General features: G+C 44.9%; 1 protein-coding gene across 4 annotated transcripts; it reads left to right on the top strand.

Moving 5' to 3' along the window:
• Positions 1-5,699: 5,699 nt before the first annotated feature.
• Positions 5,700-53,797, top strand: MKX (mohawk homeobox). Of its 4 annotated transcripts, none has more exons than XM_052804903.1 (7): positions 5,700-5,798; positions 6,057-6,303; positions 8,557-8,716; positions 15,472-15,625; positions 16,800-17,135; positions 50,950-50,983; positions 51,161-53,797. In XM_052804903.1, the coding sequence occupies exons 2-7, from the start codon at positions 6,122-6,124 to the stop codon at positions 51,345-51,347; spliced, it is 1,053 nt and encodes a 350-aa protein (XP_052660863.1). In that variant the 5' UTR covers positions 5,700-5,798; positions 6,057-6,121; the 3' UTR covers positions 51,348-53,797. The 4 variants fall into 4 exon arrangements, with proteins under 4 accessions (XP_052660863.1, XP_052660870.1, XP_052660855.1 ...); XM_052804910.1 differs by having other exon boundaries at positions 5,724-5,798; positions 6,062-6,303; XM_052804895.1 differs by lacking the exon at positions 5,700-5,798 and having other exon boundaries at positions 5,968-6,303.
• The last annotated feature ends 7,151 nt before the right edge of the window (positions 53,798-60,948 follow it).

Here is a 60,948-nt window from a genome sequence, read left to right as displayed (position 1 = left end):
TTTGGCAGGGAGGTTCACATGGAAGCAGAAAGAACTAAGATCTAGTCCTTGGTTGGAGATCTTGTTATGGTTTTGTTTATTAATTCTTAGGATAAAACACATCAAAAAGATGCAGAACAGAACTGGGTCCTCCACCCTCCTAGAATAAGCAACAGCTATGGGTTGGTTGGTTTGGGGTTTTTTTTTATCTGTGGTTTAGTCTGGGGCTTTTGCTGCCACTAACCCCAGTGATTTTTCCAGAGTTTGAGGGTGTGACAGGGATGCCACCCCACAGTGCCCCCTGCGTCTTCGCAGAAACAGGGGACAGCACTGCCTGTTGCAGCTCTCAGAGGCGTCTCCCCCTCCCCATGTTTGCTAGCCCAGCTTCCTGCCTCCAGAGTGGCCTCACTCCCCCCACGCCTGACCACCGTGTGTAAGGCTGGGTTCAAGGCACAGCTTCATAGTTAACCTCTTCCTGCAGCTGAAGCTCCCTGGCCACTTCCCCTTGCCATGCCATAACCCAGGCTCTGGGTTTTATCACTGAGCTGAGCTGGAAGTCAGATGACAAAATATTATGTGTCGTAGCACATCAGTCTGCTCTACAACCCAGCCCGTGCACTCAGTCTACTCTTTCATAAACACAAATAGCGTGCAACCCTTCCTGTTATGTGGAAGGCAAGAACTGGACCTTCACACAAGGTTATCTCCCACATTTGTACAGAGTCTGGTGTAGTTCTTGGTTTTGGCTTTCTCATTAGGCTAAGTCTGGTCCACTCTTCTGCAGCATTCAGCAGCCTGCAGGCAGCAGACCAGCTCCCTTAAAGGACACCTTTCCTGGATGTAAATGGTAAGGTAACATCTGAGTTATGCTGAGTGCTACACTGGAGCTCAGTCTATAATTTTGTCTCAGTCTAGTCTTGCTGGACCTGGAAGTGAAACTAGGGTTTGGTTAATGGTCACATCTGCCAGGCTTCAGGATGTCCTCTTGACAACCTCCCCATTTCACCTTCTTGCTGTTGTTACCCACCTTGCTCCCCACAGTCTTTGGCCCTGCGGTTTGTCAGTGTTACCTGCTGCAGCACCACCAGCACCACCAGCCGCAGCACCACCAGCAAAGCTGCTTTAGGGACAGTCACACATGATGTTGCTGTCTTTGCTTCCTGCATACATGTTTCCATTTCGACATACCCTCCTACCAATTCCTCCAAACCAAATACCCATAAAAAGAAGAAGTAAGCACATATTTTATCTTTCAGGTGCTCCTTCACTGCTGTTGAGAAACCTTCCAAAGCTCATTTCTCCACAGCTCTTTGCATGCAAAAAGGCCTGTAATTAGGTGGCAACTTCAGAGCCTATCTTTGCTTTCTAGTAGGCCAGCATAATTATCTCCTCCCTTAGATGTCATATGCTTAGTACAATGACCATGCTGTTCCCAAGGATGGAGCACTGAGCTCCCCTTGCTCTAAGCCAGGGGCTATTCTAGGCATTAGTCCTGCAAAAGGTTCAAAGGGGACAGTTCTTCTTCCTTCCGTAGGATTGTATTTAACAAAACTCCATGTCACGAGACTTAACTTCACCCCTACTTTATTTCGCTCCAGTGCTTTGGGGGCTGCCAGACCGAGCAGGAAGAGCCCCTGCTAACGCTGCAGCTCTGCCAGCTCTGGCTGCCCACAGTAGAAGAGCAAACCCCTTGAGGCACCATTTCAGACAACTTGGTTAAGCAGGTTCATCCTTGTCTATGTGTGCCTCCGAGACTTTGCTCAGCGCTGACCCAGCTGCTGCCATGGATGGCAACAGGTCTCTGCAGCTATTCTCTCTGCAAGTGTGGCTATTTTGCAGTGTAGATAACACCTCATTTTGCAAAATCCTAAACAATTTCTCACCTACCCGACTTCTCAGGCCCTTCGACATACATGGCCATAGTTATTTAGCCACCCAGCATGCCATAGCGCAGAGTGTACCAGGGATGTGAGGAAATTCTTTGAATTTCAAACATATATGTTTACTGTGAAGGAATCCGCAGCTGGAGGGGGGAGCTGTGAGAATGCAATGCCAAGGAAATGTTTGCTGAAAGCATTTAAAAAATAACCAGAGCACGAAGCAAGGGACAAAACCAACATTTTGCTGGGAGTGCAAAGCAGAAACGAGGACTGTATTTAGGAGCGTAGATGGGACTCTACCAAACTGGTTTTGGATTGCCCCCTGCTCCTGGCTGGGGAAGGAGGAGCGGGCAGAGAAGAGCTCCAGCCTGCCCCAGCAGTGCCAGCTGGGCTCTGCGGGGCGGCCGCCCACCGCAGGCAGCCGGGCTGGGGCTGCAGCCTCTCTGCTGGCTGGAGCGGAGCTGACACTGGGGAGCTCCACCACTTGCAGCCTCAGGAGCAAATCCTCCTCTCAGCCTGACAGCATGGTTGATTTTTTCCTGGCTCCTCCAATGAGACAGATTAGGCCCCAGAGCACCACTTTGGGGCTCTTTCTGCACGATATCCCTTGGAAAGGTGCCTTGCTGCCACTTTCTGGCATGCCAGCCTGGCCTACCGCTGTCTGAGGCTGGGCACACGGGCATGGGTTGGGAGAAGGGTGTTTCAAAGACTGGCAAGGAGCTTCTTGCAGCTCCAGCCTTGCAGGTGCCCGAACTCCCCCTGCACCCCGGGCCCCCACCCCGCTGCGGGATGCATGGGAGCTCCAGTGTTCCCATCAGTCGGCACTGCACTGTCCTCAGGGGAGCCGGCTGCAGACCACGGTATGCGGCCAGCAGCTATTGACTTATTTTTCCGTGCATGGCCGGGTAAGTAACCTTAATTAAAAACATGAAGCCCACAGTTTGTATCACATTCACGATGTTAAACAAGCTCTGGAAATAGAAACCCTGTTTTCATTTAAGCTTTTCAACTGTGATCTAAGTAATAAAATATGGAGGGGGCGGGCGTGTGTGAGATTTACATGTGATGATTTGGGAGATCTCGCTGGTTTAGAGGCTTGTAAGGCGCCACGGTGCCAACTGCTCCTGCCGCTGCCTCACCGCGCTTGGCAGCGCCTGCCCCACACAGACTTTTGGTTTTTTCCAGAGCCGCTTTCCAAATGCTGATTTCTGCCCTCGGCTCTTGTTGCTGTGATTTATTCTGGGTGTGGGTGTGGGATCTGCCAGGCCCTCAGCAACCTGCTGCCCTGGCTGCCTGTGCCCTGCCTGGCTCTGGGCAAGCAGGCAGGCGGGCAATGCACACCCCCACCGCTCCTGGGGACCACGGATGTCCTTGAGGACAGCCACGTACCCTGCAAGTGCAGACAGTGATCCCCTGAGCCCGTGCCCAAGCAGCACCATCATCAGGAGACATGGCGGAGGATTATCCTTGCCTTCCCGGTTCCTCCTGAGCCACCACACAGGGAATGAGCATCCACCCCACCATGGCGGGCAGACAGGAGGGGATGCTCTTCTGTGGGCACCTGCTTTACAGAGCACCCTGCCAGTGCATGGGCTGACCCTGCTCCAGAGGCTGCCTCAGGCTGCAGGGCCCACAGAAACCTGCTGTGCCCCATCCGTGCTTCCCCTCGGGAGCTGTGGGCCAGAGCCTGTTCCTGCCCTGCCAGAGGGGTCACCCCTGACGTGCCAGAGGGGCTGGGAGAAGGGAATAGCAAGACAACAGGGCAAATACTTGTATGAGGCTGCAAACGGTTGAGATCACCTTCCCATTCCTCTGGAGTGAGCAGGAGCCCTCAGGAGCTTGTTTTTGATCAAGCCTGTCACTTTCTCAGTCTCCTGTTGCTGTAAGGTAACAACACTTCCCAGGTCATAAACAGTTCAGCTGGGCATGGCAGTGATTGGAGCTGCGTGTTTTGCAGCAAGCCCCTACTAAGCGCGTTAGCACAGACTAACCGGAGGCACTCGTCCCACTGTGTCCCCGTATGGCCCCTTACCCCCCAAGCTCTTTCTGAGTGCTCTGGCCAGGGCATGTGCTGTGGGGGAGCCTCGAACAGGGCTTTGCCCAAAGGCCCGTGGAAGTGTGGGGTGCATGGGCTGCGCAGAAGCACTCCCGCGGTCATTTACGCCCATTTCTATCCTTTGTTTTCTCAGCTGGGGACTGGCAGCAAGTTGTTGGTGGGTTTTTTTCCCACCCTGGGGATGGCGATTTTTCTTCCTCAATGATGGGGCGTCTTCAGCGCATTGCCCCTCCCCAACCTCCCTCCTGGTTCCCTTCGGCAACCGGAGAAATTACAGTCGGGTGGGTGATCCCCGACGCCAGGGTGCCCCTCTTCCAGGGACCCCCTTCCCCAAAGCGTGCGGCTGTGTGACGTCGCAGAGAGCGCCCGTGACGTCACGAGCCCGTGACGGAAGGTTGCAGGGAGGGGTGCAGGTCGCAGAAAGCACCCCACGGCGGGGCAGAAACGGCGCGGCAGAGCCCGGGAGGGGGGACGCGACGAGCGGGCGGCGGTGCCCGGGGGCAGGAGCCGCCGCCGTGCCCCGCCGCGGACCGGAGCGGCCGCGGCCGCAGCAGGTACCTGCCCCCGCAGCGGCTCCGAGGCCGGGAAGGCGGCAGCCCCCGGTCCGCCTGTCCCCGCCGCTCCAGCGCCGTGGGCCACGGAGAGCCGCGTACCCCCTCCGCGGTGGCCTCTCCGGCCCGGGAGGGCGGGAGGGGACGAGGCCAGGGTGTTGGAGAGGGGAAGGGATAAAGCCGGTAGCGGCTGTGCAGACTCAGGTCCTTTGGGGTCACGCTTGCGGGGACAAGGACGGGGACAAGGAGCCCGCGGGGAAGCGAGGTGCCGTGGGGGCGCGGGGGGGGTGCGCGCACGGGGGGGTCCGCGCCGCGCACGTCCCGCCGGGCCCGCGGGCGCAGACGGCTGCTCCCCGTTCACCCGCGGCGGTCACATAACGTCTGAATTACATCCTTGTAAATATTGACTGTGGCCATCTTCTTCGTTTCTGCGCACAGTAACCGAAATGTTAAGCCCGGCGGAGCCGGGGCCGGGCTGCTGCGCCGCAGGGCGGCGGGGGGTGCGGAGCGGCGGGGCAGGGGGAGCCGGGGGGGCCGGGGCACATCCGCGGGGGCGCGCCGGCCGCGCCGGGGATGCTAAAGGGAGCGGGCTGTCTCCCGGCTTGGACTGCGGTCTGATTTATAATCCTTGGCCGGGGGTGGGGGACGGGACGGGGCGACGACACACAAGAGGAGACGGAGAAGGGTGGGGGGAGATGTTTCCTGGTCCGGATTCACTAAACGCCGGCGTTAATGAGCGGCGCGAGGCTGCGGCTGCCGGCACGGCCGCCGCCGCGCCGGCTGTGCCCCGCGCCCGCCCGACGGGGGTCTCTCCCGCGGGCAGCGTGACCCCAGCCGGTGTCTTCAGCCGCCTTCCCCGGGGCACCCCCCCCCGTGCACACCGGGGACTGCCCAGCCGTGCACCGCCGTCCCCTCGGCTGCCCCTCGCCGGGCTCCTACCGCCCCTCACGCACCGCCCCCCGACGCCGCGTTGCCCGGGCGGGGCCCGTGCCCTTGCTGGGGCTGCTGGGGTCCCCTCGCCGGCGGTGCCCACCCCCACCCCGCGCCCCGGGGATGGGGATCGGCGGTCCCGCCGGTGTGAGTGGCTGCGGGGCGGCTGTGCCTCCGGGCGCCGGCTCTGCGCATTTGGTGGTCGTTAAAAACAATTCGTTTCCCTCCCCGTTTGGGGAGGGGGAAGGGGGAAATCATTCCAGGGGAGGGGAGGGGAAGGGAAAGGGGAAAAAGAAGGAGAGAGAGAGCGCAAGCGAGGGAGAAACACCAAACCTAACAGAAAACCCGCGCTCCGAACTATTGCGACACGGAGCGAGGAGCGCGGCGGAGGCTGGCGGCGAGGTGCCGAGACGTGGGAGCGGGCCGGGCCGAGGGGGCCGTGGGAGCGGGCCGGGCCGCGGGAGCGGACCGGGCTTGGCGGGGGGGGGGGGAGGCCGTGGGAGCGGGCCGGGCCGTGGGAGGGGCGGGCTGCCCCCTCCCCCCCCCCGTGGGTGGGCAGGCGGCGCCCGGTGCCTCCGCGCTGCCCCCCCCGCCGGTCGCGCCGGGCGGGTCTCGGCGGTTCGGCGCGGCTGCCCGGTGACCGCTGCCGCCTCCCCGCAGCGCAGAGCGAGCCCCCGCACCTCGGAGCCGGCGGCCAGCCCGACGGCGGCCCCCAGCCCCCCACCATGAACACCATCGTCTTCAGCAAGCTCAGCGGCCAGGTGCTTTTCGAGGAGGACGCCAAGGAGCGGGAGCGGAGCGGCCGGCCCTACGTGGGGGTGGTGGAGGGGCCGCACCACGCCGAGGTGCTGCTCCCCGACAGCCCGTCCATCAAGGAGAGCCTCAGCCTGCGCAACCGGCGGACGGGGTATGCCGTGCGCTCGTCTCCGCGCCGCGCAGCGGCTCCGCGGGGCGGCCCTGCGTGCCGCTGCCGGCGCTCCCGGCCGCCGCGTTAGCCGGTTTGGGGTTGCGAGACGGGTTTCTGGACGGGTCCTCCCCCACGCCCCCGGGTCCGTCCTCTCAGGGACCCTCATTCCACAGCTACGGTGGGAAATTCCGGTAATAGGTGATGCAGAGGCGTCCGATGGGGCTGGAATGTGCCAGACAGAGCGCTCCTGTCCTGCGGTGTTTGACCTCCCCCTCTCTGCCTCCAAACAAAAACAACCTGGGGCTCGTCCGGTTTGGTCGGGCGCTTCATGTAATTAAAGCCCCCCAAAACAGAGGCGAAAGGTGGAACGCGTGAAACCTGGGGGACGGGTCGGCCGCGGGGCCGACCCCCGCCGGCGGTGCCGGGGCAGCCGGTTCGCGGCCGGGGCTGAGGCGGGCGGGCACTGCGCGGTCCCCAGCACTTGTTCCGCCGTCCCCGCTGGTTTGCAGCGCGCTGGGCGAACGGACGGGAAGGAGCTGCGTTGTCGGTGCGTTCCCTGGGATGGGATTTAAAACGGACTAGCGCGATGCCAGTCAAGGGCTGGGCAGGGTGATGTTAGGATAGGGTTTGCTAGGAAGGCAGCTGAGACTGAGCCGTCTGCGGCTGATTTTTTTTTTTTTTTTTGGTGCTGGAACAGGTGAAATAGGTGATGAGAGGACGTGTTAGCTCCGGGCGCGTTGTCAGCCGTAGCTCGAAGAGCTGAACCAGCGAGCGCGGACCAGATATTTCGGGTCAGCTTTACAAAGTAAAGACTTAGGAGCAGAGTCAGGAGGCACCGAAACCGAGAAATCCCGAGGAGCTGTTTTTACTGCCGAATTTCCACCTTAACGATTGCATCAGCTCGTACTCTTAACGGCGGTGCTGGGTGGTAGGACTCAGGTTAGGTTTCATCGAAATGTTACTAGCAGACGATCGCGGCGGAGCTGGGTTGCCGAGGGAGCCCTGGACGAGGCAGCGCCCGCGGCCGCTCGGCCCGGCTCGGCTCGGCTCGGCAGGGCTCGGCACGGTGCTGCTCGGCCCGGCCCGGCTGGCCTGGGCTCGGCTCGGCGCGGCTGGGCTCGGCCCGGCCCGGCTGGCCTGGGCTCGGCTCGGCTGAGCTCGGCTGGGCTGGGCTGGGCTGGGCTCGGCTCGTTTCGGCCCGGCCCGGCTCGGCATGGCGCGGCTCGGCGCCGTGGCGCCCCCTGCCGCCGCCGCCCGGAGCCTCCGCGCCGCCCTGCTGCCCGCCGGGCGCGCCGCCGGCCCCAGCCCGCCTCTGGGTTTTCCTTCTGGTTCCCCCCGCTTTGCTCACTGGCTTTTTATTTTCGACCGGTTTTTTACAAAGAAACACCTTTTCCTTCTTTTAGTTTTTGTTTTCTAACGGGGCCTGACTTTCACTCCCCCCGGTTTAACCTTTTTTCCCCGGCGGGCGCGGGGCTTCGGGGGCTGCCGGCGGCGTTGGGGAGCGGCACGCCGGCTCCTCCGGGAGCACTCCTCGCTGCCGGCTCCGAGCGGGGAAACGACCCGGGAGGTGCTCGATGCCGCGGGTATCCCTGACTATGACTGGCAAATAAACGGGGGCGGGGGGTCAGGCGCGGCTGGCCCCGGGGGCCACCCGCACCGCAGCCCTCTTCTCCCGCGGGCGCCGCCCTGGGGTGCGCGGCCGGGGCCGTGCGAGGCCGGCCCTGGCCTCTCTGTAAACGCACCGACCACGCGCCTGGCAGACGCTGAGAACCCAGAGCATCGGGACACTCAAAGGCCGCACCGGCGGAGCCCCCGCCCCGCTGGAATCCCCGCGGCGGGGCCGCCCGGGCCCCCGCAGCATCCCCACGGCCAGTGCCCGGGGCCCCGAGCCGGCCCCTCTGGGTCCGCTCCCCCGGACCCTCCACCGGGAGTCCGGGGGAGCTGCGGGCACCGCCTCCTCCTGAGCAGCCGGCCCGGGGCGAGGGTTGCGGCCGTGGGAAGTCCCCGGGCACCCCGCGAGGACGGGGTCCGGCTCCCCCCCGGGCAGGGCCAGACCCGGGCAGGGTGCACCCCGGGGCTGGGGCAAACCCCCCCCCCCCCCCGGGCCGGGTTCCCCCTGGGACAGGGCGCGCATCCCTGCACGCCTCCCGCAGCGGCGGCGGCGCCGGGATGCTCGGCGCCCTGCCCGGGGCCGGGGCGGGGGGGTCGGGCAGGTGCCCGCCGCCCCCCCTCAGCGCCCCTTCTCCGCGGCAGGGCGCGGCAGAGCGGCGGGAAGGTGCGGCACAAGCGGCAGGCGCTGCAGGACATGGCGCGGCCGCTCAAGCAGTGGCTCTACAAGCACCGCGACAACCCCTACCCCACCAAGACCGAGAAGATTCTGCTGGCCCTCGGCTCCCAGATGACCCTGGTGCAGGTAAGAGAACCCCTTACCCCCACCGCCGGCGGCTGCTCTGGGGCGTTTCATGACCGGGAGGGAGAGGGGCAGCACCAGCCAAAGCCCCTCTGTGAGCTGAGCAAGAGGCAGCGCCGGGCGTCAGGGGAGGCATCCGTGCAGCCAGCGAGGCCAGGGCTCCTCAGCGCATCCTTCCCTCTGCCCTCCCCAGGGCTCCCCCTCCAGCAGGACTGTATCCCCCAAACACATCCGGGCTATCCCGGCTGGGGAGGCGCTGAAGGCAATCGGCAAAAGTGTGTGTGCTCTCCCTCCGAGGAAAAGATGCCCTCATCCTTTAATCTCATTCATAAATAGAGTGGAAATATTTTTGCTTAGTCTTTAAACATCTTCAGGTTAAAAAAAAATAATCGGTAATGGGAGATTTCAGCACAGAAGAGGAATTGTAGAGGAAATTGTAGGGAGCTACTCTTTTCCCTTTTGACAATGGGCGAGAATGGAAACGGTTACATTGTTCTGATAATAACCATCACCTGTTGCACAGACCTTAGTGTTACTACACACACTGTGTGCGGCGGCTCAGCATGCAGGGACTGTGCTTCTCAGTCTTGCCGGAATTATCATTATAGTGTAATTAGACATGGGGAGTAATTGTTTTGCTCTCAGGTAAAACTCCCCTGAAATGACTGGCAGCTGTGTTGCAGTAAGAGGTATAAAGTTGGCTGCGAACGTTTATAAATCTTATTGCTTTGTTCTCTTTGCCATCTGGCACTCTATTGAAATATGGGTTAAATGCTATCGGTTGCTGAGTGATGCTATCTCACGTCTGGATGCTGCAAAGATTTATGCATTGTGAATAATCCAATTTCCTTACTGCAAGCTACTGCTAGGTGCATAAAATGAAACACATGTGTTTGCAGGATTGGGTCCTCAGCGCTCTGCCTAACACATTATGCGTCACTTTGCAAAGGACATGAAGATATCAAAATAACATGAAGTATTAGAAGAAGGAGGTGGTAATTCAGCATTATTATTTTGAGTGCTCCTTCAAAAAAGCCTGTGCTGTGAACTTCGATCCTAGTAATGGCGAAATGGGAAACTTTTACACTTTAGTACCTTGCTGTGAAACTTGCACTAGAACAAACAAGATAGCTTTGACAAAAATAATATTAATGTCTCAGAAAATGCCAGTTATAACTGGAAGATATAGTTAAAACAACTTCTCTTGCTTTTAAAAAATATACATGAAAGGTTTGCTCGGACTTTTAAGAATATGATTACATAAACACTATCCATTCAATGCCATAATTCAATAGGAGTAGCTTATTGGACTATGGCTTTTAGAATATTCCTGTATTTTTACATGAGGTTTAAAACGTACATCCAGAATACATGTTGGGAGACTTTCACAATAATGACATCTTCAGGAGTTCTTCTGTTCTTTTATAAATGCCTCGGAACAAACAGACAAGGGAAAAAAAACTGGTGGTTTTTTGCAGTATTTCTCTTGTGGCAGCTTTGATAAATCCTGATGGGGATATGCTGTGTTAGCCTCTATAAAAGCAACAGGTGAGCCATGGCCACTACTCCACAGAGTTTTACGATCTACGTAAGGTGTAGAATTAAATTAAAAAGAAACACGGAGGGCTACATTTATCTGTTAGACCCCCATGACTCTAGTGGATTTACGCTGAAGCTGAATTTGACCAGCCTCATTTCTATGAACTGTAATGTTTGAAAGAGCTGTGCAAACCAGCACATCTATCTTCATTTACAGAAGCACACCATCAAAAAGAAACCCCAGATGTTTCTTCCATCATTTGGGTGCAATGCTCTTTTAATCCAGGAATACGATAGCGTCTGTACGAGAGGTAAATACATCTGTGTGGCACCAGCAGTAATTCCTGAGCCTGGAAGAACAAAACAACACACACCCCACATCTACTTTTCAGATGCCCAGGAAGAACAAGACTGTAATCCAGATCAAAATTCTTGTTCTCTGAGAATGAGAGAGAAGGTGCCAGGCTGTGATCTCAGTCACGCCGGGTACATCTGAAATAGCTTCCCCGAAGGCTGTGCTCTTTTAGCTGAGTGCTGTAACCAAGGGCAGGCTCGGGACTGGGCTTTGGTGTCTGTTGGAAAGCTTTGCTTCTGTCCCAGGAGGGGCACTTTGCAAAAGCATCAGCCAGGGTCTCCTGTAATTGCTTTTCTAATCTAGTAACACCAGACGTCGTCGGAGAACCAGGAATCGGCGTATGATGTTTTCTCCGGGTTACATGCCTTCACGTTTGCTGACCTTTCTCATATTTCCTGCTCTTCTTCCGCTTCTCGGTGCTGTGCCGTGGTGTTTGCTCTTGGTGGGAGCGGATACTTGCCCCCACAGCTTTCCACTCCTGTGGAGGCTGTTGTCTGCTGACAGCTGTTACCTCTCCCAGCATCCCTCGTGTGCTGATGCCTTGTTGGAAGCCCTAAGGAAGGCAAAAGATACTGTTGAAAATCCCTTTGAGTTTCCGCCAAAATGCTGTTTAGGGAATGAATGGTTGGGGTTTTTTGTTTTTCACCTGACTGCCGACCTTGGAAAAGGTCTTCAGCAGCTGCCTGGAAGATGATGTTGGTCACAGTAATACTGATAATACAGCTGTAACTCTTCTCCACATGCTTTTCTTTCATCTAATGAACCTTATTCCAGTATGTGTATGATATATACGTACTATCTAGCCACAGGAGCTTTTGCAGGACTGCAGCACAGATAAAACCGATCCTTCTGTGAGACAAGGAGGTGAATATCCAGCCTTGTTTTCTACTGTTACTATTAGGACAGTATCTGCATGTCAGATCTTCCACAACTTTATTTTCATTAGCTTTGCTATCACCCGGTTGGCTGGTTTTAAATTAATTTATTCTACCTCACTAATATTTTGGCTTAACCCTGTGTTCCTGGGTACAGTGGGACAGCAAGGGGGCTGTTCCAGCTGCATGTCCGACAGCACTGCAGAAGGAAAGTCAAACTCTTTCAAGGAGGTAGGATTTCGCAGGATTCATAAATCATCTTGTTTCTTAATAAGTAATAGTAAAACCTGGGGCAAATTCTGGGCTGACTTATTCCTGAGCAGGCCAACAAGGTCTTTGGGAGTCCTCAAAGCAAATGTTACTGCAGCTTTTAGTGGAACAGTCCAAAGTCTTCTACTTCCCCAACTGCCAAAGCAGGAAACAAAAAAAGCAATATAGTTTGAAAAGGCATTTTATGTTTTACTCCAATTAGATTGCAATTCAGAATCCAATAATTTGTCCTATTAATATGCTACATTTTCATTTGTATTATTACCACAGTGCTTGATTTATTTTATTTAAATTTTGGTTTAGATGTTCTTGTGAAATAAAAAAGAAAAATGGCTGTATATTCCTTCCAGAAAGAAACATGAATGGCCATATTGTTGAGGAGAAGTTTTTTGCAATACTAGGAATATTATACTGGTCATGTGCTGCTATGGATTTAATAGTATTCAGATTCATAAAGGCATATCTGAATTACTGGAGGAGGAGAATCGCTTGATTTCTGTTCCCTTTCTGAAACTTTGGCCACTCTTAAGCAGTGAAGCAGAACAAATTACAATAAAATTGAAGAGTCTCTTCAGAAGTAAAGCCAGAGGGTCGATATTTCATGATGCCGATATAAGTACCTGATGCTCTTTGGGAATGACTGAGCTGCTGTAAAATATGAATGCTGGAAAGCACATCTATTATCGTTCTCCTTGGATTTTGTCTTTTTACTTCTTGAAGAACTACATGATTGTTACTTTCCAAGAATAGTGAGTTTCATCATGTGTTTTTTCAAGATACTTAGTTCTTTGGGAGGTTTCTGAGACACAGATTTTCCCACTGGCTTGTATGGAAATCATTGTTTTGGGTTTTTTTATTATTTTTGGAGGTCACAGTAGTGTAACTTGGGACCATGGTAAAGGATGGATGGCTTTTGGCAGCTTTGGTTGTTTCTTTTTGTAATAGCTTAAGTAAGTGTGGTGCAAACAGGCGCTTGTAGTGAGTGGGACCTACAGCAGTAGGCATGCAACTTTTTAAAGACCACATGGATACACAAGGTAACATTAGGGGTGGCTGAAATTAGTGACAAAACTGTCCTTGGCTTTAAGGGGGCCAGGAACAGCCTGTAATAGCTCAGGCGGTGGCCGGAGTTGAGAGTGAGCGTGTTGTCTGGTACAGCCTGTGGCCGTGTAGCCTCTTCCAGTCCACGATCCTGGAGGTTGTCCAAGACTGAAGAGTGGGAGAGACATTGAATCTCTCGATGTCTTAGCGATCAGGGTTTTCCAGCAACATATACCAGTGCCCAAGAGCAGGAAAACACCCAGAGATACCACACCATAGATCTAGCCTAAAAATCTCTTAAGTGGATTTGCCTAACTTTCCTTCAGCTTAATGGGCCTCATTGTAATTGCATTTTGGATACGAGTTTCTGGAGTGAGTTTGCTGCTTTGTGCTTTAGCAGAAAGCTTCTCTTGTATATGCTGACTTCAGGTTCTTTCATAATGATCAAATACTACTATTTCCTCCTCTCATAGCAGAAGACTTAAAATATGACTCATCTTTTCATATTGATATGCAGAAAGTAAAGCATTGGTATGGGGAGAATGAGCCCAAAATAAACCACGAGTACCATGCAAAAATCACTCCTGCTAAATTTAATTGGTTTTTTGTATGAGTCACACTAATACTAGCCTATCTTTCTTTTCTGTACATGCCACTTCACTGATGAAATATTTCAGTATGTAATGAAATGGAGCATAATGAAATCTTTCTCATGAGAGGTTGGAAAGCTGTCAGTTTTGTAAGATGCTGCAGTAACTGCTATAATACTCAGTGGGACCCTGGATTGACCCATCTCTATTGTTACATACTTGATTTCAGAGTTATACTAAATCATGCAGCAGCCAGGTGACTGCTGCTTCAGCTGAGCAGTCTGGAGTGAGTTTGTTAACGGCATTAGAAAGTGGATGGATTCCAGCCCACCCTTTCTGGTTTACTATAATGATTGCTGTGTCAATATGATGAATATAAACAAGTAGCCTTGGAAGAGAATGAAAATTACTTATTCTTCTCTGCCAGCCACAGTTTTGGTCTTCTAACCTGTCATAGTAAACTACATGGTTCGTAAAGGTATGTGTTTGGCCTCTGAGCGCTGATCCAGGGCTCACTGTATTTTCGGTGGAAGCCTGTTTCATGTAAACGTGATTTTAAGTAAAATCAAAGTGACAGGCTTAAGGCGCCACAGCTAAGTTCTGGGTGTGACTCTGAACTGAAGTTTTGTTTTTCCTTTAAGCAGATAGTATTTATTTTTCTCATAATCACCCTAGAAGAGATTATCGATCCAGAATAATTAGCCAAATACTTCTGTGCAATTTATACAACCTTAGCTACAATAGACAGATGAGAAAACTAGGGCCAAAATCCAACACTGAGGTCTACAGTTTGGCTTTCTAGTAGGTGGGGTAGCATGCATTGATAAAACATGTGTTAACTTGCTTTGCAGGTTAACATAAATTAAATGCTATGATTGTTCCCAGGTCAGAATATGACTGCAGTAGTCTCCAGCTTCCTCTGTGTGCACTTTCACAACACAAAGATGTGAGTGGGGCTATAGACTCCCGACATTCTTTACATTCTCCTTTGCAAGTAATGCTACTCTGCCTCCTTCTTGCAGAGGTCATGTCAAAATACACTTATTCCTGCAAGGAGTAAATAGCATTTTTAAGACCTGATTTATCATTAAACAAATAGTGTTAGAGTGTAGGTAGCTTGCCTCTGTTCTTGCTTGTAGTAAGGTTATGGAAAGGTCACTCTGTCAGTATCAGTATTTCTTCCTATTTTATGTATTTTTAAGTTACAGTAGAATCACGGCCAGCATTTTCTCAGGTATGCTTTCATGCAAAGTCACGGCAAGTGCGCGCATCCCATTTGGTGGTTCGATTAGCACTGCTGGCACAGAAGACCATACCGTGCCCTTTTGCTCCTTTGGTGCCTAAAGCACTGTGAAATCCTTGTGTTTGAGCCTGACTTTGTGGTGACCCTGTATGCTAGAAGGATACTAATGTGTATTCATTTTGCAATGTCAAACTCTAGAAAATGCTCTGTAGCTGAGAAGGAAGACAAGCCAGTCTCTTGTTCAGTAGTCACCTTGTGAGGAATCTGCATCTTCACTGGTTTTTAGGGTTTCCACAACAGAAAGAGTTCATAAAAGCTGCTGCTCTGTAGAGCAAATGGTTGATTTCTGCAGTGACTCAAAGTACGTTGTATTCTGTGTAAGACTTTCCTGATACCCACTACCTGTCAGACTTAGAGTACTGATAAAGCACGAGGCAGAATGTGGGCTTTTACATAACAAAGTTCAGAATGGGTTTTTCTGTTCAACAGCCTTATTGTAGCCTACATAAATGTCAAAGGCAAATTGAAGGTTAATATTGAAAGTTCAGGGCATTACCTTTAAAATAAAAAGAGAAAGATGAATATAAAATGAGTATTTAGGGACACCTTAATTAAAACCTTGTTAGTAATGAGGGTTTGCTAACACTTGCGAAGGGTGGGAAGCCTGAACCTGCCTTCTTGTCTGAGGTTCCTGCTCTGCTCAGTGATAGTTTCATGGACTCCTGTTCATGTTTCCTTTGTTTGCCATTTTCTTAAGGTATACGTAAAACTCACAAAAACTCTATGGGTTAGATTTGTTTATTTGCATCATTTCAAGGGAAACTAATACATTCATTTGTATGCAGGTGTCAAACTGGTTTGCCAATGCAAGACGTCGCCTGAAGAATACTGTCAGGCAACCAGATCTTAGCTGGGCTTTACGAATAAAACTGTACAACAAATATGTTCAAGGAAATGCTGAACGACTCAGCGTGAGCAGCGATGACTCATGCTCTGAAGGTTTGTTGATGCTCTTTTCATCAATTTTAAACCAATTAAAATATATTCAGAAAGTACCAGATACCCTAAGTTAGCTCTGATTTCTCACAAGATGTCCTCAGTGCATTCATCTTTACGTTTTATGAATTAGGTGCCATTTTTGGCTCCCAAGTACTGTGCAGCCTTGCAAAGCAGGATTGTGTAGGTTAATCAGGGTGACAGTCTGGTTGCATGTTATTTGCCTGTTTCGTGTAGCATTGTTACTAGAAAGATGATTGTTAGTTCATTTGATTCTACAAGCCTATTCTTTTAATCTGCATTAAAAGAAAAAATTGATTACATTTGTTGGTTTAAGGAAATGAGAAATCTCTTGACTCTTAATTTCCTTGATGGAATGGCTATAGCAATATCACAACATTAACAAGAGAATCTGATTAACTTCAGTGGGGCTTATTATATGGTAAACTGAATTTAAAAGGTGCACTGAAATTCTCTTTCTTATCCAAATTAACAAATGCAGGACTCTCTTAAATAGCACCCTATATTTTTTAATAGAACGTTTGTATTAATTATGCCTGTGGGTACTTTTTTTAGTTGGTTATGACATGGAGATACATTGACAGGAACAAATGCTACAGAACATTGTCAGAAATCTGTATGTGAATTTTTAGAAGAATATGTTTCAATTTGTACTGAGTTCCAATTCTCTTTGTTCCAGTTTCAGTTTGTACTCACATTTCTTTGGTATGCACTTCCCTTTAAAAGATTGGTTGCAGGACAATTAAAAAAGTACAGTTTAAGCAAACACGCTTAAATATGCTGTAGTATTCAGGAGAACCAAATTTCAAGTTATGATAGTAAGAATTCAGCTTATTCACACAGATTTTTAAATGCTTATCATTGGTTTAAGGCACTTCTCATTTTTTTCTACCTACATTGTGCTGCTCATGAGCAAATTAGACTCAGAGACTGTTTTCTACAGTTAATTTGGAATAGCTGGAACATCTGAGAACCCTGGGAACTACTGTGAGCAATGTGTGAACAGAAGAAAATGAAAATCATTGTCTAATGCTGAAGTCTAAGGTTATTGCCTAGTTTTAGTTATATTTATAGCAATTTAAAACATGTAGAGAAAGCCTCTTGTTAAATATTAGGTATTTGATGTATTACTGTATCTGTGTTCTTTTGTTTTCAGATGGAGAAAATCCTCCAAGAAACCATATGAATGAAGGGGGATATAACAAACCAGTTCATCACACTGTGATTAAAACTGAAAGTTCAGTAATAAAAACAGGAGTGAGACCAGAAACAAGTGCCAATGAGGATTACGTGTCACCCCCCAAATACAAAAGCAGCTTATTGAATCGTTACCTAAATGACTCATTGAGACATGTCATGGCTACTAATGCAGCTATGATGGAAAAAACAAGGCAAAGGAATCACTCTGGTTCATTTAGTTCCAATGAATTTGAGGAAGAATTGGTGTCTCCGTCATCATCAGAGACAGAAGGCAATTTTGTCTACCGGACAGGTAAGTGATTCTTTTTGCATCATTTCTAATACAGCCAGCTTTGGTGTATGGCATCACCTGGAATGAGTCACCTGGTCGTGCCTTTTATGAAAGTGGCTAACTCCTGTCCATCCTCCTGTATGAGAGTGGATAACTCCTGTCCACCCTCCTGTATGAGAGTAGATCACTCCTGTCCATCCTTTCATATGAGAGTGTATAACTCCTGTCCACACTTTCATTCACTGGAGAAGTTCTACCTGCAGTATTGAAGTTAAATGCTGTTATTGACTACTAATGAAGCTGGTTTGCTTTCTGAATGGAGCTATGGGGCTGATTTTTGAAATGATGCTTACAGGCCATTTTGTCAGCAGTAAGACAAGCCTAAAGAAGGAGAAAACTCTTGAAAGTTCTGTTACAATAAGGGAGGACTAAAGTACTCCATGGCCCCAGCTGGGAGGAACACGAAGGCTCTGAAATTTCAAGGTGGCTGTTTGTGGCACTTACATGAGCCATATGCCTCCCAATGGAGTGCACATGAACACCTTCCCCTGTTGTACAGCATCTTTTCTGTCCTCAGAGTGCCTTCTCTGGTGCGTGGCCCTTTGGTGCTCATGTATCTCTTAGGAATACATGGATTAGTTTAGACCAATTTCTGCATCACTCTCCAGACAGAGTACACTGAGCTAAGGGGCCACAGACTTGGCCACTGAATATCTTGGCTTAATGTTTTTTTGAAGGGTCACACAAAATTTGTTATTTTAATCTTGTCAATAAAAACATAAAAGCATGATTTATGTCATCCACTGTGTTACCAGTCGGGAGGCGGCACATGGGACTGCCTGGTTCATGCCAGTAAATTGCTGTGAATCAGGGCAAGATCAGGACTTGCTCAGGTCCCCGTGGAGCAGGGAGTGCTGGAAGGCTCCTCTTGTGAAGCTTGTTCTGTATTTCTTTGGGGACATAAGGCAAAGACTGTCCCCTTATCTTTGAAAAAAATGAAGTTTTGCATCCCAATCTCTGGAGGTCTCTGCCAACGTGTCAGGGTTTCCAACCATCGCAGCAGCCCTTTGCGTTGTCCCAGGGCCTTTCTCGGAGGGTTATTCTGCCAGGGACCACCCTGCGGGCAGCATCGCTTTTGGGATGGATGAATATTGATGAAAAGTACTGGAGGGCTTTGCACTAAAGTTAGGATAGATTTAAGTGTTGTACTTGGTTCCCCTTGGCTTCCCTGACAGACAGGTTCGGGTGCCCCTCGCCTTTGCAACCTCTCAAGTTTGCAGCCTTTGCCCTCTCTTTCCTGGCACATTTCATGTGATTTTTTTTGTCCCTGTGGAGGGGCCACAAGGATTGCAGGAGGCTGAATGCTCTGGTGGGGGTAGGAGGACGCTGGTGCATGTAGGTTGTCAGAGGATGTCTGGGAAGGGAGTGGGGTCCCTGCAGAGGAATGGGATCTTGAGGGGAGCAAGAACAGTGCATATATGAATAAGTTTCAAAATTAACTCTCTCTGTTCATTTAGCTTTTTTTTTTCAATATATCAAATGCATTTGGTCTGCGTTATGGGCATATTGTCTGCCAAGTTTTATTTTTAAGTGAAATGTTACTCAAGAACAGATTCAGCTGCTCAGATACGTAACCTTCTGGTTTTCTGTACTTTTATACCATAACTTAAAAATGGACACAATGACTTTTTAAAAATTGTAATAAATTTGCTACTGGATCGAGTTCTTCTTGCCAAGTTTCAAGCTGCACTGAAAAATATGGTCTTTAATGAGAAGGCTGAGACAGGCACACTGTAACTGTGTGAGTTCACAAGCTGGGCTGGAATGACTAAAAACCAGTATATTTGGCCTTGAAGTTCATAACTGACATTCCTGGAACTCCTCTTGAGATTGTATTTAAGTCAGTTCTTAAATATCTTTGTTAACATTTTGAAGTGCTGTGGCCTTTGATACATACCAGCAGCTCTGAAGATACAGTTTTATTCTTTCTACACTTCCAAAGCAGACAAGCAGACAAGCAGTAGCCTGCTGATAGAAAGAAAAAGATCATGTGCACACACTATATTATTAGGTATATTCTTCCTATATATGTGTGCACATTCAGGAAATAGTAGGTACAAATAGGCTTTTTTCAGCTACAACATTACAGTCCCATTAATGTTTTTCTGATGATGTTATAGCATGCAGGAATTGAGCCCTTCACGACCAAAGCAGATATTTTCAAGTTACCACCCATTCATGAAATTTATTTACAAATAGATTAAATTATCCAAATGATTGTTAGATAGGAAGAGATAAATAAGGACGTTTTATTTTTTTATGTCTTTTCGCTGTAATTTTAATACCTGGGATGGCAGTTCTCAGTGCAATCATGTAGGAGACCTGGATCTGTGTTCTCAAAAATAGGTGCAATCCATTCTGGTTAAGCAGAATAACAGGGTATGGCTGACTGTACTGCTCATACCTTCCTGAAAGCAGCAAGTGTCTTTTTAAGTGAGATATCACCACTTAAAAGGAGCTCCCCACTGCAATTTTTTGTTAAGTGAAACAGCTGATTTTTAACACAAAGGGGTTGAAGCAGAATTGTCAAGTCCCTACTAGATGTTTTAGTTTATGAAAATATTTTGAGTAGTGTTTCAAAAAGCACAGAGTGAAAACTGATTGACACTTTATTTTTGAGAAATGTTTGGCAAGGTTGCTCTGCTCCTAAGAGCAGGCAGTCATTGGTGTTGAAGCAAATTATTGTGCTTCCCTGGAAAAGCAACTTCATAGCAGATCATGAGTAGAAAGCTTACTCACGGCGTCTGGTTCATGTTACGGGCCGGACCCTGATTTCAGGTACATCAGCGTGTCCGGACTGACTTCCCTCGACCAGTGCCTGGGGTCAGCGTGGCCACGTGCGTCTCAACAGCCCGTGCCAAATTAACAGGATACGAGTGCAGTGTCCAATGACAAAACCAAGAAATTGCAGTTTAAGGTTTATAAGGAAAACGGGTTGTACAGTTTCCCATTTCAGTCATTAACATGCTTATAAACACGGGACCATATGCTACTCCAGCTTCATGCAACTGGGAAATCCCGTGTAAAGATCAAGGACAGGCTATATAACTGACTGTCAGGAGAGCGGCCTCACTTTGTACCTCTGCATGATTATTGCAAGCTCGTGGGAAGCGGCTTCAGTGCTGGGGCAGGAGCAGCACGCACCGAGCCGGGTCCCTTGCCGCCTCTCCCGGCCTCTCGGTCCCGCTCCGGCTGCGGGGCCCGGGGAGGCGGGAGGCGGCGCGGGCGGCCGGCCCTGGGGAGAGTGGAGCGGCTGGGAAAGACTGCGGCCGTACTCGGATGTGTCACATATGTAAGCGTTTCTGTCGTAAGCTGATACGCTTATGTATAGGACTTGACATAGGCGAATGTGTTCACTTAAGGCAGAAAATTTCAGTTTGGATTAATCCTAGTGCAGGTGTAATATATAAATATATATAATTGGTCAAATAAGTGTCTTAAACTGACCACTGGAAGGCTTTGTTCAGTGTTTTTGTTTAGTTAAAAATCCACGTTGGAGAACAAGTTTTCATTAACTCCTTGGCATGCTATCATTCACAGCAGGTTCGCTGTGTGACAGGAATAACTAAAACCAGACTTGCCTATCTGTATTTGTTGTACAAACGCACGCAGAAACAACGGTCTGACTGCAACAAGCACTCCAGAAATCTATACGGAAAAGATCTAATAATGTTTATAGTGAGGCTGGATGTAAATCTAAAGCGGCAATGTCAGTCTTTGGTTTACGGATCACTAAAATGCCGACTTTCTGTAATCACAACGCAGTGCTCTGCGAGTGCCCTATCATCAGTCACCTGCGGGAATGAAATGTTCTGCATCGTTATAGCACAAGGAAATGAAAAATCCCAACTTTCTGGGATATCGCTGTCTGGTGAGCTGTGTTTGGTGAATGAAAGCAAAAATTAAAATGAGAGAAAGAGAGATGAAATGGCAGGACAGGGAGTTTTCTAACTTTTTTCTGTAGGCAGATTTTCATTGATTGCACTTTATATGTTACTTAGCACAGTAGAAAAGCCAGAACAAATAAAAATAGTGAGGAAACTAAAGACTTGCAGGTCTGGAAAGGAGGGTGGCTTTTAAAAAAACTCATGAATGACTGGTTGATTTTTGAAGATGTTTGATCTCTATTTTTAGACGTTTATACTCAGGAGTGTGCTCTGTTTCTGATGTTTTCATTACTACTGCCTTTTTCTTTCCTCTCGCCTTCCTTTCTTTCTTTAATTTGGACCCTGCAAAGTTTGTGATTTATAAAGCATGATCCTAGGTCGTTTATTGCAGCACACTGAGCACCTCTGATGAGACCCTCAGCACACTGCAGGATCAGGCCCACATTCATACAGAGCACTTAAATGTAAGGGTATAGCCATGCACATAAGTACTATAGAGAGACACACGCAAGCTGCGGAACAGTGCTGTGATTTTGTGTGGTCCTTGCCAACTTTTCCTCACAATTTAACATTTTTAGAAATTAACATGTAATTTAAAAATGAGCTATAAAATTTAAAAGCATAATATGAACACAATGGAACCTGTTTTCAGAAACAACTCGAGGGACCCGCAAAAACCTCTAGTACCAGTGACTTTTGCAAGTTTGATCTAAACGGTGCTGGAGACCGTGGGGATACTTTAAAATAAATGGTAACTTGGGAGAGCTGAAGGAGGTCCCTGTTGCAGATCCTAATGTCATCCAGAAGTGAAATGGAAAAGGGGAATGTCAAGTACAGTATTAAATGCACACAGCAGCATAACTGCAATTTGAAGGTTACACAGTTAAGATCATATTTCTGCAGGAATTTTATTATTACATGACCTGATTCGTCAACACTGAAATAGCATGGAATTGAGAACTGAGGAGAGGATTGCGTTTAATTTGCTGTTCTGTTGTTTTTTCTAAAGAAAGATTAAAAGGAAACGGCTTTACTACAGGGACAGTGTCAAGTTTAATATACCAGATGTGATGGCCCAAACTTGAGAATTTTAAAGATCCTGCCCGCTCCCCGCTAGTTAAGTTGGTTGTTCACTTTTCGCATTTCTTTCAGTTTGAACAGCAAAAATCAAATAAGCTGGTTTTTAATTCCCTTTAGTTTCTCAGTTTCTTAGTATTTGAGCTGTGAGGGGAATGGGCCAGGATCATTTCCACATGACCCTGGAAAACAGTCCTTCATCAAAACTGTGGAAAGGTAGCAGTTTCAACCGCTCTCAGGTGGGGGAACGGAGGAAGAGAGTGCTGGGTGGGCTGGGAGCATCGACGGGTGCTGCAGGCAGAGCACCCTCCCAAAAGCCTGGGCACCCAGGGGCTGCCAGTGGGCAGCGGAGAGCTTTGCCTGGAGCCAGCTGCACCAGGAGGGGAAGCGGCACTCCTGGCAATGTTAGCTTTTCTGAGCCGTTTCTCTCCACTCCCTGCTTTTAATGGTCAGTTTTGTGGGAAAAGAAAGTACTCGTTTTCTCACAGGTGCTGGGTGCAAACACTGTGCATCCTTGTTTTATCTGTTTGTTTTCAGATGTAAATGGCTATGAATGGTTTTTTGCGTTTTTTTTAAACTCAGAATATTAAAGGTTCTGGAGATTGGGCTATGCGCGGGTCAGATGTGCTTCTAATAGCAGCATGTTTGTGGATCTAATTCAGGTATAATTGCTGTGGAGACCCCACGGAGCAGAGGAGGCGCGTGTGCACCTCTGCTGGTTTTGCTTCTGTTGATGTCATGGCAAATTTTCTGCGTACTTCAGTAAAAACTAGCTTGAGCCAGTTGTTTGGCCACAGAGGATTTTCTTCAAGTCAGCTTGCTTCAGGGCAGCACGTCTCGGGACTCCTGACAGCTTTATCATAGCAGAGAATGAGATGTTCTTGCATGAATGATTTGAAATGGAAAAGATGGCAACATCTGACCAAAAAATCAGAGAGACCAAAAACATCAGGGGATCAGCCATGTTTCCATGGCCACAGGTTGCTGCTGCCCGTGCCGGTACAGCAGCTTGCCTCTGCTTCTCTGAGACCATTAAAATTTCCCCAATACAAATATTCACAGCAGCGGCCAAAAAAGCAGCAGACCCCTGTGCTTGCCCAAGACCTCTCTCAGACACAGAAGGAAAAATGTATGGTGCTGTCACCAATCGCTAACAACTATATATTTTAATACTCCTCTTTAGAGTTAGCCAATGCTCCAGGCCTCAGCAAGGGCTGTTCCCTGGCAAGCCTCGGGCCTCATTCATTTAGCTAAGGTGTGTGTTCAAAGAGAGAGAAATATTTATCCCTATTTTCCCATTGTTCAAAATGTCTTTAGAATTATGCTTGGTCTTAAAACCTGGGGCCAGCCCAAATGTGAATGTTTCAGGAAATTATGTGCATGGAAAAGCACATGATCATAAATCAGACTGTTTTCCAGTTCTAGCTGTAGACTGCATGGCTAGTAATGAATATAATAGGGAAATTAGTAAGAAAATTAGCAGTTAATTTAAGGAGTATTTAAAGAGTGTGTGAAACTACAGCTTGGGAAAACTGATTTAGTGAAATGGATGTGATTCCTTCTCCCCTTCCACTGCCTGAGCAGATTTTCCCTGGTAGCCAAATTTCTGTGCAGATCTCTTACAGCAGAAACGTTAGGCTTCCATACTGCCTTGCAGCGCATCGGCTGGCGTGGCTTTTGCACCGATTCAGGGGATCCTCAGCCTTGCAAACACCAGCCGGCTGCAGCCACTGCCACTGCAAGCGGTTGCATACATTGCACAAGGAAGCACTACTCAAATGAGGAGGGCAGAGGGGAGTTTGTGGCAAAGATAACAAGACGAAGTAACAGGGAAATGCACCAGCTTGAGCAGAGCAGCAGAAAGCCCTGGGCACTGCAGCCCTGGTGCAGCAGCCAGGGACAGAGCGGTGCAGCATCGGGCAAGAGCGCAGGTTTGCATCCCGTGGGTCGTCCTCATAGCCTGGCTGCCCTGCGCTGCATTGAGGTGCATGCAGAGAGATCCTGCCACTGAAGGAGTATATGTCTGCTCTCTCCCCTACCCGGGAAACCTGGCAGCAAAATGTGATTATCAGCTGTTTGTGCCAAAGAGGGGATGTAGACCAATGAATGTGAAAAATATGGCATGATTTTAGACATGAGAGAGAGAAAAAGAAGAACAAACACAAGAGTGTTTGCAAAGGCAGAAACACAGAGATGTGTGCTGTCACCCCATCAGGAGTGGCTTTTAAAATCACACACTTTATATATCACTGATTGGAAAGTGCTTTTGAGTGCAAAGACAAGGCTGGAGGCAGATCACCCTGGTGCTGGGTTGGGAGCAAGACTTGAGCAGGCTCTGACGCCAAAATGTGCCCGTTCTGCTCCTTGGGGCTCATGTGAGTCTCCAGCTGGCTCTGCCTCTGCACCGAGACATCTGCCCGTGGCACCTGCATGGAGAAGTAAGAGAAATTACAGGGACAAAACCCTTCCTTGTTGCCCAGTGAATTACTTTTACATATGAAATCTATCATCTCCTTCACGAGTAACCCCTGTCTTTGGTGACACTTATTAACATGCTAATCTATGTGCAGTGCAGCAAAGTGTGACCAGGAGAGGACGGGGCACAGGAGAGTCAGGCACAGGCAGGATGGGGTAGTAGCAGGAGGGGGATGAGGGCTGGACTTTTCACATTCTGGGGCAGTAAATTTGAAGGAATGGCGAGCCCATAAAAGTTTCACTTCTTTCTGGAAAAACGTCTGAATTGAAACTTCATACCTGGCGTGGGGTTCCTGCATGTCCCAGCCTCCTTCCGCTGCTGGGGAGAAATAACGCGACTTTGGGTAATGTCCGGGTAGATTCTGCTTGTAGCGCGGACTGTCCCCTGCGCAGTGTTACAGTGCTGCTGTTCATGTTGCTGTAGTTAAGGCTGTATCTGTGTTTCCATTAGAACCCTTTTAATCCGCAAATTTATGACCCAGCTGTAAAAATTCAATCCAGACTGAAACTTGGCATGGGCAGTGTTCGTTCTCCCATCTGTGGAAGGGATTTAAGCAGGTACATCCCAGTAATAACCATCCGAGTTAGGCTTGTAAATTTGGAGCATGACGACTGCTGAATAAAACGGTGAGCTTCTCAGTAGTCCTGGAGTTTGAAATATTTTATGCCCGTGGTGAGACTGGTGAAAAGCAGCTTGTTTGTATTCAGTCATATAGCTGTAAATAAAGTAAATGTTTTGAGGTTTTCTGCGTTTGCTTACATGCACAAGCAAATGCATTTTCCTTACCATGGCAATATTTTGATGTCGGTGGCAAAAATGCTTGAAACTCTTGCAGGGTCTTGCTCCTAAGCAGGGTTGGATCACTCCCAGGTAGTGTAAGAAGTTGTGTTCATGCTGGTGCGAACGGTAGAATTTATCTATCAATTGTAATAGAAAAAAATAGGGAAATAAAAAGACCAGATTGTTTTCTTTTGAGTTGGATTTTTGATTGGACTCTTGTTAAAATATCTTCAAAGCTGATTCAGTATTGAACAGCAAAATTAGTTTTATTCGCCATCACTTCCTCCCATTTTAATTTTCTTTTCTAAAAAGCTGCACACTGAACGTGCCTGACCAGATAGACTGGTAGTCTTATCTGATCCAGCAAATCCTATTTCCCTTGCAGGTTTGTGGTTTTTGAATGTCATTCTGTAACTTAAAAAAACTCCTTTATGTGTTTAACTGAAATTTTTTAGGTCATTTGTCCATAATGTGAATACCAGAAACATAATGATGAAAGCAGTTTAGCGAGACCAGACTTCTGATCTTCCATGTGTATTCATAGAGGAGCTTTCAGGAGGGTTTTGGCACAATTTGAGAAGTGGATTGAAGGGGGAACCTGGAATCTCTACGTGGACTAACATTAGGCTATGGATGGGTTTATACCCAGCCACTTGGAAAACTCCTTGATTGTATTCAGAAAATGTGGGGAACCTATGTGTATTGTTTGTGTATGAGATTTTTGCCATCCTGATGGAAGGAGTGCTCATAAAAACACCTGTTCTGGAAAAATGTCCCTTCATCTGTAAAGTTCAACTTCTAATTTCTAATTATCCAGAAACAGAGGAGCAGAGTTGGATTCTGTTTTATTTAATCCACTTCAAACTTAAAAAATTGGGTATGAGATACAAGGGGTAGATGTGGAAATTATCAGTGATTACTAAAGTCCATTTGAGGTCTTTTATGCTTTGTGGCATTAAATTGGCATCAGGTAGCCACTTTAGTTCTGTTAAAGGAGAAATATGTCCTAACAGTCAAAGCACACAGAAGGCTTGTATAATATAAGGGAGTTTTATGTGAAGTACAAAAAAAGGAGCAGGATTTTAAAGCAGGAAAGTAAGTTGGAGAAGTAAACTGCATTGTAGAAAATTTGGAAAAAGTAAAAGCAATTCAAACAGAAAGAGATCAGATAAACAGCTAGAGATGGAACAGCTGAAAAGAAACACACAAAAATAGGTAAAGCGAAATTCCAACAAGCCAGGAAATGTGTTTTCCTTAATTTTTCACAGTGGCCTTGAAACCTGATGTTAGAGACTCTATCTCTGTTCTTTCACTGATGGCCAGAAGTTGAGGTTATGATGACCAGATCGTTTGGTATGGCACTGACATTTCAAGTTAAAAGGGATTGCCAAGACTCTCAGTTATGACACTAAAATATACCGCTATTTCTAGGGCCAATTTTCAGTCCCTCCCTCATGCCTCCACATTGATTTAGGCAACAGATGCATGAAGAGCAAAGCAACATTCAAAATAATCCCTTAGCTGAAGCTGGGGGAAGGCTGGCTAGTGGGCTGTAGCCAAAATTCCTTAAATGTTACAATGTTTTACATTTCTAAATGTAAAAACTTTCTTTCCAATGTGAGGTACCAGCCAAATGTCTTAGTTACGGTATCTCCGAGTAAAAACTGGCATATGGCCTTGTGGTCATTTGTGGGTATTGACAGATTTACACCGTCAAAGATCAAGTTAAATGTTGTCGGTTTCTCCATCTCCCGTTTACTTTGTCAGGCTTTTTTTCTCTCAGTTACTATTTGTCAACTTAAATCCAGTTTGCTGGAAAAATGAAGGCTCTTCACGACCTGGCTCTTCAGGAGCGAATTGCCTCAAATTCTTTCTGCTAGCCAAGGTATTTTGTAATGCATTGCAAAACAGCAGCAGGATTGCTCTCCTTGCACTAGATGTACTTTGTGGGCTAGACACTGTGGGCAGTTTTAATGATATCTTGGTGTGCTGGAGCATTTGTCTCGGCTGCTGACTTCAGGGAGGCTTTCATCCCGGGTCCCTGCTCTTCTAATTGCTCTTCCCACCCCAAGGAGCGGGGCCTGGCTTTGCCACGTTGTGAGCTAAGCTGTGGGGAGCCCGGAACGGCGGCTGCTTGGGGAGCAGGTCCTGGAGCTGGTGTGCAAATTACACAGTCTGCTCCCAACTGTTTGTGACAGCTTTGCACAGGAGGGGTGGTGGATTGCCCATTACACGGACACAGTAAAATTCATTGTCCTGCTTTTCTCCCTCTCGTGTTGTTTAGCTGGTGTGGCTGTTGGTTACTGCGTCGCTAATTCATTTCCCCTGGATCATCTTCAAATGGGAGCTTCCTCCAGAAGGCAGCGGCCTTTGTTCCTTTATCAGGGAAAGCTCTGGGTGGCCGTAGCACTGTTTGTGCCGGCAGCAAAAGCAGTGCCAGTAAGAACCCAGTGCAGCCTATGAGACTAAAGTCAGCTGGGGGAGCATGGGTGCTGGGTGAAGCCTGGGGCCCTTCCCTGTCCACAATATCAGAATTGCGATTGTTATGGGCTTCCTAATTATTGAATCTCTGTAGTTTAGAGTCTGGATGTTTAGAGACGCTTCTTGAAGTAGGGAGAACCCAAAACAGCTGTCCTGCTCTGGCCAGCTCCAGAGACTGTAGTGGTGTTTGTAAACCATACAAGCTTTCATATATATACGTACACACACACACACACATATATTTCCTCAGTGCTCTATTATGATGATGATACCTGTGGAATTCAAGCCTGCTGCCTTGCCGTTTTGCTGTGCTTACTCCTTTGGCTCAGAGCTGTGCAGTAGTTCACCGTGGCAGTGAACTTTGCAAAGATAGAGGAAAAGAGGCTCCCAATGGTATTATCCACAAATGACATCTCCCTTTCAAATCCCATACCTCACTGAGGTGCTTACTCCAGCTTGCCCAGCAAAGCCCAAAATCCTCTTCATGGAGGTCAGCAGAGAAGATGAGGCTGACCTGCAGGTATTGATCCCGGTGATCCTTTGTTTTGTGTAAAAGCCTTTTTTTTGCTGGCTGAACCAAAGTAAAGAAATGCTTGTTTAAACATTTTAAATTAATAAAAATGGCAGGCGTCTTTATAAGCTTGTTCTCCTTTTAGTACTGTCTCCCAGCATTTCTGCTGCTGTTTTCACTCCTCATCTAATGAGACTGTGAGCGATAATAATTTCTCCTGGCTACAAGTGCACATAAGCATTAATTTGTGTTTGTTACATTTGCTGTGGATCTATATAGGGGAAAGGTCATTAATATTTCTCAGTCCTCTATATCTCATTCAACTCACTTACAGACTCACATCCCTGATTCTCTGCCCTCTTATTTCAAAAGGGGCTAATAATTACATCTGATGTCCAACTCAAAGTGCCTTTAGCTTCACCTGATAACTGATGGACAGGCACTCAGATATGTTTTAAAACCAAGCCTTTGGAAGTGCTTTACATTGGGCAAAGCAAAACCAATGTGCCGATATCTGGTCTGGTTTGGAGTGTTTTGGCCTCAAAAGCACGTGACATGGTTTGACACTCAATGTTCATGTGTTTGCAAAGCTTTCCAAACTTCATTTGGTGAACTCCAGCTGCTTTCAGTGGGATCTTTGCTCACAGATCAAAGACTGTGACCCCCGGAGAATGTAAGCACTCATATTTGGGTACTGCTCTTCCTTCATTCCTTGTACAAAATAGGAAAAATAAAGGCTGTATTCAGCGCCATGGTACTGCTGCACTTGCTGAGGTTTGAGGAGCTCTGTCATCTCTCTGCGGGTGTCATGGCTGCTCGGAGACACCCCTTCCCTGCCCAGAGCAGCGGCAACACCCAGCTCAATGTGAGCCCACCAAAACCCTCTCCTGCCTCATGGCCACGTCCTCTTTCCACGTCCTCTGTCCCATCCCGACAGCCTCCAGCCAGCAGCTCCATGCTCCCCACAGGACCAAAAATCCTTTAAGGGGTGGGGTGGGGGTGGGACATGGCTCTGCTGGGGCAAACTTGACATGAGCCGCCAGCTCCTACCCACCCTTGTCCATGGAGAGCCGGTGTCCCACCATGCAACGCCTCCTGCGTATGAAAAACCAGCCCACGGCCCCAGCTGGGAACAGGAGGTCTCAGCAAAAAGCCAGGTCTGGGTGAGCTGGGCGAAGGGCAGCAGAGGAGGGTTGGAGCAAGGTGTCTGAAGGGGGCAGCGGGGGCAGGTGGGTTTGCACTGCCCCTCAGGGTGTGAGGGACGTGCGTGCTGTGGGTTATCCGCTAACAGGGCTCACCTTCATCCTTGGCGAGCACTTCTCCATCCGAGAATTTTGCTCCCTTGGCCTCTGCATATCTTTATAGCTGGATTATGGGTTTAGGAAAGTCAAATGCCCTGAGATCACAGATACAGGGTAACTGTTTATAGAGGAGAGGAGGAGGGAGAAAATCAACAAATTCCTGTGATATATTGTATGTCATCTGTACGTGACACTCCGAGACCTTCAAATGCTTAAACTAAAGACCTAAATATAATTTAGTTAGTAAAAATATACCTTAGTTATAATAAAATGATAATAGTGGAACTTGGCAACAGAGCAGCTAATAAATACTACACTTCTGAAATGTGCCTGGGATCCAAGTACATACTCTTTTACTGTGTAGTTAAAGCATGTGGCAGGACATGCTAGACCAAGATTTTCTTTTTGTCTTTCCAGTGGAAAACTAAAGTTCTTTGTTTAAGTGAAGCCCGTTGGGAATTTTTCTTAAGTAAAACAAGGAGCTAAAGAATTCCATTCCCTTTTGCCAACTTTTTTCCTCCTTCAAGCCAACTTATCGATTAATGGGGCATTAAATATCAAATACTGCCTATTTATATTCATACCCTTTTTTAGTTAGGCTCCTTCAGGTCTTTCTCATTGGTGCTTCAAGCACAGCTGAATTAAAAGATTAGATACTTTATCGGGAAAATACTACCCCTTCTAAACCTTTTTTGCCTTACAAAAATAAAGGTCAGTAATCTGAAAGTGGTTAAATTTGCATACTTAACCCTATTTCTGATTTTTTAAAAGAAAAAATATCTGTACTTTAAGATCTTCTTCCTGAGCTTCATTCTTTGCCTTCCTCATTAGCTGTCTCCATTTCGGTACCCTATCGTTTTGCCAGCAGAGCAGCCAAGTGAATGCTTGACCATATTTTTGTCTGGCGCTAGTGAAACCGTGATCTGACAATAGAATACTTTTCTCTGGGTTTTCCTTCTTCCCCCAGGGAACCATACTTCAAGGGCAACCTGCTTGTCCAGCATATGAACATGTGGAAAATCCACTGCTATGCACTAATGATTTTCAGATGGGCAATTGTTGCTGAAAATCATCCCAAGAGCAGCAGCTTCTCCATTGTAGCACCTAACCACTTTGGGATCGCATTGCTCATAGCTGATCTGGAATAAACCCTTTGCATTTATGTATAGGGTGGTGACATTTGCTGCATCACACATATGTAGTAACAAAAGGAAAAGGAGGTAAAAGTTACAGCTGTGGTTCTTTTTTGGCCGTTGCAACGTGCATCAAAATCTGACACTTATTTTAGCCTGAAAGTATAAATGTAGGAAAAAGTCGAGCTATGCCAAAGATCCACGACAGCAAGGCAGAAGCACCCTAAATATTGTCCATAAATTAATTGCTTTCAAACTTTTGTTTTAAATATTTACAGGAGACTTGTCACATGCTGGGAGAGAGAAGAACAAGTTTTACATTCTAAATCATTTCTATTGCTGTTCTTCTCAGAATATGCATTCTTTTTAAACAACTTTCACTTTTAATCTGTAATTAAAGCCAAAGTTTTCTTTTAATTTTAAAAGCTTGTCCTTGGACTAAAATAACATGGAACATTTTTAAACATTGATCCAAGCTGCTGTAGATACATTTTATTTAAACCACAGAGCCTGCAGTTGGATTCCTCGCTTTGCCAGATCGGCTACGAACTGTAAGTGTGGCAGTAATGACTGTGGAGTCCTGGATGCTGCACTACCAGTGAGGAGGGTTGTTTTTCTGGAGTTGTTCCTCCCTTTGGGCCCTATTCGTGAATGACTTAATCTCTGCGTATGATCAAATGTCATGCAAGTTACTGTGCACAGACAAATCAAGGAATGCTTCTCTTCCCTGCGTTCCTTACATGGAATTGCTGTGCTTGCCCGGCAAGCAGTTGGAGAGTGGTAAGGGTGGGAAGCAAGCAGCAGCAAACACACACACAAAAAAACCACCAGAAGCAATATAAAAAGAGTGAGACAAAGAAAACATAGAAAATTTCGAAAGATTGGGTGTGCGGGTTGGATTGGGCCATGCATAGACAGCTCTAGCTTGCCCAGGCAGCACCAGCTGCAGGGGGGAGCCGGGCTTTCAACTGGGGGGTGTTACAGGGGCGATACATTCACCATGAAAAACAAAAGTGTTCCTTAGTATTTTCTCTGGAGCTTTGGCCATAAAGATGATTTTCAGTGCATGTTTCTATTAGCTTGTTTCGTCTTGGAAAGCAAACATTTACTGTTTTGATGGGCAGATCTCAAGAAGTTCCGGGAATCAATGCTGCTTAGTCTTTTTATCCTCTTGACCTAATTGCTTGTGTGGTATAATTCTGTCCTTTCACAGGATGTTAAACCACTTCACCTGAAGCCAAGTCAGAGATTTTCATCAGTTGTGATATTAATTAAACGATGCATGCCATACCAGGAACTTTCCTTGTGATGTTTTGGTATTTTCTTAGAGGTCCAGAAGAATACAGCCGGTGAAGTAGTGCATAACTGTTTCCATATTTATACAGACCTTTTCCTTAGCCTTTTAAGTTTCAACAAAGTTTTCACTTATGTTAGGTGTCATTCTCAGTTAAGAGTGCAGAAAGGACTTATGTTATCCAAGTTGTTTTTCTCATCAACAACACCCTGCGGCCACTGTATGAAATTCTATCTCTCCATGCCCTGGTGTGGGGACAGATTGCCAAACAGTGACTGGTGGCAAATGGGGAATAACGTGACTCAGGCGCTGAACTCCTCCAGCTGTCAATGGGAGCTACATTTGTTTGTCCAGGACAGTGACTGGAATAGTTGTTTAGCTCTTTTTGAGACAGTTTCCATCCTGACAATAGGCTTATAAGATGTACCTCGGTACAAGGTAGGTTATAGCTGGAGTATCATTTTAGCTCTAGGAGGCAAAAGATAGAAGAAAGGATGGGGACTGAAGGGAAAAAGGAAAACGCACAGCCAGGAAATAAATACAGGTGGGAAAATAAAGAACAGAAACTTTTGGAAGATTGTAAAGAGAGGAGAGTGCTGGGAGAGGACAAGGAAAGGGAAATGCAGAATTGAGGGTAAGAACAAAAAGGAAGAGGAAAGGGGAGAGCAATGGAAGGGAAGAAAGAGGAAAGAAAAGAGATCAAAGGGATGAAGGTAAGAAGAGAAAATAGTGGGGAAGCAGATATGATGGAAATACTGGTAGGAATCTGGAGTGTAACAGGGAAGGGCTCTAGAATAAACTGTAGAAGCATAGAAGATACTAGCATTTTTCGCAGTCCAAAATGAGAAGTTTGACATTTTCCTTTTCAAAGTGTTTGAGAAATGAGGGTAGATAAGCATTCAAGATATTGCCACTCTTCTTGGAAGGCACCTTTGATTCTAATTACTATGTCTTGACATTTTTTATCGTGTTACACAGGCGAAGAGCAAATACACGTCCAGAAAAGGGTATGACCTTGCTTAGAATACAAAGCAAATTAATCCAAACTGTTGCTCACAACTCAGGGAAAAACCAGAACTCTAGTTCTGGTGGCAGTGGTGGTAGTGGCAGGGGTGTCTGTTTGTGTGGGGTGTGTGGTTATTATTTTCCCAGTTTCTTGGTACATCCACAGTGCCTGACTAAGCTGGACACAAAAGTATAGAAGACTTTTCATACTTCGGCTTAATCATGCCCAACCCAGACTTTGGCAAATCCCACCAAGACCTGTTTTGAAAACGGTAAACTGTTTTCAGGCTGCTGTAAGACAGCTTGGCCAAGTGTGGAGGCTTCTCTGACCCAGCGTTCCTGGAAGTTTGAAATTCTCCCAGGTCTACTCCTTTCTGTAAATTTTTCAGATCAGGTATTCTATCTGGAAATTTTTCAAGTCATCACCTGTAAGTTGCAGGCAGATAGTTGGCTGAGGGCAATGTCTTTGTGCTCCTCTGAGATGAGCGTCTGTCAGTAGCATAGAAAGGACATCACCCGGGATGGACTGATAGTTTGATCCTGCATGGCAAATCATGAATTCCTATATAGTTCATGATATACATGAACCTAAAATATGTCATGCCGGATCAGATTATACATATAATTTTCAAGTTCAACAAAAGGTTTTGTTTCTTTTTCCCCCATCATTTTTTAAAGAAACAGAATTTATCTGAATTAAAAACATGATTGGTGATGACGAGTGGGTGGTTCTGTTTACCCTGCCACATTATATAGTACCACTTTTACTCCTTGTTTGGATAGCAGTCACAAGACCCAGATATCAAGCTGTGAAAGTATTTTTCTTGCAGCAGCCTTTCTTTTTTTGGCAGGCAGTGGCTTTGGAGATGCCTCGCATTTTGTCATGTGATTGGACTGCTGATGAGGTTTCTATGCTGCCTCATTTTCCTGGATTCCATCTGAATTAACTCTTCTTTGGGTCACGATTGTTAGCACACTTCTGAATGACTGGGGCTTTGCATCATAGTGTAATGAGCTCCTAATACTTCGTCTCTGTAAGGAAACAGCCCGTAAAGAAGGAATTTGCTGCATTTGTTCCACGTGACAGAAATCTGTTTTCTGTACCTCCAGCTGTCCACATCGAAAACACATTCCTTCTTCACAGTAATGTCCCTTCCTGAAACAAAGGAAAATGAGAGGAAATGACTAGTATATAATAGTTCCATCTAAAAACATTCAGCTTAGTCTTGTAAACACATAAACTAGTTCTTTGTAAACAAATGTCTTAATTTTCTTTAAACTGAATATTTAGATGTCAAAGATAGAGAAGCTGGATATGTCAAACATATGGTTCCTATTGCATCAGAGGCTTTCTTAATTTGGGTATTCTAATTGAAAAGACATTTCTGAAAGCATGCAAACTTTACAGAAACTAATCTATGACTCTCTTTCGGGTCTAGGTTTTATTCTTCCATCTATCACCACACTCTGGAAATATTTTCCACGTTAGATGTATAGCAGTAACAATATCGCTCATGGACTTTGAATTGCCCTCAATGCTTCCAGTGCTTGACGTGGAAGCACGGTTTGGGGTAGTTGATGTTGGGGAACTGACAGGGGCTTAACGGGGAGAGAATTAGGAAGAGGTGTCAGGGAAGGAATGGGAGTAGGGACTATAATTTATTCATAAGTTTTTGCCTTATTACTGGATAATTTATAACGCAAAATGCCCTAGGCTAAGCAGTATCTTTAACTGGACAAAATTTCTATCCACATCGGAGAAATACTTCAGGTCTGGTTTAAAATGTAAGCTATTTTATAAATGTCATGAAGAAACTACCTGCCTCAGATAAAGCAAAATTTCAGTTTGGCATCCAATATGTATTCAGTTTTCCTCCTACAAATAATAGGCAGAAAACTGTTAAGTTTACATCTGAATAGGTACATTTGAAATAGAAAACACATTTGCATCTCAGGCGCTCCTGTTAGGTTTTCTGCGAGCGTGGGCTTCAGCTGCAGGTGTATGCTCTGCAGAGAGCTGAGTGGTATATGTGTGCTTGCAGGTTGTGATGGGGTGGGATGTCTTGTGGAGCTGAGTTAGAGCCCCCTCTCCAGCAGCATCCTGAGCCCTTCGCAGCGCAGGTGCTGGGCTCTGACCTGCAGTGAGTGCACCAGATGTGCCACTGGCTTTGGTCTGAATTCTGTATAAATTCACCTTTCCCAAGCATACAGAATATTTAACAATAAATTACCTTTTTTTAATCCACTAACATGTACAATATAAAGTCCACAAAGGTCATAGAGGTAAATTTATTTATTAAATGGAAATTCTTGGGTCCAAAAAACATTATGAATCATTTTGGTGTTTTAAGTTCAGGATGCAGAGTAAATTATTCCAAAAATAATGGTAGCCAAATGTCATTCCCTCCAAACGTTTGTGTAATATCTATTTATCTGTGGGCAGATGACTGCTATGTATAATCAGAGGCAGACTTTTGTCAAATTGAGACTAAATAAACACAGCTGAACACAAGCAAGTTGGACTACAACTTTTTTGAGTTTTGCCAGCGCTGTTATGACCTTGAAAGTGAGTGTTTCTTCAGAGCAATCTGCTTTCAATATGGGAGAATTTTTAGTGTTTCAAATTAACAAGTGTTGATTGGAAATTTGTTCTGTTTAATATTTTTTTTGTCCAAATAAATGAAAAGTGTGTATTTGCCCAAAGGAGGGCATCCTTTCTGCTACTTAGAAAGTAAGAATGTTTTGTAAAGGAACATTTCTTGCACGTATCTATGAGAACCAGAACAACAGTTAGAGAAAGAGCTGTAAACTCATCTGAAGCATCATTATATAATCAGAGAAAATTTTCTACTGTTTCCTTGAAATATAGATGCTTTTTTTTTTAAAATGTACTGTGCAAGTAAACGTAGCATTTAGGCAGTAGATTTTATACCACTACATATCTAGATACTGTTTTCATCATCCTTGAAAAAGGATTTCTTCTCTTTATGAATTTTGCCCATTTTTCTAAAACTTAGTCTCCTATGAAATATTTTCTACAGATCCTGTTTTTCTCTGACACACAAAAAGAAATTAGTCTGATTTTATTGACAAACCAGAGTACAATTTAAACCTTAGTTTTAATATGTGAATTTTCTGCTTTTACATTACCAGTCATTTGAACAGAAAACATTTTGCTCCCTTGATTTTAAAGGCCACAGCATTTGGAGTCTCGAGGAGACTTTGGACAGAAGTCAAATAGGAGTCTTGCTCAAAAATTTGTCTTTCAGTAATTACAGCAAGTGAGTCTCATCCATTGCCAATATCTCTGTTTCAAGGCACTTGTTTTGAAAGGATTTTTTTTTCATTTTAAGTGCTGTATACAAACCAGCTTACGCACCAAATTCAGGGGTAGGACATATGTGCACAGCATTGTGGCCAGGGGCAACTTTCCAAAAGTCCTTGTGCCTCATATCCACAAGTCATACTCCCCAATCTGCCTTTTTGGGGGGCAGCAATTACCATTTTCAAATTTCTAACAAATTCTTACGGCAACAACAGTTTAATGCCAACAGCCAAGCACACACGGCACCTTGTATTTGATGGGTTCCTACAGTATGGCTTTGACTTTGCAAGTCAAGTACTATCCCAGCAGGTGGTCTTGGATGTTTTTTGAAAGAACCACAGCAGAAGTCTCCTCTTGCTTCAGTTTTCTCTTCCCCTATCATAGTAGCAAAAGAAAAATGATGATGCAGTTGGAAATGGGGAGGAGGTGGAAGACAAAGATGATAGAAAAGGGGACAATATGACTGAGAAGCTATTTTAATTGAGAATTGCAAACAGTGGATATGCCTGTACATTTCTATATGTTCCTATACTTTGTACAGAAATGCAGATTTCAGAAACAAAGCAGGAGACACTGCTCCCAGGCCTGGCTGAGTAATGCGGCTTCTTAACGTTAACCAAAATCATGTGGAAAAGGCCTTGATGCCAGGGTTTTTAGAAACTTTGTTGTTTCCTCTGGGCAGCTCCTCCCTGGGGACTAAGAGTACAGACAGTCACAGTGTCGGCATCCTGGTTCTTGCTCTGGGATTTCTGCTTCACCACAAAGGCTAATGAGGCTTGTAAAAATAAAAATAAAACCAGAATGTGCCAGGTGTCATCTAAGCCCACAAAGTGGGCCTCTGGGTGTTTGGAGGGTGCAAGGCAGGTACTAATTGCAAAGCTTAGGTCCATCAGGCAGAACTTGCCGTGAGTTATAACAGCTTGCAGCAACCGGCTGTGTTTGAGGTGTGAGAGGAAGGGGAGAGCCTTGCTGCAGATGGGGGCTAGGCGCGCTCAGCAGTCTTCAGGGTGCATTGAGCGGCCCTCAAGATGCTCCTACCTGAGACGGTAGTTGCCTAGGAAGTGCTGTCAGGAGAGTATTTTAAAAAGATATGTTTAACCTGCAGTTGGGGTAGGGTTGGTGGCGTATGCCAGCACTAGCCGACTCCTGCCTGCAGGCTGGGTGAGCCACTCTCTCAGCGGTGCTCTGAGGGGCTGGTTTTGCCAACATCTTGCTAGTTTGTTCATCCGAAATAAAATGGTTGGTGGCAGCCAACTAGGTAGGTTGTGTGAGTGCTAAGTGTGCCCTAATGAATCCGTACCCCCAAATATAATGTTTGTCCGTGGTGCACAGTCTGTTTGCCCCACTGTTGCAGAAGGAGGGTGCGGAGGAAAGCAGGCATTGTCCACATGCGGGATTTGCTGTGTCTGCTTTGCAGACCCTTTGCAGGTCTCCATAAACTTCGCAAACTGTGATGTATAGGCTATCGTGCTACGGGAAGGCTTTGGCTCATGGGCAAAAGTAAAAAGTAAAAACTCTTGCAAAATGAAAGAAAAAGCTTTTATTGTTTTAAAAGTGGAAACAGAAGTACTACTAATAATAGCAGCGAGTTAATTAGAGAACATGCCACATTTCAATTCACAGAGCTTAAAGCCTTTGTGCTGTAGCTGCCTGGCTTGCATGGCTGCTCAGAGTCCTCCTCTCATCCTCCGTCCAAAGGCTCAAAGCCTAGAGTTGGACAGTGTTGGAGGGATCAAAGGATCTCAGTATTTTTCACCGTAGTTATTCCCTAAAAAATACGAATGTTATTTATGTCTGGAACCATGGCTTCCTGTGTTGTTGCTTTTCTCTATAGAAGTGGAAATTCAGGATCTTAATTCTTAAAAGGGAGGTGAGGATGCAAGGCTATCTATACAAATATATGATTGTTGCAGGTGCTGCTTACCCTTAGGAAAGCACCTAAGCAGGTCAGGGAAGACACATGAGCAAATTACAGAAGTGTGAGTTACTCTGAGATAAAGTTAATTTGGTTGCCCCTTGAGCAAAAAGTCCACAGTGATTTCTAACTGCATCTATGAATGCAGATATTTTCCATATTTTTATGCATAAATATGTAGCCCAGTTTCCCCTGATTGCAAACCCTGCTGGGTGAAGGGGTTTTGTTTGATTTATGGTAACAGGAGGGAAGACTGGTTATTTATACATGCTGATAAAGCTTCTCAGTTGTTTTTGATCTACAGATCTTTCAAATTACTCAAAACTGATATTTTTCGAAGCAAGTCAGTTGATTTAACCATAAATGCCATATGGCTTTACCATAAATATGTATGTGTGTTTTAAGTCTCTGATAGAGCAAGCTGTTGCAGGAGAGAATTCCCTAATAGAAATCTCCTGACTTCCAGGAAAACTTGTATGAGCTAATGTAAAACAAATATGTAGTGAATATGACATTATTGCCTTCTGCACCTGTCTTACATATTTTTGAAGCACCCTATCTCTGCAACAACTTGACATTTTTAAACAAACAGTATTCACTGTATATGGGGGAAAAAATGTTATGAGGGGCTGCTTTTGATAACACTGTCTTTGATCTTGGAGGCTGATAGCTAGCAATTCAATTAGGTCTTAGAGGAGGCTATTGGCTTTAACTGCTGTTAGATCATGTCCACTCTTTTGGCTTGGGCTACGCTGGTCAGGGAAATCAATGCCTTTTGGGGAGAAGTATATTTAATAGTTCTGGGTAATACATTTTTCCCCTGTGGTAATAATACATCGTGCTTCAATAATTTGTCACTTTATTAGTACAAAGATGTGGATTACTTTTTATCACTTGTTATTTAAAAGATACATGTTATCACTATCAGAATTACTACTATTTTGGTGTAGTTGCTATTCAGGTGTAGTTTCCAGTGGCCAGTGTAGCTTTGTCAGGTGAGAGCCGTTTGCAATGATCTCAGAGAATTGGCATCTTCACTCGGAGAAACAGCCTGGGCATATTGCCCGTGGTTCGGATACTCTTTATTTGAAAGCTAATCTGTTTGGCTTGAAATATTGTGGCTTAGCATCCTCTACGGCTCAGCAATTGCGTCTTTGTGAACTGCTCTTCCTGGGATGAATGGCAGAGGGTTTGAATACGGCTCGTTATGCAGTGTGTCCTACAGTTAGAGGAGCCGAACGGAACAGTAATAATCTCTGCAGTGTCATGGAGTGAGTTTTACAGAGGCCCCAAAATTCATGCAATTGTGCTATACTGAGAACTGCAAGCAGTATATCAAGGTCAGGATGAGCTAGTAAGCCCTGTCTCTCCACAGCAATCTTTGCTATGATATAGGTCCATTAATGTGGCATAGCACTGCTGTCACGGCTCAGGCACTGTGCTATGCCACGTGGATACACGATGCCTCGCTACGTGGTGCACATTTACTCAAGCGTGCCTCAATGTCTCAGGCCCTGAGTGCTGAGGAGTTCAGTCCCATGTTGTTATCAGTTGACGATACTTCCCTGCTGGTTTCTTGAAAATCACTGTCTCCAAAAGCAGCAGTGTGTATTGAATAACAAACCCCTTCACATTCAGACTCTTCAGGTTTGGGATTGGAGCCAACATTCTTGAAGAATGATTTAGTGGCCAATAAACATCTGCAAAGTCTGTAAGACTGTCAGAAGCAGTAACATTGAAAGTAAAGATAGTATCAGTAGCAATTCCCCTGTCCTGACCAGGCATTCAGTGCAAATATTTGTTCAGTCATCCTTGCTCTCATTCCCGTTATCACAGACAGTTTCACATGTTTTGCCAAAAGAGCAATTCCATCTTCTTCCACAAAGCTGTTCACATCCAAGGCCTTTGCAATGTTAAATACCGGCCTACTACTGTTTCAGGACCTCCCACACATGCTCCTTTGGAGTGCAGGAGCCTCATCTGTCTTACGCAAAGACTCCGCTGTGAAGGGCTCTTACAACTTTCAGTTAGTGAGCATCTGCAGTGTTAAGGTTTTGCTGGTCCTTGAGGATTCAAGCTCAGTCTGGCTGATTTATTACACTGCACCTATCTCCGTGATAGTCAGGATAGTCTTTGACCTCTTCTAAGTATGATACTCCTGCAGTCATTGCAATTGCACTGCGCTAGGACTCAAACCATTTGTAAATACCAGATGATGTTTGGAGAAGAAGGAGGTGTTTCTGCTTCTTCAAAACCTCTTGGCAAATGGGTACAACTTCCTGAATAATTCTGGGCACACGATTCTTCTGCTCCAAGAGCCCTTTTGCCTGGTTTGCTGCGCTGCCTCTCACTTGCTTGGTGAAGAGGAAAACTGAAAACACAGCCCTTCTTGAGATACCTCCCAGTTTACTAGAATCTCTGAGGACCTGTTCAGAAAGTGTCTGGGAATATTTAGGTTTGGGAAGAAATCCTGTAATGGAAATAATAACGGTGCAAGTTGTGGTGAGCAGGAGCACGAAGGCTGCAGTAGCTTCACAAGGGAAAGCAAAGGGAGCAGAACTAAAAACTTGACTCCAAAAAAAAGATGCAGTCAAACACTAAAATCATTTCTGTGCAGTTGGAGGTGAGAATAATCCATGGACAGCTATTCCCCCTGCGGTTCACTCAGCAATGTTTCTTTCTGCTGGTTATTCTGCATATGGTCAGGGAGGTGTGTGACTACAGCTTTCTGTGTAGGTTCCTGTAATTCCCCAGGATGCTGAATAAAGGGGTTCCCATCACATTTCTACCTAGAGGAGGAAAGAGATACTTTTCTGATGTATGTGAACTAACCCAGTTTGGAAGAATCCTCAAAACCCAGCTCACGTCCTCACTGGGTGCTCATTCCTGCTTCTCTACTGGCAAAGCACTAATGTGAACATAGCTAAGTATCTCTGAGGACAGGATTATTAATTTCATGATGTGCTGTTCTGTGCCATGTGATATGCTCCATCTGGTCCTTCACAAATTTTAATAAGGTTGTTTTCATAAGACGTCTGTAGGATTTCACAAAAGGGGAACTGAGGCACCAAACAGTTACAGTTTGAAGTCATTTTGGATACCTAAGACCTTGTGGATGCTCATGATTTCATGACTATACATTCAAAGTACAGCTCTCATTGACCTGCGAGTGCTCAGCACTGCTGAAGATGAGAGCCTGGGCTCTCGAGTCAGAGTGTAGAAGCTGGGGAACACACTGTGGCATCTGTGAAAATGTTGGTTAAAACCGCTCATCCAGCCCAACACACAAACCTGTAGCAGAAGCAGAGAGACTGTCCCGTCACTAACATGATTCACCTGGCATTGTTAAATCCATATGACTATCTTTTATCTTCTTGTGTTCCCCTCCCACAACAGCCCAGCAGCTGCTGTGCCATGGCACTGAGGTTGTGCAGGGAAAGGTCTCACCTACTGACCTGGAGCAGGTCCATCCCACGCCTTTGGGGAGGTGGTGACCACAGAAAATACCACGTGTGATTGTACTGCTGTATCTCGCAGTACACTTAATGGGAAGGCAGACTGCCTAGGCATTCCCATTTTTGTGCACACATCATATAGAAGCAGATACGGGTATGTATATATATGAACATATCTGTATCTACTTATAGATATAAATAATTCTTAAAATTTCACCTGCGATCCCTTCACCTGTAGGATCTGTTGTGCAACAGTTGTCTGGGGTTACCATGAAGCTCTTTTGCAGCCTACAGCCATTTTTATAGCTGTTTGACTGTTGGAGCCTTGTATGTGCTTATGTAATTCCTTACAAGTTGCTTGGGTTTTTATGCATGTGATCGCAGAGAGCACAATAAGTTTGGGACATAACTTAGGTACCTGGGGTTTAGTAGTTGGACATGAGTATTGTGCACATCCCAGTACCCCTGGATGGAGTGGATGGAACTAGCTATGTTTAAAAAGGTCATATTTGTCAGTCTCTTCTTTATCTTACAGGTGAGTGAAAGAAACAGTGAATTTCCTCTCCCTGACAGACTTACCCATTCTTTACTCCATGCTGCTGGCTAAACACACCCTGGAAATCAGTTCTGGCATTCACTTAGAAGTTCCTCCACTTGCCTGAAAATACAGCACCTTGTAATTTAAATTGCCTTTGTGCAGCATATGCCATGTCTGAGCCCGCTTGGCTTCCAGGGGCAGGAGAGGAGCTGGCTTCTGCGAGCGGGACCACGGGAACCAGGGGGCACGTTTCTCCGAATTCTGCAGGAGGCTTCTGAAAATATCCTGTGTGCACGCATTCATATCATAATGTTACACCGCATATGTAGGGTCTGCTCCCAAACCCACAGCCAACTAGCATAACAAAATCAGATTTTACTGCTGTAGTGTCAGCCTAGGGTTGAAATATGGCTTTGAAACCCTCCCTTTCACCCCGCTTTTTTAATGAAAAACAATCGGGCTGGAGTGTAATAGTGCTTACCCTGGCTGCATTTGACTTTAGCTTTTTACTTTTAAAGCCTTATTTTAGGCTTTAAGAGCTCCCAATTAAACTTTTTAGATCCAGAGTGAAAGCCTGAACGTGCCTGCCTGCACAACAGCGAGATTCCTGGGTGGGAAAAGGATATTTTTATATTAAAAATAAAGAAAATTAACACAGTGGTATGTTTTCTCCCTTCAAACTCCTTACTTTTCTTTCTCCTCATGAATCTTCATTTGCCATTTTCTCATTTCCTTTTTCTTTAACATCTCCCATCCCTTTCCCTTATTTCTTTTTTTTCTTCCTCTTCTTTCTCCTCTTTTCTTTATTTCACCCTCCTCCTTCCCTCTTGCCTAACTTGGTTTTCACTGTTAACCCATAATGGTTTGCAATAGGAGGTCCAACTACTTCATCCTTCCAGTCAGCACAGCACGTGCTGTAAATCCCTTTCTAAATAACACCAAAAAAAAGTGAAGCCTAGGTCAGATATTTGTTTATCCATTATGAAATGCATGTGGGAGACTATCACCAAGGAATCTGACAACATTACACTATTAATTACATGCCAACTCAATGAGGAAAGATTTTATTTCAGTCAGCTTTGCAGGAAACTTGAAAAGAAAATAATACCATATAACCATCAGTTTGTTAACAGTTTGCCTCCAACACTACACAGCCCCGACTCCCATTATAAGCTCTGCTAAAGTCTGGCTAAGAAAACAAGTCTCACACAGTGCCCTGCATCTCACCAAGGAGAACACACTGTCACTGGTCATGGGAAATTTAGAGCCAGTCATGACAGCCTGAACAATGAAGTGATTTACACCAGGTTTGTATCTAGTTTGCTAACTCATAAATTCTTACATGCAGGTGCATAGCCCAAGACTGTAAGACCATTTGCACCATGCCTACTATTATGTGGGGCTTTTAGTGCACTTATTAATGCAAATGTTAATACAGACTTGCAAACTCAATTCTCTTTTATGGTTTATAAAATACACCTATCCCAGTCTCTGTGGGCATGTACACTCCTTTTATAAAAATCACATGTATTAAAATGTAACTAGATGCCTACTCCCACTTCAGCAGGCTCCAGGCTGCACAGGGAAAAAAAGTCTTCAAGTTCCCAGGTATTCAGGAAAAAACTTGAGTGGTGCCAGTCCCTCACAGTTTAAGCTTATATCTGATGTTTTGGTGCAAGAAGCAAATTTCAAAGAAACATTTCCCTGAAAAGGCTTGGTCAGAGGTGTGATGGCAAAGGGATATTTCCAACATTGGCAAGATGCAACCTATGGGTCTTAATAGAAGAGATCAGGCCAGGGCTAAAGCTGTTCCTGGAAAAAAAGCACTGGGAGAACAGGGAAAAATATTCACTGTAGCTGTCACTGTGAACATAAATTGTCATTATGCAGTTTGTTCATCTGAAAGGACGTAACAGCTGATGACAGGTCAGCTGTTGTACTTGGTGTCACTGTAAAGCCAGAGGAGTGAGGTAGCGGGGTTGTGGGGGTGACTTCATTACAAGCTGCTCCATAACCTCCTAGGAAAGAGAGAGCAGTGGTAAATGAAAGCTTTGCTGAAAAGGAATTTTCTCTAGAGCCTGGGCCCAGAGCTTGTTCCTGCAAGTTTCTGACAGCTTTCTTCCTCCCACCCAACAAAAGGACATGGCAATAAATCTTTGTCAGTAGAAACCCGGTGCCCCCCTGAGATCGGACCAGCTGTGATTGGTATCCTGCACACTCCCAGGTCACGCTGCCTCGCTGCGTCTGCAGCCACAGGTCATCTGAAACTCCAGTGGGGACTTTCATCCCCCCCAGTGAAAGGCTCTGCTGCACAGGCACTGCCAGCCCCGACTGGGCAGTTTCACACAGACCTGCTCAGTCTGGGACTTGCTCTGGCAGGAGGGACAACACTGGGCGCATCCCCTGTGGAGGTGGCCCAGGGTCTGCAGGAGGTCAGCCACGGGGGCGAGTTTGGGGAACATTTCCGTAGGAGACTCTGCGGTTTGGAGTCTCGTCCAGCATGAGCTTTCCTGTCTGCGCTTCTCCATAATTCATCCTTAATAGGTCTGATGTCCCTGAGGAAACCTGAGAGGATGGTGCAAAAGGAAAAGGGTTTTAAGAGTTTCTGTGCTGGATTGGATGAGTCCTGCCTGTGTATAGAAAGCCTTTGCTATGTGGGCTGCTGGCTGAGCAGTATCCACGTTCTGAAACTCATTTGTCTGTTTGCATCAGGCTCAAAATGGGAGTCCTGCAAGTGTCAGCATGGGAAGGGCAACTCCTGCTTCCTCCAATTCAAGCTAGAGGAGGTGAGGTTTGCTGTGCTGGGGTTTTTCAAAAGACGCTATGGTCTTTGCATCAAGATTAAATGACATTTCTTGTAAGAGGAAAGGGCCTGGCCTGGTGCTTTGGGCCCTTGTGCTGCCGAGCAGCCTGGGCTGAGCCACCTTCCCTCCCCAGATGCGGGTGAAGGTTAGTGATGTTGTATGATTCGTGGTTTACTTTGGGATCCTTTGGGAGGAAAGGAGCTGTGTCAATGCGGAGTAGTACAGGGATATTAACTCCAGTTAACCCAGTTTTGTTCTTGGAGAACCAGAGAGCTGAAAGTTGTATATGCCCTGAAATTGCGGGTTGGAAAATACTAGAGTCAAGGTGTATGTGTGTGACCTACCAGAATACCTCATCTCACCACTAATTTAGTCACACATGTAAACTTCATTTTTCATTCAGCTGCCCCAATTTATTTCCTGTTCCTCCCTCTTTTTCCTCCTCTTGCTTGTTTTGAAAATGCTGGTCAACACATGTTAAGCCAGAGTCTCCAAAAGCAACAAAAGAAAGTTCAGGAGAGGCAGCGAGAGAAACAGCTGAATAACATTGCCAATTTTAAAATGAAGATAAGTTATACAGGACCTTTTATTGAACCAACAAATATTTTATAGTGTTCACCATTTGGGGCCAGCAGTTCTTTTTTTCTCTCCATTTTGAGCTAGAATAGAAGGTGTGTAATTCATCAGGAATCTGTACATGTTTAAGTAGCTTCAAGAAATACCATGGTCATGTGGGACTGACCTACTGTGTCTTGACTTCCATGTCCATTTTTTCCCCACTACATAATGTTCTGTACCCTTTCCTCTCTGTCTCATTCCCTCATTCACACGTTCTTTCCCGTGTTGGTTTCAAGCCATCTTTTCTTTGTCAGTGTTACCTGATAACACAAAGCAGGGGTTTAAGCCAGTTGTTGCAGTTCGGCTTGAGCTGTATATAACACCGAGCAGGGGAGCAACGTGGATGCTTCTTGGTCCTACGTAAGTGGTCAGTCTTTCCTTTTCTGTTCCCGGCAGGGCCTTTAGGTGAAGTCAGTTCATCACCACACACATGTGATATTCTTAGGTCAGAATTCTTAGGTCCAAAGAATAAAACGTAACTGTAATTAACATTGCTTAGCACACCCCTGAAGTCATCCAAGTATATAAAAGTTATTAGTCTGGACTCAGCGAACAGTAAGGGTTTGAATTGTTCTGAAATATTCGAATGTGCCGCAAGCACCACGTAGCCAGAGAGCCTTTGTATGTTGTAAATTGGAGTAGGCATATGTGCTACGGCATTTATGCTCTGGCTTTCTTCTCCAGTACTGGATGCAGTATGTAAAAGGGCACTGTGTATGTCCTTAGAAGTATATCTTCTTGTGAATTATTTGTATATTGTTTTGACAACAGTCAGGTGTAATGGCAATGTACTGGAGGTAAGTGATGCCATTGTCCAGTTTAAGGATGGTTTGCCTGCAAGAACGGTGGGGTATATTTTCTTTTGGTGGGCCTTTCTGATAGCAGAAGAACAAAAGAAAACATTTTAAATATAGGAGAAATCCTGGAAAATTCTGCTCTTAAATGCTTTTGAAATGGTCAAAGTATTGCCTAGGCATGTTGTCTTTGGACTTCTGAGACTCATTTCCATCTCTGCTAAAATGGGACTGCAGGCTACCTTGCAAGAGAGCTGTCAGGATCAGCCAGTGAATATTTATGAAGAAATTTTGTGGTGAAAAAAAAATAATATATGCTACATATATTATTAATAATTATGTGAGTCCTGAAAAATACCATACTGTATCACAAAGCTGGTATTGTCTGGTGACTACACTCCTGGCACTGCGTGCTACAGTAAACTGTGTACTGAAAACTCATACTAATGGAAAGGTATACAGGATTCCATTGGTAAGTGATTTATAGTGACTTCCTATTATAAACAAGAGGGAACAAATATCCCGCCTTGCTGGTTTCTTTGGGCGGATGGTGAGAGCAGAATGAGACATTCCTGGCCAGGCAAAAGCTGATTCTTTGGATGCTTGCAACTGGGAGCAGAACGAAGCTCTGCTCACCAGAAAGTGAAGTATAAATGACAATCCCTAATTATAAATGATTGAATTTCCATTTTCATAGTGCTTAAAACTTTCCAGTTGTAGAGCAAATGACCACTGTTTTAGGCGATTTCCAAACTTGTAACAAAAAGATGTTTCTGGTATTTAATATTAAATAGACTTACTGTAGGATCTCAATATATGCTGAAAGCCTACCAACACCCTTTCACAAGAAGCACATTGCTTTCTGAGGCAGAACAAACCACCTTCAGCAGCAGCTTCTTTTTGGGTTTCAATTAATAAATCTGCTATTGAGCACAACTGTAGTTTGTTTAGGAAAGTTACTTGTGCTGGCCAGTGGCATTCTGTTGATAAACTTGAGCGTACAGCCTATCAAATAAGTCTTGGGAACAGCGTGGAATATAATAATGCATCAGCATTGACTTTCTCTGGAGTCACTTGACACATTGATCTAAGCTTGACAAGTCTGTAGGGGTTGAAATTTGTGTGACAGCCTGCCTTCATCCAACTAGTGAGAGGACCACGCTTTTTCTGGAGAGACTGAGGCTACTCGGTGGCATTCAGTACGCTGCATGATTTTTCCATTCCTTCTGTCACCATTTCCAGAGATGTTACCCAGTCCCAGTGTCATTTCCTCATTGCCTCAGAGAAGAAATCTAGGAACATGTTGTGCGATGGTCAAGAAACCAAACACTTTCCATATTGAGAATGCTGTTCTTCGATTATATTCATGAAACAGTCTCACCAAAATGTTGCTTTTACAGGTGGAACGACTTTGCAATTGTTGTGCAGATACGTCAAATACCAAAAGCTTTAATTATCAAAAGCTTCAATTAGTAGTAGGGCGTAGAGCAGGTAGATTGCAAAAGATGAAGAAAAAGCAAAATGTCGGGCAAGATTCACCTTTTTTTTTTTTTTTTAAATTCAATAAAATTTTGTCGTCTGTGTTCCCTCTCTTGTCAGTGAAGGGCCAGACATGGCCAGACTGGGTTTCTTCCAGGCTGAGCTAAGCAGTTAAGGCTGTAGTTACACCACCAGTTTAGTCTCCAAAGGAGAGATATGGTCCTGCCATTATCCAGCTCACAGCATATCCACATGGATGATAACGCTGCCCAAAGGGAAACAGTGGGAGAAGGTGGACATAGAGGAGGGCTTCGTGGTCTGGTTTTGCAGCAGCACTCAGGGATGTTGGACTGCGGTGTTAGATAAGTGGGCTGAAACCACTTCTTGGAGGACATGTCTGTTGTTTGTGAATGGAGTCTGGACAACTAGCCTAGATAAAGATATATGACTTAGATGGCAGATTCATGGCAAGTGAGGTGAAGCCTACTCTTCTTTTTGAGTTGGATCAAGTTGGTTTGACCAGCAAGATGTCAAGGAGAGCATGGGGACTGGTCTTCGTCTCTCTCAAGGTGGCTATCCCCATCCAAAAAATGATAGTAATATTTATTTCCTTCACTAGGGGCTGTTCAGACAGATGTGAGCTGCTTGGATGCTATGGTAGTGCAAACTGGGATATGCTGTCAGAGGTTTGGTATAGCAGAAAAAGATTTTTGGCAAGAAAAAGGGGGCCTGTGCTTTGAAATGATGGATTTTCAGACTTCATTGTACTAACATGCTTTTACAGCAGTTATTAGCAAGAGCTTTGCAAATTATCAGTGATGGTTTTCTTATAACCCAGTTTCAAGTTTCTCTGACATAAATAGTTTGAAAAAACGTAAGATCTGAATGGAATAAAAAAAAGACTTGTAATTCAGGAAAAATCTTCAGCAAAGTTAAAGAATGGGTAGCTCTTTGCTCCTGGATTTTATTTTTTAGCTTTGCTAGTGCTTTATATACCATGGGCAAGCTGCTTTCTTTCAGAGCTGGCTAAACACCAGTAAGAAATATTTGCAAATACGCCTTCAAATAAACGCTGGAATTGGAATGTGTGTCACCATTCACACCTACTTTCCTCAGAAGTTTGTACAAGCAATTTTTTTGTTCATAGGAAATATTTTCCAATAGCAAAAGAAACTGACAGATGCTTGAGAGGTGTATTTATATCCAGGTTTGCTCTGGCAACGACATTCTCTATTACTTGCCATTTCCATTTCTATACCTACTGACCTATTCAGTCCTAAACCTTCTCTTTAAAATTGTCTCTATTAAGAAAAAAAATGAAGCAGGGCTGAAAAATTACTTGTAGCCAAGTACAGCATGAAGAAGGAGACTTTTGGTGTCATTCAGTGATCTCTGGATCAAATGGTTCTTTTTTCCTTGGTTCCCTCTCTTCTGCATAGATTGAACTTCCCCCTCTTGAATCCCATTCAAGAATTGATCTAGGAGGCCTTAAGAGATACTGATTTAAGATGTGCTCTTTTGGAACTAAATGTAAACCTTGGTCACTTGTGGACATTTATTTATAAAGCTGTTTTGTGAAAGGATGGAGGCCTGCTAAATCAAACAGCTTGGCAAACATCTGACCTCTGAAATTAGAGCTGGTCTCCCTGCATTTCTTTGGTGAGAGTGTGGTCTTCAGTGATCACCTCAAGTGCTGGGAGCGCAGCTGGGCCGAGTTGTTTGACGCGGGTTGGCTGTATGAGAAAACAGGCTGCTGGTCTGTGGTGGGCAAAGTCGCTCGTAAGTGGAGAGTTACCAAGGGTTGCAATGTGCTTTGAGACCTATTCCACTGGAAGCTCTGTTTAAAGAAAAGATCAACTTTTAATTAATAATCTGATGGAAATCCAGCAATAAGGTTGATTTTTAGTTGGGAATCTGGCCTCATAAGGAGGTGCATTACTTTATGAGATCTGTGCTGCGTTTAGGGGCTTTTTGGGTCTTGTAGCCATTAGTGTTCATGCCATTGCTCTTTCTTTTGTTTGACTCGTTCTCCATAGGTATTGCAGTTAGGCATCAGCTTCTCACTCCTCTATAATGCGTTTCTGTGTCAGGATAGCAAACCCACTGAATAAAGCTTATACATTTCTGCCTGGTACATATTTCTGGCTTCTCTGCGACGTGAGGACTTAATGAATGAACAAATGTGACTCTTGATGGGAAAGTGTAGCTTATGCCTGTGATGCAATTTCATCTTTGAAGGCTGTTAACCAGGTGTGCTTGTTACTTGTAGCCTTCTCAGCCTGCCTCTGACTGAGTTGCAGCATGGGCAAGGGGCGCATTAAAAACCACATACATCGTGTGTGCATGGGTGAAAGTCCTATTTTTAGTGCATACAAGAAGGCATTCACTGAAGGGCAATGAAGCTGATTTTTATTTTTAGGTTTTGCAATTCCTTACGTCCTTGGGATGTTTTGAAAAACTAGCTCTATCACCCTGCAAAATGTGGGTGAACCTCCAAGACCAGCTTTATTCTCACTATTGGCAAGATAACCTTTTCCCAGACATAGGCTGGAGTGGGATGCGCCGGGCAGGGTTCTGCACCGGTTCTGCCAGTGCGGTTCTGGTGAGGCTTAGTGAGGTTCCGCCTCATCAAAGCCTATTTCTGTAAGGTCGTGTTTCGGGAACCTCTCCACAGCGGGTTTTTTTGACGTGTGCCCTGCTCCAAGCTCGGTGTAGATTTCTCCAGACAGACGCTTGCATGAAGCTGGCCCTTTATATGTGTCCAAACAAAGATTTTATTTGGAAATCTGGTATCAGTTTCGGAATTAATCTTGGGTTATTTTTCCATATGCCTATTCCATGAACTTGCTTGTTTTAAAAACTATTAAAAGAAAATAGACAACTTTTTTTTTCCTGTTTTCAGAAACTCTGGAGAATGGACCAAATAAGTGTGAAAGGTGAGTAAGGGGTTTCACAGTTTTCAATAATAATAATAATAATAATAATAATAATAATAATAATAACTTTTTATTATGTAAATTATATATTGTGATAATATATATTATTATGGTTTTCCTGACATCACATAGCTGTGTAAGCTGTATGTGTAAATATTTGTTATTGCTTGAATCTAGCGCAGCTAACAGAAAAGGAAACAGCAAAGATGAAACATACTGGAAGGAGATCAACGCAGCTATGGCCCTAACGAACCTTGCCCAGGGGAAGGATAAACTGCAGGGAACTACCAGCTGCATCATTCAGAAATCATCACATATATCAGAAGTAAAGACTGTTAAAGTGCCATTAGTTCAGCAGTTTTAAGAGATGGGTCCTTTTTCTTTTTCCTGTCAAGTGGACATTTTCCTCGCAGGATTGGTTTTCAGCAAAATTAGATTCACAGATATGAGGCAAATGTGGAAAATAGGCCCCCTTTAACAGTATGGTCAGTTTAAAAAAATAATGTTCTTTCTGACTCAGACGTTTTCATTGTATTAAATGAAATGTTCAATTGCTTCTATAAAAGGCATGTAAATTATAAAAAAACTGTTTTTATCAAAACATTAACTTATTTTATGTTAATCAAAGTGCGTATAAGATGTTTGCATTGCTATTACAGTAAGTGCCTTGCTTTCAAAAAATAAGCTATAACGTGGGCATAGTACAACAGTATTATGCCTCAAAATGACAATGCCATAATGCTTAAACTTTGTATATTATTCCAAGTGGGCTTAGGCAGCCTAGGGCTAAACACATTACTGCTGGAGGCCCTGGAGAGTTGTGCTTATTTGACTTGTACAAATTGACGAGTCTTAATGAAATTGTTACATCATTTTCTCTCTCTCTTTTTAATCAACAGTGTTATAAAAATTGTACAGTATGTTTTGTCAAAGTGACAATGAGGTTGTTATGCATGTTTCTTACCTGTATATGCAGTATATTAAAATACCAAAATCATTCCTTTGAAAAGTGCAATACTCTAGAACACACAAATTTAGGAAATAAGTTAACTGTTCAGATTATTTTGAACTTATACCTATGCTCCCAGCTGTGTTGCTCATTAAAGATTTCTAGTTGAGAAGGTTCTAGCCAGACTAGCTGTAAATTCAAGTTGAATGTCTATAATTTTAAAGCTTTGCTAGTGACTTACTGAAGTTTTGATGGAAGTAAAATTGATTCCTTCTTGTACAAAAATAAATCTATAGTGCCATTTATTATTTGCAATGGAGCTCAAAAAAAAGTTTCCATGGTGGAACTTATTACTTTAATGTGGTTTAAACATTTTTATTTTGTAGGTATTGCATAAATGAGGACGGTTGATTGACAGGTCACATTTCAGTGAGGAAAAGCTATAATATAAACTATCAAAGCCCAAACTAGAAACACAAATGGGAAATGAAACATTGAAAAGTCTCAGCATTTAAAGTGGGAGGGTTTTAAGTAGATAATAAACCATGTATTAAACGTTATGTCTCTAAACTTGACTGCTATTGAGCGTAATAACTAGCATAAAACCAGGTTTATTTTTAAGTTTTATTGGGAGGTGTACAAGTTATTCTTAAGTCATGTAACAATAGTCTAATGAGGTTTACAGTGCTTGAATAAACAGTGGCAAAGCCAAAACCAATTTATACTGAATCAGTTACAGAAAACTGGAAAAGAGCTGATTGTTGCTAGGATTTGGATTTTTTCCTGTGAGTATCCTGTCAGGTTTTTTCCTACTTACCCCTTTCCTTGTTTCTCTTTTCGGTGAGCCATCAATGAACAAGACAAGACTTTAGTCCTGCTCCCACTGAGTTTAATGGCAGAACTCCCACTTCAATGGAAGCAGGACTGTGCTAATGATGAAACTAACTTGCAAGTAGAGGCTGTTCCAGTTGCACTAAAATAGTCAATATACATTGCAAATATCAGCCTTGGTGTGACTTCTTAGGAAACTTCTTGATGTAACATAACATGTTGTTGGGTTTATTTAGTGTACAATGAAAATGATTTGATATGAAAATATTTTGTACATATATATTTTTACTTTGTTTTCTAAATTGCTGATTTGCATTGACTTAAAGTGCCAAGCAAGAAATGTATGTCATGACTGTATGAACAGTTGAAGTATGTTTTACTGACTTGCATCATTATATGTCTAAGATTCCATGACATTAATTTTTGATACTTTACTGGATTTTGACATAATAATGTGAGTTTCTAACTAATAGCAGAGAGTTAATACTTCACTTTTGTTCATACTATTATAAGTTATTCTGGTATTAAATATTTTGTGACAATAAATTGATGGTTTTGACAAACTTTTCTGTTAGAAATATTCAGTGGTTTTGTCTGTATAAATGACAACAAAATTTGTCATGTAAAAAAGGTACTTTTGGGGACTTCTCTGGAGTAAAACTGGAGAAGACAAGCCATTGTATAAACAAGTTGTTCATGGTTCTTTTTTTAAATGATCAAAGCACAAAGAATAATCTGTAAAACACATCAAGTGGGTTTTAAATTTAAGAAATACTTGGCATAATTTCTTGTTACCATTTCCTTTAATTTATTTTTTTTCTACTGCTGCTTTAGAGTTTTCTGAAAACACAAATTCTAATGAATTATGTGTGTGTCTTTTTTTAAATAACAAAAATCATGATCAGTGCTGAGCCAACAGCTAATGAAGACTCAATAATTATTTATGATATTGGAAAAACAAACATTATTACTATTGCTCTTCTTTGTTTCAACATATGTAACCATTTTAGTAAAATAAATAACTGCAAACAACATCTTACTGGTTTGAATTAAATATTCATTTATCTGTCCTTAGTCATTTGCATTTCTGGTTTCCTGTTATAGTCGGGGTTTCTCTATGCTGGGATACAAGCATGTGATAGGCAAAGACAAAACAGGAATGCTAGTCTTTTGATTGATACACCTTGTGGTGCACAGTTACGTGAAGTAGTTTAGCACATCCCTGATGAAAATGACTGTTCAGCAAGTTTAGGCTAATGACTGCTAATGACAACATGGCATGATGCTTATAGGTCCTCCACATTGGAGGAGTGCAGAGGGAAGCCATAGCTAATCACTGTCCCGAATCACTGGAGAAGGTCTATGAGCTGGGCAAGACTTCGGTCATTTAGGGTTTTTTCTGAGTACAGGCTGCATTTCTTTACAGTACCATGTATGGATACACTCTGGCTGTGGAGCCTTGGTGGAGAAGGAGATGCAATTAGACCATCTAGAAGTTCAGTGCTCGTAGTAATGAGAGCCCAGTGCAACTAGCCTCCTAACTTTTATGCCTCAGCAAAGTTCCTCCAGTTGCATGGGAGGGGTGATAATTAAGGTTTTGGTGGGCAATTGGCACTTTCAGGATTTATGTCCTGCTTATCTGTGATATATGTATACCTCTGTAACATCTGTGCCCATCAAACATGTCAGGGGACATTTGGATATTCAGTTGATATGCAAGTTCTTGAGGGAATATGTACAGCCTGACTTCTGCTGTTGGGAATGCGTAGAAACACCCACATCCAAATAATGCTGAGCTTCTTGGCATCTACTTTGTACCTGAGTCAGACATGAAGAAACCAACTCATTCTGCTCCCTCCTACTCTGTCGCATCATTTGCAAGAGGTGAGCACTCCCAGGCTCTTATAAACCATTGAAAGTAGGGCAAGCTCAAATTTTGCCAGGTTGCTTAGTAGTTAGAATATACTTTGGGATCAGGACTACGGTCTCCTCTTCCAGCATGATACAACAGCTACAACCACTGGACTATAGTTCTCACTTTGTGGCCTCATGTTCTCAGTTGGTGGCCTAATGTATAAATACGTACGCCAGGTGAAGCAGTTCCACCAGGGAGACTGAGAGCAAGTCCCAGGACAACACATAGGTCATTCTGAGGACATTTGATATCTTGGTGGCTTAAGTTTTAACTTGGAGTTTGGCAAAGGATGGCGGCTAGACTTGGATGCCCACATGCAAGTGCATGAAGTAACCACTGCACTGTGGGTTAGAAGGAGAAGATGAGGAAGGGAGGTTGATAGCACCTCTGTACTGTGCAAGGAAGAATGGGTTTAGCTTAGGCTAGGGGAAAGGCTATGTGGGCTTAAACCTGTTTCTTCATTATCGCTTTACTCAGCTAGTTTTTCATTATGTGCCCTGCCTTTGATGAATGATGTTTTTATCCACCTAAACTATCCATCAGTGGAGCTCCACAACACCAAATGTGAGATGCTATTACAGGAAGCAGCCTTGATTATAAAAATAAGTGGGATCTCTGATAATCATGAGCTTCCGGAACTCACCGTACTCTTAATACCCAGAAAGTCCTTCTTTGTACCCCCTGCGACATCCCCAGCAGTGGGAGAGAGTGTGGGACTTGTCCTGCATGAGTCAAAAGGGGACCTGCACTGGGGAAAGGAGTTTGTGGCTGCCCTGGGGATGCTCTGGAGTACCAGGGAACTGCCTTCTCTCCCTGCTTCACCAGTGACTGAACGCTTTTGTGAGGAATCACTCAGGGTCAGTCAGGGCTATCGGGTAGCCTGCCGGTGGGGCACACCATATCCTGCCTACCAAGGCACTGCCAAGCAGCAGGTCTGCAGCCACCAAGCTCAAGCCCTCCTTCAGGAATCCTTCCAGAGGTTTTCAGGCTCAGTGATGCCTCTGTTTCTTTTGGTCTTGAGGAAGCTCTGGGCCCATATTCCCCTGCACGGCTTCCAAGGGCTGAAGGAGACAGTTGTGCCTGCTGGTAAGTCTCCTGTGTGGGGTGGAAGATGAGAGTAAGCGTGACTAGTCATCCAACCTCCCAAAGCTGCAACAAAGCTCCTATAAATTGAGCTCCACCACGGCTATACAAGTCTTATTCATAATTTCCGCATTCAACAGAGCACTGAGGACCTCAGAGCAGCCCTGGCAGAGCTGGGATCCCTGTACTGCCGAGAGAGAAAAGCAGTTACAACAGCAAAGCTTGTCACTGCTGCTTGGGCTGGCTACTGCCTCAGATGCCCACGTGCTATGTGGCAAAGGGAAGGGTGCAGCTGTCTTCCATCATGGCTGACTTTCTCACACATACCAAGGTTTTTTGCTGTGAAATCTCACATTCTGCTATGCAGCCTTCAACTCAAGTTGTGCTTCCACTCAGTCCTTAGTGTGACTACATTTTCTTAAACCCTGGCCTGTTACTTGCAGGAAAATGGAGCCCAGGCTTGGCACTGACTGAGGGCACAGACTGAGGGCACCAGACCCCCCCAGTACTCCACAAGCAGCTCTGAAGTCCAGGGGGCACCAATTCAGTGGTCACAATGACAGCTTCAAGTGTGACAGACCCCTGTTCTAGTCCTCTGTTACTATGAACTATCTGTGAGACCCTTGGAGAATCAGGAAGAAACTCAAAGGGATCCAGGCTCCTAACTTAACAAATCCAAGCATTTCTGAAGGTCTGAGGGCCAAGGCATGTTTCCATGGCCAAGTGCAGACAGTTGCATGCCTGCTCTGAGCCAGCTGGACAGAAACATGGCCTAGTTCAGAAACTGGGTAGCCAAGTCTGGCATAAAGCCTGAGCTGCTACATCAAGGTCCCCAGCAGAGCATGGACTGGACTCAGCACAGTGTGACTATATGTCTGTGCAGCTTTTGGACCATTGCTTATTCTATGCCTTCACTTGTCCACAGCAATGTCCTCAAATTTCTCTGTGCTTTGGTGCAGCATTTCAAAGAGGACAATAACACTGCTCTGCATGGACTGAGCTGTTGTGTGTAGAAGGACACTGATAGTTGGGAGCTGCTCTGGTGAAATACCTACCTAGCCATGGCAGGAAAGTGAGATGAAGCATGACGCAAAGGGTTGAATTGCCTGAGAGCACTGCTTTGACACACTGCAACGGAGGTTACAGGAATCTAGCCTGGATGTGAATTCATGTTGTACAAGCTGGTTTGCCAGCGTCTGGGTGTGCTCAATCCCCATTAGCAGCAGAATTGAGACCTAAACACACAGCTTTCACAGTGCTGGGTTGCTGAGCCAGTGTCTAGTTTTGGGCCCCATCTTGAAACTCCTCTTGTTTAACAAGGAGGGAGGAGGCTGGCTAAAATACAAGTACCTTGTGAAAAAAAGAAGAAGAAAAAAAAAGAAGTGGAAAAGAGACATGAATGCCTAATGCAACAGAAAAAAAATCCCAAACCTCCTTAATGTTGCTGTTATGTCAGCTTGGGTTATTGGCAGTGGAAGTGGTTATTGGCAGCGGAAGTTAGACCTGGCTCAAGGCTAATATAACTCACGCACCTGACTTTTTAAAAGGAGCTGAGATCTGGTTTCTTTATGGATGGGCTTTTTTTCATTTGTGGTGTTGGTCCCTTCTTCAGATTTCCTTAACTTTCCTTTCAGCCTGTTTTGGACTTGATTCTCCTTCTATCTTTCTTCCTGCCTGAAAAGTCTCCTGTTACATGCAGACAGCAATGGGATCCTTCAGGCCAAAGCTCATTCTTCTGGCTTTGCAGTTTCTAGGGCCATATAGGTGAAGGATGTATAATTCAACAAGCTGGTGTTCAGTGACAAAGTCTGGTATCTCCCTTCTCCCAGCCCAGGGCCAGTGAACACATGAAGTCTCAGGAGTGTGCAACAGAGGCTCTTCAACCAACAAGCTCCACCATCTATCACTTCACTCCTAACTACTACTGCTTTTGGCTATCTGAACTCCCCAAAGGACTGTCAATTTAACCATAACTACCTAAGAACTGCCAAGTCTCTTTTTATGAGCTGCTGTTGAGAGTTTAGCTATTTAAGGCTGATTTTAAACAATTTTTATTGGTACTTCGTGGCATGTGCCTGATTTACAGTGCTGTAAATAACCACAAATTAGGGACATTTCTTTCTTTACAGTAAAGGCACATTATCTTAAGCATAAGAAAGATAGTTTGTTGATGAAGAACTGGAGTCCAGGCCCTTTTCTGCCACAGGCTTCCTGTGTGAGCCCAGGCAAGCCTTGTCCCAGCTTTGGTCCATGCAGAGGAGCTGACTCTCTCTCTCCTGGAGATGCTCTAAGCACTGGGGAATGTGGGATGAGAATCCCATCTGTAAGATGTCCCTCACTGCTCACCCTGCTCCTATGAGGCTCTGAAGGTAGGAGAGAGCGGTACTGTTTTATAAGTAAAAAAGTGGCACACTCAGTCTGATGCACTTAAGGAACTGCAGGTATCTGATGTCAAGCGTAATTTAAAATCATATCTATCTCGGGCACATGTCCCAGAGCAGGCATCACCTTCTGCAGCACTTCCATCTCTTCACTGACTATAGCAGGAGAATGAGCTACTAACTGAGGCCAGAGGCCCAAACCTGACTCAGCTAAAGTCAGGGAAGACAAACCACACTCTTGAGAAACAAGACATTGGGTCCCACACCATGAAGAGAATCAGGCCACCACTACCTACCTTCCTTTGCAACATCAACTGAGCAGCACACTGAAGCACCTGGAAAACCTCATCCTAGGAAGGGGTAAATGAGTCTTTCCAGCTTAAAAATTACTTCCTGCAGTCCAGGAATTTGTGGATGTAGAAGTTCAGGTGTAAGATAAGATGTTTCACCTAGGACCATCCCTGTGACTTGGGGATGTTCAGCAAAGCTGTCCAATCTTCCTCATATTAACTGGTGTGAGGATGAGAATCTTCACACTAAGGGGTTTTAAGCTTCTTTTTCGCAACCTTTTAAGAAATTGTCAGCCAGACCTTAAAACTGTGGGATGTGCTCATCACATTCAGAAGAAATCCAGAAGTCATGAGCAAAAGACAACCCTGCCCTGGGCTGGCACATCGGGAGAGGACAGCAGACTCATAGACACCACGCAGGGGGCTTCAGTGCCTTCACAGTACGGCACAGATGGATTCTTCTTCAGCAGTAAATTTCCCATTCACGTTTGCTGTCTTCACATACAGAGAAAAATGAAGCCAGCCTTCTACTCACAGGGAGGAGTGAGGGTGTATAACTGAAATACATAGCTAAATGCTTTGGGCAGCAGTTGAAATGTGACTCTAACTTTGGGGATCTTGTGAAATGGCCACAAAATATGTGGCCAGATTTTAAAATGTTCCAAGTACTCAGTGGCAGCCAGTGTAGTCGTGAAAAGTGGTCAGCAGCATTTCAGCTAGATCTTTGCAAATTAAATGCCATGTCAGCAAAATGGAAATATTTTGTGGAACAGGACAACTGTGTTTAATTTCTTTGGTTTTCTTTTAAGAAAGCTTGGAGATGATCAAACCCCCAAATTTCTTTTTTTTTCTTAAATGAAGAAGTCTAGTTTTCCAGATTTTTTTTTCTTGAAATGTAAGATAATTATAGTAAAAAAGTTTGAAATCAAAACCAAAATAGAAATCATTGAAACTTATCAAAATATTGAGGTTACTGAATTATGTTTATTGACTTTTTAAAAATGTTCTTTTGGCTATTCATATTCATTTGTTTATATATTTACACTTTCAAACCCATTTTAAAACAAGAAAGTTTTAACATCTCAAAAATTTCCACAGGATGGAAAAATACACCCCCCCAGAGTTGCATGGAAGAATTTTCAATGCTCAGTGGTTTGAAAATGAGAGCACTTTTGCGTGGTGATCTGTCGGTATAAAAGTCTATATATCTCAGTACTTCATTTTGAGAGTACTAGTTTTTATGCTGAATCATTTCAGCAAGAACAATGCTGCTTTTGCTGTAGGTCACCTTTGTATCAGTGTCCCGTTGTCTTCAAAAAAGTAGAATTTAAGGGAAACTGTGAGACTTTTGCTGCTGTCTGGGATGATGAAAAGAATTTGCATTCAGCCAGAAAATGAGGGCTGAGCATAGCATTTGCTAGTACTCCTCATCCTTGAAGAGCAGACACCTGCTGCAGTAATGGAAGAACCTATGGGATGCTAGTTAATGCCTGCTGATTACGAAGAATAGAGAAAGCAAGAGAAAGCGGGGGTGTCAGACTGAAGATGGCATCCCCATCACTTAAAGAGAGACTGCAACAGCAATAATAAAGGCATTTCTCAGTGATCAGTGTAATGGCAACCAGAAAACTTAAAGTGGTCCAAGACTTGCTGCAACACTTCACTGGCAGCGAAATCACATGCAAAAAAACGTGACAAAAACCTAAACAACCAACAGTGTCTCTCCATGCTTCAAGATGTAGAGCAAAGAAAATCTTAGTCATTTCCAGTCCTTTAAACCCCTGACTATACTCCTGGAGCTGACATCTGCTGAGAAGGGTGCCTGTAGGTGGGCAGCAGAAAGGTCTTCTTGAGTGCATCCTGCCCAGGCGGGCGTAACTCCATCAGGCCATGCCCAGGGCCAAATGGGAGGAGACTCTGGCTGGAAAGTCTGGTGCTTTTGTCACTTTGAAGTGTCTAAAGTGTTATACAGTTACAAGTTACATTTACCCACCTGTCTCACCTTTTAAATAAAAGCTTTCCTTTATGATCTTAGTTCCTAGAAAGCCACATTTCTGTTACTGCTATCTCAAACAAGGCTACTTGCAATAAAATATTTGCTATGAAAACAACTATATATGCATCTCTATATAATGCAGTCAATATCAAACATCTTCTAAGAAACATCAATCAGATTCCCTTTCAGGAACAAAAATACAAGAAGGTCGCAATCTTTTCGCTATTTCCTAATAGGCAGCTGAGGTGGGAACTCTATACTCAATCTATAACATGAAATATTCCCTGTATCTGTTTCACAAGGACATGTACCAGCATGAGAGTGGGGTTGGTGGAACCTGGATTTACAACTGGAAATTAAATACAGGCATGTGGAAACATTATTATGTAAACTAATACTTAGCTACTTCTTGCTGCATTCCCTCAACAGCAACAAAATGGTAGCATGGAAACCAAACGCCAAGTGTAATTTTTTAAACCTGTTCTATGAGAATAAAAAGAAAAACAGTCCCATGTAGAAC

Source organism: Harpia harpyja, chromosome 1, assembly GCF_026419915.1.
Source record: "Harpia harpyja isolate bHarHar1 chromosome 1, bHarHar1 primary haplotype, whole genome shotgun sequence".
NCBI classification, from domain to species: domain Eukaryota; kingdom Metazoa; phylum Chordata; class Aves; order Accipitriformes; family Accipitridae; genus Harpia; species Harpia harpyja.
The sequence above is the reverse complement of the archived record's forward strand: the minus strand, read 5'-3'. Positions and strand labels throughout refer to the sequence as shown.

Excerpts from the sequence above, each read along its gene's own strand:
- MKX (XM_052804903.1), top strand. The coding sequence starts at position 6,122 with ATGAACACCATCGTCTTCAGCAAGCTCAGCGGCCAGGTGCTTTTCGAG. Across the intron at positions 17,136-50,949 it reads CAATTTTGTCTACCGGACAG|AAACTCTGGAGAATGGACCA; the intron begins GTAAGTGATTCT and ends TCCTGTTTTCAG. Across the intron at positions 50,984-51,160 it reads GGACCAAATAAGTGTGAAAG|CGCAGCTAACAGAAAAGGAA; the intron begins GTGAGTAAGGGG and ends GCTTGAATCTAG.